Source organism: Cenococcum geophilum (assembly GCF_001692895.1).
Source record: "Cenococcum geophilum 1.58 unplaced genomic scaffold K441scaffold_35, whole genome shotgun sequence".
NCBI classification, from domain to species: Eukaryota; Fungi; Ascomycota; class Dothideomycetes; order Gloniales; family Gloniaceae; genus Cenococcum; species Cenococcum geophilum.
In genome coordinates this window covers 751,494-823,582 of record NW_027137593.1, presented here as the reverse complement: position 1 = coordinate 823,582, position 72,089 = coordinate 751,494, and the positions used below count along the sequence as shown (strand labels likewise).

At 34.4% G+C, this 72,089-nt stretch overlaps 3 protein-coding genes across 3 annotated transcripts; 2 read left to right on the top strand and 1 right to left on the bottom strand.

Moving 5' to 3' along the window:
* Positions 1-40,389: 40,389 nt before the first annotated feature.
* On the top strand, positions 40,390-40,737 carry K441DRAFT_572713 (uncharacterized protein; the record flags this gene model as incomplete). Its single annotated transcript, XM_067644029.1, has 1 exon — positions 40,390-40,737. A coding segment is annotated over one exon (348 nt), but the record flags the coding sequence as incomplete, so codon positions are not given.
* Positions 40,738-41,503: 766 nt separating this feature from the next.
* Positions 41,504-41,674, top strand: K441DRAFT_572356 (uncharacterized protein; the record flags this gene model as incomplete). The annotated part of the gene is made up of 1 exon (XM_067644012.1): positions 41,504-41,674. A coding segment is annotated over one exon (171 nt), but the record flags the coding sequence as incomplete, so codon positions are not given.
* Positions 41,675-44,266: 2,592 nt separating this feature from the next.
* K441DRAFT_572488 (uncharacterized protein) lies at positions 44,267-44,419 on the bottom strand (the record flags this gene model as incomplete). Its single annotated transcript, XM_067644017.1, has 1 exon — positions 44,267-44,419. A coding segment is annotated over one exon (153 nt), but the record flags the coding sequence as incomplete, so codon positions are not given.
* Between the last annotated feature and the right edge of the window lie 27,670 nt (positions 44,420-72,089).

The following is a 72,089-nucleotide window of genomic DNA, read 5'->3' as shown; positions in this document are numbered from 1 at the left end:
GCTACTTTGCTACTATTTACTAAGCGTCAATAAGGCGCCAGTACCCCTGCCGCTAAGTAACCGCACTAACTAGAGGCTTTAATACTAAGCTATATACAGTATAGAGCCTCTAGATAGGCTTATAGGCGTATATATATAAAAAGTGCAAGAAACGGTTGCCATATAAAGGGATAGGTTAGATAATACGTATTAGGAATAAAGGCAAATAGTCACCATATAAGGCATATTGCCGTTATATATAGCAAGTTGCTATTACGTACCACCGCGGCACTAGCGTGGTAAGGAACCTTAAGTTCCTCACCCCTTTCTTAGAATTATTAAAAAGAAGAATAATTATTATACTATCTACAAACCGTAGCTACGTGATATCCCCTTATATAACCAACAGTACGTAAAAAAATATAATATTTAGATTCTAAAGTATATCACTATACTTATAGAGAGTTTATGCAAATATTTAAGCGCTATTCACTTCTTTAACCTTCCTTTTTAATGCTCGTATCAGCCTTCATTTAGCAACGAATCCTCCCGTAAATCCTCCCTAGTATTCTCTATTCCGGCTTCACCTTTATCTAGTCTATTATCTAGGGGATCTCTAGAAAGGTATGATAGCGCAGAGGCTAAGTTATATAAAGGTAGAGACGAAGCTGCGGTGGGCGTTTTCGGTATATCTTTAGCCCAGTAAAAGGCCTAGTGGCCTATTTAAGAAATGCGAACCCATATATAATGACAACGGACTTGCCTTAGTATTATGTTTTGGATAAGGATAATAATATACATATTTAGATCTTTAAGAGGATAAAGATTTAAGTAAGTAGGATGATTGTAATTATCCTAATACAGAAAGATAAGAATATGCTTACTAAAACTCCTACTAAAGAAATTTAATATTTTAAGGAGAATGACTCTACGTAATTCTAATAAAGGGTTTATATAATAGGGGGGTAAGACTAATAAGACCGATAAGACCGGTGATATATTACTTTTTAATTAAGGGTAAAAAAATAATATTCAACTATTATAACCTGGCCTTATACTAGAACCTTTTAGTATAACGCGCTAATCCTTATACCCTAGCAGAGAACAATTTGAAATAATCTGCGAAATATTAACTCTATCAGCGGAACAATACTTAAAATGCAACTTTTCACTATGGCTTCCGTAGCTATCCTAGCTATCACTCCTGTTATATAAGCTGCTTAAGCCAAAATCTACAATAAATGCTTATTTAAAGTCTACCTTTAGTTAGTTAGTGCGGACCATTCGTCTAATATAATTACTCTTTGGCCTGCTGATATCTATAATAAGATATACCAAGTGCCTAGTTATAGCGGCGTGTTGTTAAAACTCTTAATTACGGAAATAACTATAGACTCTGCCCCTATTACCTAATTTAAATACACTCTAGCAGGAGGTAAAATTTGGTATAATATATTAAATATTAATTGTGTAACTAACTCCTGCCCTTTTTAGCCCTACGAACTGTATATACAGAGTGGCCTAGGCTGCCTAACTTATAGCTATATTGCTAGCGTACCTATTTATACGGGCGTATATAATAACCTAAACGATAATAAAAATACTCTTTTTTGTGGTGGGAATTCTAATATATCACTCTATCTATACACTAAGACTCTTCCGCTTTCGTACTAGTAAGCGGGATACTTTAGTAATTGTCTAGTCCTACATTTCTTTACTAATCTTTATTACGGAACTATCTTAAATATCTTACTAAGAAAATGTAAATTAAATTCACTGTTTAGTTACCCTTAATATAGGAATTAATTATAGCTTAATATATGCTTTTTATAGCAGAAAATATAAATCTTTTATAGCTAGAAAATCTTGCTCTATATTTATTTATTAATTACTCGGCCTAAACTAAAACTAAAACTTACCTTTACTTAGGGCTAATTATATAATAAGTCACTAAGCAAACAGGCGCAATCTAGAGACTTACTTAGCGGGCAAACTCGCTAGTCTTAGAGCTAGTATAGTACTAGTAATATATTTAGGCCTAACTATTTTATAATGGCCATTACTTTTATATATCCGTATTAAATATAAATAATTAGTGTACATAGGTAGGCTAGCTGTAAATATCAAGTTTTACCTTTACCTTACTCTTACTGCATTGCTTTAACTATAGTAGCGAGTATTATTATAGCGCTTTTATCCATCTTTTATCTTGTTCAGTCATACCTCTTTATAGGCAATCCGCCGCCTTTTTAGTGGAGTAAATTTACCAATACTACGCAATTAGTTATACTAATGAATAGGATTAGGATTTATGGCCAGTAGCCTTTTCTATACAAGGGGCACTATATTAGTAATAATAAAGCTGCTAATAAATTAGGAGTTATATAGTAAGCTAGGCAGAACATCACCTTCTAGTATAATAAACTAGTGGTGAGACTTGATATACATTTACTAACACTCAGTGTTAAACTATTCAATTCTATAAATACTATAGGCCCTACTATGAACCAAATAGAGGGAGCCGCTTATAGTGGCGGTTTATGTTAAATTTTATTCTCCTATAATCAAGGTATAATGTAGGTTGTAGTTTAGAACTTTAAGGGAAATTGCCCCCGGGTTAGAAAGGGTGAAGAGGGGACAGTAACTAATCATTATAATATTAACTAAGACTACCATTTTGTAGTCCCCGAAGATTTTCCTTTAGGAAATAACGTTATTATTATATAGTAAGGCCTTTATTTCTACTGTGCTCAAATTAGTAATAATAATTCTAGGACCTAGATTAATAACACTAGAAATCAAAAATTCTATATATCGTGCTCTCCCGTTAAGATAATAGGGGTTAGAGCGTCTGTTTTAGTTATACCTTAGGGTTCGCCGCTACTAATTGCTAATCTCCAAGCTGATCCTTCCGCTCTTCCTATAAATGATTAAATTTGGGTAAGCTGTTATATAGATAATTCAACAGCCATTATCTACCTAGATATATATAAAGGATATGACCTAGTTATATAAGCGCTAAAGGCGCTAAATCTTATGCCCTTTTTAGGAGGGGAAAATCTTATTTACGCCTCTAATAATTTAAATACGGTGAAGGCGCTTTAAAGAGGGCTTCAAAGTAGGGCATTTTAGAGTGGAGTTTAAAGTAAGACTATCCCCTAGATTCTCTAAGGGCTATACTTACTACCGTAAATTTATATAGGTAATGCGTGTCCACAGGTATTATAGGGAGAGGCTTCGCCGCTAGTTCCCTCGTTATCTTTATCTCTTCCTTTACTATCGTCTTCTACCTCCCCCCCCGATGCACCTTCCCGCCTATTATTAGAGTTAATCTTTCCTTACTCAGTACCTTTAGTCCTTCCTCTTTTAAAATCTTTGGTTTCCGCTTTTGCCTTTAAGCAACAAGGCTCCCTAACTTTATCTATATTAAGTACTTAGGTTATAAATACTTCTACTTTTAACTCTTCTTTACCTACTAGTAGATTATATTTATAATTAATAGACTCTAGTATAATCTCCCCTAGCACGTTATAGATGAGTAGTATTTCTATAGTAACCACCGTACCATCCAGTTCGGACGCAGTCATGACATCAACTATTACTATTGTTTTAAGCGCTGCGACTTATTCACTTATTAAGATTTTCTATACAAACCTAGACTCGCCATATCCCTTCTATATAGCAATTTATCAGTCTTTGTAAAAATATAGATAAGGTAAGGGGATTTTAGAACATTCTATCATTAAATACTACCTCGTTTTTATTTAAAGCGTTTTAGTATAGATAATAGCTAGGGTTTTAGTTATAGGGGGAAATTAAACTAAGCTAACTTGCTACGTTTTTACACTATAACAGAATATTCTATTAAACTTTCCGCTATTAGGCAGTTTACTACTATATTGCTTACTACCAGTTTCTATTACCTACACCTACCTTATGTATATAAGGTCCCTCCCTAAGTAGCGTAAAACCCCCCATTATTACGGCACTAGCAGAACTTGGTAGAACTTCGCACTAATAAGTTGCCATAGATTGCCGCATATTGCGGTTATGTGACGCGAAGATATTATAAAACATTAAGCGGCGCTACTCTTCTTCTCTTTTCCTTTCCCTAGCTTTAGATTCTTGTTTATAGACAATCCAATTATATAGGCTTATGCGTCCCTCTTACCGTGCTCGTGCCTTAATTGACTAAGTCGCTAACACCCGTGCTGTAATGAATCTATTATTTACGCATCTTAACTCTCTCCCCCGCGATTTTATTAAGTTATAATTATAGTAGTAGTATTCTTTAGATATTTCCCTTTAGGAAACTAGTATACAGCCTAAAAAATACAATGCTTTTAATTATACTGTTAGTCGTTCTTTTTAAAGTGTTATAGTTTAAATAAATGCCTCTAAACTAAAGCTTAAACGAATGCTGTATTACGAAAATACTAAGCTAAGGAGAAGGAAAAGGGGTCGCTAGGACCGATGTAAACAAATATATAGGTTGGCAGAATTTGGCAGAATTTAGCAGGTAACGTATAATAGCGCTGTTATACAAAGCATCTAAAATTGCGTTAGCTTTATACCCCTGCTAAACTATAACTTTCTACAAAATTTCAAGCTTCGGAGTATTTAATTAATAGAACTATTACAGTCCTAAGCTTTTAAAGACACTTAGCTCTTAAAAATATACATTTTGGATTTATCCATAAGAAGGGGCCTATAGGGTATCTTAGCATAAGAATTTAGCGCGCTTATATAGTGCAGTATTAGATGCTTAGCTAGCCGTATTGTTTTTTACGCTATGCCAAATAGGCTTTTAGGTGTGGCGCTCTTTTAGAAACGTCTTTAAAAGGTCACGTATTAGCTATTTTTAGCAGTTAAGCGTTGCCAGCTGTCTCTTATGCCGGCTCAGCGGCTGCCTTTAGTGCCTTTCCTATTACTATAGTCGTAGACCTAAATATATGGCGTACTCTTTGCAAACTGGCCAGTTTAAAAGAGGGACCTACCACAAGTGAAGCCTAGCGACGCGAATACCACCCTCCTTTATATTCGTCTTTATTGCGGAGTCTGTTATATTAATAAAGCGTCCGCGATCTCTTAGGTTATATATTTAGCGGTTTTTTATCTTTTTACGGGCGCAGTTGCCTTATCGCTATAGGGCATTCCAACCAGTGTTTATGCCTTATTAGCAGTAGGGAATGAATTAATGCTTAACTTTCGCATGCTATCTTGTTATATTTAATGCAATTTTGACTTTAATTAAATATAGTATTAAGGTTATATAATTTAAGCCCTTTTAACTCGCTTCCTAAGCAACGGTTATTTAAAACTCTTATATAAGGCTAAGCTTATTATTACTATTACTATTATAGACCACGTCCGCGCCTAGGTTAATACCACCCTATTATCTTTAGAGAACTTTAAAGAACCTATATATTAAATTTCCCCTTAATCTTATCTTAAACGAATACATTACTCTCCAAACTCCTATTAATAAGTCCGCCCTAGACCTAACCTATCGTTATAATTATCCGCGGTCAACTCTTTTAAGATAGACTCTATTATTAACGCCTCTTCTATTACTTTACTTAACTTAAGGAGAAAATTAAAAGCGATAGGTCTGTTAATAAAGTATAAAGGCTTATAAAGTCCTAAGCGAACCTAGTGCGTCTTACTTAAATAAGGGAGACCTCCTATTCGTATTTAATAACTAGATGGCACAAGTTAGATTATTCTGTTATAGGAACTTTAAGGTATACTTTCCGAAAACTTTTCTGATGAATTCGTTCTAATATACTTTAAGGTATGCTGCTATAGGCCTTTCTTTTACTTTAATGTGCTAGAAGCTAACTGGCGTCTAGTTTAGCGCCGCCTCCGCCAAGCTAACCCTATAGCTTTTAAAAACGATATTTGCTCCTATATATTTAACCAATTAGATAAAACATAATTAGGTTAAGTAGAAATAGATAAGCTAGAGTCTTTTTAGAGTCGCGTGTAACGTATTTATATAAGGGCGAAATAATATAACAATAATAATAAAGATAAGAATGCTTGGGCAAGAGTTATTTAGGACGCCCTAAAGGCGGTAGTTAAGGAGGATGATATTACTTCCCTAGAAATTAACAGCGTGTAAGTTTTACTACTGTTATTTGGTCTTTAATCTATATTGCTAACGTCTAAGCTATATAGTTAATCTTAGAATATTTATTCCGATTTCCTATCTATAGGCATTTTTGGGCTAACTATATTAAAAAAGGCGGACTTTGTGATTGCATTTAACTAAGACGATAATGACGATGTTTATAGAGTCTACGAGAATTTTAGGTATAATAATAATGGTGCTATATTTAGCCCAATGACGGACGCATATACTTTTAGGGTTGCTTTTATATATACTATAGAGCTAAAGGAGGCCGGAGGGAAAGCCATAGAGGCTAAGATATAGCTTGCAGTCTATTATGCAGCTATACTATGGAAAATTTAGGAACTAATTAATATAAGACGAAGAACACCGATAAATAAAGAGGAGGTTAAGAAGCTAGTGCTATTAGTAATAGGATGGACTATTATTGGGTATAAATAGTCATTATATATTTCCAGCTTGTTGCCTAATAATAGTATTATATACTATACCTCCTTTCTCTTTTTAGAATCTCCTTGCTTTTAGCTAATACTTTATTTATTAGATGTGCTAGGGTCCCTTTAATAGGTTATAGGCTAGTATATCCACCCGCTATAGCATACTCCTCCTTCTTAACTTATTAAAACGTATTACTGTTATAGCTTCTAGTAAGCTATGGCCTATAATGTAAGAGATACTTAATAGGGATAAGGTTTGGGGATGGAGATATTATTTTAGAGAGTTAGACAATAATAAGATATAAATTAAAGGGAGGAATACGATTGACGACCGTTATAAACATTATAAAAAGTCTTCACCTATATCTTCCATTTCTATATAACTTGTAACATCAGACTTTTATACTTTAGCACTTTATAAACATCTGCCTTACCTTTATATAAATATATTTAACTCTATTAAAGTAAAGTCTTGCCGCTGTAGTTCTTTTCTAAACTATTATATATTCTATTCTAAGTTCACCCGCGATTATTAGAAGGACAGATCTTTTAGTACCTACTATACTAAATTAGCTGTGTTGCCGCGTATATATAGCTCTAAGCCGCTATAGGTTGTACAACTTTTTTAACTCCTTTAATAGCGGCGGCGGGTTCTTACTTTCGGAAAGACGGGAGATAGATAGCCTAGACTAGTTTAATAAATAACTATATATTAACCTATGGTGCAATAGAAAAATTAATTTACTAAGCTACTATTTTATTTTACCTAACTAATAAACCTTACTTTTTAGTTCTTTAAGGATAGCAAACTGAGTGTCTTTAATAAGCCCTTTATATTTCTTAAGGCATTCTCTAGTAAACGTAATATTGCCTATAAATTTGTGCTAGTGTTAGCTCTAGTTTATATAAGTACGCCTTTAATATATAACGCAATATCTATTATCTTTATCACGATAGTAGATATGTATATTTTTAAAGTATATATAAAGCCAAAGATATCCTGGCCTATATACTTGAATATAGCCTAGTTATAAGCACCTAATTAAGCCGCCTAACTAATCTGTTTATTAAGCTCTTTATAATACTTGCCATAACTTCACAAAGGGAGCTCTAGTGCTGTAAATTTGGCATTTATTGTGGTCAATATTTAGGTAAGCTTTTCTAATACCGTGTTAAGGGCTTTGAGCGGTTCTATAAGTTTAGGTATGGGGCTTTAGCTTAAAAGGCCTCTGGCTATAAGGTGTAGCGATTAACTTAACTAAAGAGTAGATATTACTAGGTTCGCTAAATTAGAAGTATTTTTTATTAAACCTGTTATTTCATCACTTATTGTATTAAAATAGGGTATAACTTGCTAGATTTACCGCGTCAAGCTGTATATATAAAGCACGCTCTTATCTTTAGTCATCGTATTATTTAGGCTAGACTGCTACAAGAATGAGTTATATTAGGTATAGAGATGGTAAGTATAGGAGCCACGAGGATAGCTGGCGGGGTTAAGTAGGGTTATAGTATAGATCTATACCTATTAAAAGCAAATAGGAATGTATATATATAGCGTAAACAACATTCTATAGGCTAGATAATTGAAAAATAGACCTATCCTAAGAATGCTATGGCTGTAGTATAAATAGACCTTCTTTATATACTACTAAGTTGCGATAATAAATTAAGCAGCTTTAGGAAGCGATGCCGAAATATAAAGTAGTAGAAGAGTTATAGGTTATATGATTGTGTTTTTTAGGTATAGCTGCAGCGAAAACTTATTTAGTAGATTTAAAGTAAAAAATATATCGTAACCACCTATATACCACACGAATAATTAAAAGCCCCTTTTATAGCCTATTCTAAGTTGGCCTAATTAGAAAGCCTACTGGGCGCTGCTCTATTATAGCTTAAGGCTAGTATATACTAAGGGTCTTATTACTCTTCGTTATAAAAGGTTTTAAAGGTTATAAATCATACCAACTTAAAACCTAAATTGGTACTCTTTACTAACGTAATACCTTAGTAACAGTGAGGTGCAAGCTTAGGTATATAATTGCCATTACCTAAGTAATCTAGTTAGCTGTTCCCTTAATTTTGGTCGCAAAGTGCCTTTTATCATTCTTTAAAAAGATTAGAGGATGTTAGTATTATAAAGCGATACTATTCTTCTAACTTAGACGAATCGCTAGATAAACTAGCGTGGTCTAAATAGGCGTGTTTAAACAAGAGGATCCTTATGTAAAACTATTATATAGTAGAGTATTACATAACTAGGCGCCCCTTATAGCTAGGCGTTCCCCTTTATTAATAGTTCTCTTAATCCACTTACGAGTTTCTCGAGACTATATAGATGTCGAAACCATTATCCCGCGTTGTTTAAGTAGTACGTCTTGGCTTAATTAGCTATAATCTAGATTAATACTTTAAGACGCTTTAAGAACGAGGAGGAAAGGAAGGTCGTAAGCTATAATGCTATGTTTTAATAGTTAAAGGAATAATAAATGCTATCGTACTAAGTTTGGACTTTCTTTATAACCTTAGGGCTAGTATTATAAATGGGATTATGGTAGTCTTAATAAGGGTCATCTAGGCTAGTAATAAAACGCCTAAGACCGGCGGCTAATAGCAGGAGGAAAAACTACAAAAGTAGGATGCTTTAAGGCATTATATAATAAATTTACTATTATTAAAGTGAGAGACGTCTATAAGGAGATTGTTTATACAATCGGTGCATTTATAAATCTCCTAAGTTAGAGAAATAGCGCGTCTTCGAACTATGATGTAGTAAGGTAGCTTTGTCGAGCTACCTAGGGTTAGCCGCGCTGCGCCACACCCTTTAAGCTAAACTTTTGATTAATATATCCCTTACCCCAGTAGAGAGTTTCTACACTTACAATATTAGATCCTTACTCCTCCCTACTATTGTTATAGTCCTTTTTATATATAAATTGGATTATTCTCTTAACGGTGCCGAAATCAAACTCGTTAATACTTATAATGTTAGTCGCCGCTTTTTACCTATTAGTTAGTTCCTAGTTAGGGTTAATTCCACTAAATATTTAGTTAGCTTTTACTTAAAAGTCTCCATTATAGGCGGCTGCAAGTATAGGAGATTGGGTGTATATAATCGCTTTATAGACTTTAAACTTTAGTCCTTGGTATATAAGTTTTAAGTCGCTATTTCTCGCTGTCTATAAGCTGCGCTAAGCCGAGTAGAATACTTTTAGATGATATATTTCGTTGGTTTTCTTTCCTAGTTTTAGTTTTGACTGCGTCTTAAGTAATATTTAAGGGAGTAATTTAGGTCTATTCCTTCTCTTAAATATAGGTGACTAAATTAAAAAGGGAAGCTTGGAGAGGGATTATAGATTAAGTAATTACTCCAATTATATATAGCTGGAAGGGTGTTAACTTACTTTTGTTTAAGTAGCTCTAATAAAAGAAATGTAGATATAGAGTGATTTCTATTACGTTCGGAGATCCTTTAAGGTTTATGGTTCTTTTACTACCCTTTATTACCCTCTATAAGGAATAGGCTTAGAAAATTAGGTACAATACGTAACGGTTTAAGGAACTTGGCAAATATAACCTAGTAAGGCCCTTTAAAATAACACGGCCTAAATTAAAGAGCGGAGTCTAGTCCGAGAATAAGTTATGTCTTATAGAATGCGCTAGAAATAATCCTAAGCGGGGCCTAAACTAAACCTACGTAACTCTTAAGCACGGGAACCTGGAAGTCGGCTATACTTACCTAGTTATAATTTAGCGACGTTTTGGCTAAGCCTGCTGCCTTAGGCACTACTAAATTTCGGTTACTAATAGGGTTGCTAAAGAGATTAAATTAAAAGCGTGGCGAAGTATAAGAACGAAAGGGGTTCCATTTTAAGTTAATAACGCATCCTTAGTTGTACTGTTTTTAGCTCTTCTACGATTATAACATTTACTTATAACGTTAGCTTTAATCTTATAGGCCTAAGTGCTTAGAGACCATTATTTAGTCTTGCTACCTAGTATAGCTATATTGGATATTACTTAGGAATAAACAGACTTTTCCATACTGCTACTAGACTTAGAACCTATTAATAATACCTATCTCCGCCGCTTTCTTATTCTCTTCGCGATTAAGCTACTAAAGCGTTTCCGTTAACGTAACGGAACTATTCTTATGCTCTCTTCTAATATCTGCGTTAAATATGGCCCTCTTTAATACCTTTCTAAAGCATGTACTATGCAATTCCTAACTTAGAATACTTTAATTCCGGTTCTAAAAGTTCTCTACTCTTTTACGCATAAAGATTGGACTTATATTGTAATAGAGAGGATTTATAGAAAAATGGTAGGATATAGGTGGGTAGTATAAAGCTCTGAGTTGAAGGCAAAGATCCTCTCCTAAGTTAAAGATATGGTCCAAGAGATGCGAAAAATACCTCTTTAAGGTATAGATGTTATAAATGTTAACGGCGGGCCTCTAAACGATTGCCGGCTCCTAGGTCCCTCCTTGCGGTATAGACCCTTTAAATATATTTAAGATTTTTATAAGCATTTATAATAAGGGCTAGAGTTTAATCCAAAATTTAAACTAAAGCTAAGATAGCTTATAGCCAAACATAACGGGCCCTGGCTTCCGCCTGTTTTTATATATAGTAATTTAAGCAGCTTAAATATTCTTATATGTGGAGATAAAGTTATTAAAATCGTTAATTAGGAGACCGCTGGGTGGTTCCCACCATACTAGAAGTACACTATAGTATATTAGGTTAATCTATAAAACTCCTTTTAGCGAGATAAGGTTGATAAATTTCTTAATCCTATACCTAAGGAACTAGCTATAGAGAAAATTTGTTAGCAATATTTTGGAGATTTCTAAATACTCTGCTTTTAAAGGACCTCTTTCTCTTTTCCTAGGGTGAATAAGAATAAATTCTAATAATCTTATTATAATAAATATTTAGGGAATTGTCTCTGTGCCGTCCATTAAGTTATAAGTTAGGGTTTTATTTATATCAAAGTCGCCCTAACTATTAAAATAATGCTAATCCTTCTTTCTCTAATAATACGTCATTACCCCGTCTCGCACTTAATTCTACTCTATTACGCTAATACCTAAGGCTTTCCTATTAACCTTTAGCCCCTTAAGTGCCTCTTTTATCCATATTATATAATTTTAACCTAAATCTCCTTGTCTAATAGGGTTGTTATATAATACATTTACGAGCTAATCCCTATCCTTTACTTTACCAATTATAATACGGATAAGTAGTATACTAGTTAGAGTAAGAGAGGTATTACGCTCTTTATAGTACCACTCTATTTCCCCAGTCTATATCAGCCTTTCCTTTATATAATATTGTGTGCCTATTCCGCCTTCGGCTTCAGTCTTTAGCCTAATTAGTAGAGCCTAGTAATACCTAGTTATTAATATAGTATTAGCCATAATATAATACCGCTATAAAATGGCCTTTAATCCTGCCTTTACGCTTACTTATATTACACCTAAGAGGAGTAAGGGCTCCGGCGTTACTTACTTATCTTCTCTATCTGGTATAGTAGGATCACCGCTGCGAGCGTAAAGGGCGACGTAAAGACGATCCTTATTAAAAGGCATTATGTTATATTTATAGAATGTTATCTAAAGTAGTTAAGCCGCTGCCTTGCTTTAATGTTTACTAGCTAATATAGGGCAAAGTATCTATAAGTAGATAAGATATAATATGGGATTGGCGTAGACCGGTACTAAAAGTTAAGGACTTAGCTAATAAAGGAGTAAGCCTTAGCAAAAAGGCAATGAAATAGTTTAGTTAGGGTATTTTACTCCCCGGTATAAGGTAACAGCGAACTACTATAATAATATACACGACTAGCTTCCACCCCCCCTCTAAAAAAAAATATTATTTCACTTTGGTACGCGGGCTCGCTAGTAATCGTAGCGAATGCCTATACTTAGCTATAAGAACTTTACTTCTAGCAGACTTCGCAATTAGCCTTCCTCTATAGTGTCGTGATCTTTATTAAATATCGTAAGGTTTTTACTAGTACGATATTACTAAATTTTATCGGCAATTGCAGGAATAGCTTTATATTCGCGTTTTGGCGGTATAGTAGGGGGGCGCGCAGTTAAAGGGGAGGGGAGGGCGCGTGTATCCTTAGTTTGGTTCTCCTAGCTAACTAAGGCGATTCTCTAGGGCAACTAAAAAGGTCCTTGCGTATAGGCATATATATTTACTACAATTACTATATACAGTTGGTGGCGATTTAGCGAGCCCGCGTACCAAAGCGAAATAATTTTTTTTTTTAGAGGGGTGGAAGCTAGTTATGCATATTATTGTACTCTAAGTATACGTTATAGTATAATATAGGATTAAGGATATTTGCTATATAAGCGCACGGTATCTAAGCCATAATGCGATATTATTATCTCTTTAGCTACTTCCGTTAAAGTCTTATATAATAGCTCTTTTGCTACTATAGTGCTCATTACTTTACTTAGAGACAGCCCTTAAAAATCCCCTAAATGCCCTTGTTCTATATACTGCTTGGCTCGCTTTTTAGCCTAGTAAGCCTTTTGCCTTAACTTCTTCCATTTTCACTTTTAATTATATGTTTACTAGGAGCACCTAGCTTATATATAAGCACTCTATGGCTTAGGCTGTATTGGGTTTTGGCTCTATATTTATAGCGGTGCGGTTACTTTCTTTTTAGTTGGAATTAGAAATACTATCTATTATATTTAAACCCTCTACTTCCTTAAACGCCTTATTATGCTCTAGGTCGCTCGCTTTTGACTTAAACATAGAGTTTAACGGACTTTCGCCTGCGTTTATAGCAATATTTAGGTAGTCAGGGCTAACAAAATTCATTAGAACTGTGTTGCCTTGGCTAGGCTAAGTATTACATTCCTTTCGGCGTCTTCGATGTGGTAGAACCGCGGCTTATTAGGGGATAAATGGTAGAGGCGAAGGTAAGGGGGTAGTCTTTGGCTTAATAGGTTAAAGACCAGGGGAGTGACAAAGCGTATTATTAGAGTCGTAGTATAAGCTAAATATAGAAGGATATAGAAACGTAAAATATAGTCAGTTAGGAGGTATAAGTAGGAGAGGGGATTTTAGGAGTATTTGCTTATTGAGATTAGCTTGTTATTTGCTTAGGTGTAAACGTCCTATTTCCTTTATAAAGTAGATCGTGGCTTTGACCGCACTAACGTTTAGGAAACGCCACCTCGATAAGGGTGTGGCTAGTGCGGGTTGGCTACCTCCCTGTTTATAATGGTAACATCCAGTTAAGTCTGCTTTGATTACCATTATATATCGCTTATAACCACACTTATATAACCTAAAAAGTATTCGTTTAGCCCGCTATTATTATATAACGCTAGTGTTGTAATAACTTAAGCGGTAGGGATTCTCCTTAAGCAGCGGTAATAAGATAAACCTAATATTAGACGTTATCGTCTAGGCACCTATTTCGTACCTATTTAGGGGTTTGTGTATATATATATATCAATTAGAAGTCCGTACGCAGATTTTAGGTAAGGAAAACTTATATAAAGATTAATCTATAAAGAAAATAAGGCTATATATATACGGTAGTCCTATAGCAAAGGAACACTGTTTCGCGCGATAAGAACGATCTCCGTAACTTAAGCATAATGGTAACGATGTAATTGTAATTTTTAGGTAGGAGAGGTCTTTGATGTTTATAAATAGCTATAGTATAAAGTATATACAGAACTGTAGCAAATATTAATATATGTAAAGAGATTAAGTTACTAAAAGTCAAAGTACCCCTTATATGTCCCGGCTTGGTATGTCTCGCTTTATAGTAGGGGACGTTAATAAGTATAATATTAGTAAGATTAGGGGCCGGTCTGCCAGGTTTAAGGCAATTTGGTAATATAAATTATAGCTACTAAAGCGGATCCCTATTAGGCCTATATGGACTACGCCTTATATATATATAGGGAGAAAACTCCGTCTAAGAAAACCCCGTATTCCATCTCTTCGCTATTAGGCCCTACCTATATAGTACCTATAGGTTGCCTATCCTCTATATCCTTACCTTTAGTCTCTTTAGGGACCGCTGCTGCCTATAAACGCGCTAGTATTTTAAATTTTTGCTCCACTACTATAATGCTCTTAAGGGGCGCCTATCGCCATCCGCCCTCTTACCTTTTACCGCTATTCTTCCTAGCTAGAAGGTATGTAAATAAAGGCTAATCGAGACGCCTTTTAGTATTAGGGGCCTTTGCAGCCTTTTAAGAGGCGCTGATTTAGTAAGTGTTCCCTTTAATAGGTTCTTTTCAGCTATGCTAGGGCTGAAGTTTAATAATGTCTTTTAGGCTGGCAAATAATAACGCTACTATATGAATGGTTAGCTTTATATATAGGAGGGTAAGAAAGTATATTACTACTTCTTCTACAGGAGGAGGCCAGGAGGTACGTAGCGTGGAAGTATATACATAGTATTTACCCTACCTGTAAATAAGAATATATATATTCGTACTATACTGCGCGCCAATTTTATAGGCTCTTTAAAGGAAATTGTTCCGACGTTTACGGAACGATTTCTGGACTACTCTTTTCTTTTTATTTACTATAATTTTTGGGGTTAATGCTAGGATTAGGCACTTGCTTTTTTATAAATTTTTGCCTGCCTGGCCTAGGATGGCTTTATACCCTATATCTAGGTATAAGCTAAGGAAACTAGATACTACTGCTCTTAGGAAATTACGGGCATTATCTCTTATACTTCGCTGCCTTTAGATTTAGCTTATAATGTCTTCAATGCTATATTAAGTAATGCTATATTTAAGTTCTACTCCGCGCCGCGTAAAGGTAAAAAAATACAACTTATAATAAACGTTACCACATAGTATGCGGCTGTAGTAGTGGGCGGCTTTATGCTTCTGCTACTATACCGCGTAATCTCTCATATTATACGTTTTCTCTATACCTTGTCTACCTTCTTCCTTTTAAAATATCTTGTTTATCTTTATATTTGGCGAGGAAATACTATACCTAAAAGGCCGACCTAAATTTTTCTTTTAAGCGTTACCTTATACGTCATTGCCAACGTTTTATATATAACCATTAGAGTTAGATCCTTTGCTCAGATCGGAATACGCGCTAGTATAATATCCCTTACTAATATAATCCCGGTCATAGTGGGATCGCTTAGCATAGTTGCTAATTACCTTGGCGTTTCCGTGTAAACGCAATATAAAATCCATATATGTATAGGAATAGTCACTTTTCTGTAAGGGTTAGTCTATATAGTCACTCCATTTATAAATCGACAACTATTTATGCTTAATACATCGGGAATTTGGGGGCTTGTTGTATATTTAGCCCGCCTCTAAACTATTGCCTAAAAGCAAATTGACTTTTAACGCCAGGGAGGCTTATTATTAATATTAATATACCTTCTTTCTACTTATTTTATTTAAAGGGCTGTTTATAAATTTTTCTTTTAGTTCTATACGCTTCTCTCTAAGATCTTTATCTTCGCTTTTTGGCTTTATATTAAGGGGAACCAGACAGCAGAATTATATCTACTTATTAGGGCATCTATATGGGCTTCCTCTATAGCCTTAAAATAGATCTTCTGCTTATACTAAAACTTTTCTTAGAATAGATTTTGAACTAAAGCAGAAGTAATATAAGAAAGTGGAGCCCTTTATGTCTTAGTTTATATACCTAGACCCTAGAAAGTAAAAGCTAGTTAATATATTTACCTTTCTATTTCTAAAGCTAGCTTCTGGTCTATTTTTTAACGTTACCCTTTTATAATATTAGGCTAGGATAGTAACTTAAATCGATTAAAGATATATTTACTTATTAAACCCTAGTAAGGGTTTACTAGAAAGCTTATAAGTTATACAGATACTTTAATATTAGTATTTGTTGACGGGCTATATAGGGTTGGATATAATTTTAGCAATTTTAGAACGGTACTAATGTTTATAACTAGTATTAGAGTTGCTAGCTACCTAGTATATATTGATAAGCTTATCTAAGGCTATAGACGTTACGAAGTTAAAATAAGGCGGATAGTACTTATATAGGAGCTAGATATAGATAGTATATTTACCTTAAGTTAAACTGGATTAAGTGCTAATACTATTAAACTAGGTCAGCAATTATAGGTAAAACTATTTATAGATTAATTACTAATAGATAATACTAAGGAATATATAAGTAGCATTTTGTATATATAAGAGCAAACCTAAGTAAGTCGATAGAATATTAAGGTTAAGATATATCTTCCTTAGATAGAGGAACCTAAAAAAGAATATAGTAAGAGAATTAAGGCAATATAAGGGAGGCTAGATATTACAAATGTTCTAAAAGAGAAATTAGTAGTACTTAATAGAAAAACAGTAATATTAGGTAGTAAGTCTATATTAAGCCTATGCTAAAGCTGCTAATTTTATATTTAGTTAGTGTAAGAATAGATGTTCGGGATAAAATTTGGGATTACGTTTCTTATAACCTTCATCAGGATTTACGCCTGGTTAACTTGGAATTTTAGCCTTTAAATAGCCGTTTAAAACAGCTTAATTTCTTTTGTAAAGGGCTCCTTAAGTAAATTAGTAGTAAGTACTGTAGAGTCTTAGTAGACAGATATAAAGAAATAGGGATTATATAGCAAGTACTTAGAGGATTTCTTTATTAGGCTCTCGTAACTATTATCTTTATTTTTATAAAAATGGCTATAGTATTTATAGCTTAGATAAGAGAAATTGGGTATAGATAACGTCCGTTCTAAAGTGTACCGCTGCTATATCTATATATTATTATATAAGTAGGAATCTATAAACGCTCTAGAAAACAAGAATTTTAATAGATAATTTACGTTCTACTTAAGATATATTAAAATAAGCGAAATGACTACTATATTCGTGCTACGTATAGCAAAACATAATACCTTTTTAGCTAGCAATCGTCTAAAAGCACCTAGGTATTAATACTAACACTAACGCACCTAAGAATAACGTTACTGTAACTAAGCGAAGGAGGGATCGGAATGATTTAACTTACCTATTTTATCTACCTCATCTACCTCATCCACCTTATCTATCCGGTTTAATCACTTTATCTGCTTTATTACCCGCTTAGGCAACCCTTAAAAAGAGACGCCCTTTAGAATAAAACGCCTTCTACTATTATACAATATAAGCGGGTTGTAGGTAGGTTATATATTACCTTTATTAGTAGATCTTAATAAATAATATATTATGCTAATGCCTTTATTAGTAGAGTATAATAGATTATACAAATAATAGTCTCTAAATTCACCCTATAAATGTAATTTAAGAAGCATTCTATAAAGATATGCGTTCTTAGCGTGGCCTAAGTTCCTATAAGGGCGAGCCTAAGCTTTATTCCTTAGATTAACTCTTATACCTAAGCCTTAATCTTAGTAATATCCGTCTATAAACTTTCCACTTATATACATAACTGCAAATCTATACGGTATTTAGCGACTAAGTAGCAATATAGGAAAACTATCTAGCGACCGTATATAACAACCAGACCTATTACTATAGTAACGGCAAATATTAAAAAGTGCGGCTTACGGCGTATAGAAATTGATATTGAAGATTTAAAAGCTAGGTAAGTAGCTAATGCCGAGCCTATAGATAAGGGAGATAAACTTAGAGTAAATTCCCTAGTTATTTATGGATATCTTAACGGAATTTCCGAAGGGGTTATATTACGCCATTTTGGTTTAGGTGAGATAACAGCGCTAGGCATATTTATAGTACCTATAACTAGATAGCCATTGCCACTAAGGGTGGTAGTTATATCCGGATAGAGAGCTCCCGTTTTTGGAGGCGAGCTGTGTCTAGGTTATATAGTGAAGTAAAGTTTTAAATATAGTCCTAGTTATATTTAGCAGGACTTTTTAAAAATTCTAAAAACGCTACTTACTTTGTTAACTGGGAATCCGAACAACTATAGGTTACTTATATAGCGACTATGTATAGAAAGGTAATTAGTTTAAATAGCATTGCGGCAAAAATTCCAAAAAATGCTTGTATGTTTAGATTGAATAGATATAATATGGTAGTTATGTTTATGCTAAAGGATAAGCAAAAGCAAAGAGTAACCAACCTGCCTTAGTCTGGAGATACTCTGAGTAGAGTTTAGATTTGCCGCGAATAGCTAATATCTAGGCCCTCCTAAATAAGAGGTCATTACAAAAGTAATTCCTAACCGATTCTTCCTTTTCTATAAGCCTAGTATAAAATAGTAGCTAGCAAGTATAGAATGGTCTAAATGTTGACATTGCGAGGACTCTATATATTAGGGCGACTTTGCGGCCAAATCTAATAAATATATTAGTAAGAAAGCTATATTTAGCAATAGGCCCTCTTTCTTAAAAATGGCAAAAACTAGAGCTAAGAAAATAGCTCGCTTCTAACTAAAGGATAAGGATAGAAAAGCTAAGGTTGTTTAGCAGTAAAATGAAATTAAAGCTCTAAAACTTCAATTAGCGGCTGTAAAGGAGAAGAAGAGTATAGGGGAGGGTAGTGAGTAGAGTGAAGAGGATAAAAGAAAAATTAAAGAATTGGATAAAAAGTTGTAGGAGTTGACGGAGGATTACTAAATAGAATTAGGTGATAAAGATGGTGGAAACGGTGTAGGCTTTAAGGACGTAGATAAAGGGCCTATAGAGTCCATAGAGCCTAATAGAGAGAGAGAGGCGCTTTTTATTCTATAAGAGCTATAGGATATAGACCCCTAGGGCGTAAAATAAACGCCTATAAAACAAGAGTATATGGGGTTAGAGCCTGCTATAAAAAGCAAGTTATAGGATCTAGTTTATAGGGAGCTACTTTATATCGCCGCGGATATATAACCTAATTATAATACTCCTTATAGGGCTACCGTTACATAGGCAGATAATTAAAAGGAAGTTATTAACTGCTACGGTCCGCGCAATGCGTCTGTCTATAGAATTATAAGAGGGGGAGTAGAGGGGGATTACGCATTTCCTCCTAAGGAAAAATATACCAACCCTAATTTTAAACTTGGGGACGTAAGAAGACCAGACGGGAAATTTCTATATACTAAAATTACTTGCCTTTATATAGTTGCGTAGAAATCCGAGTACCCGGAAGACCCTGAAGAAGATTTAAATTTAATTTATTAAAATGAAGCAATGAGGCTGGTAAAACGTTTTCCCTTTATATATATTTTGGTTAACTAGGGTATAGATAATGGACTAAAGCGGTGTTGGGAGACTAGAGCAACTGTTTAAAATAGGTAAGGCACTAAATAAGCTAATAAATCGATTTATAAAGCAGCTTAGGAAGCTAAAGGAAGACTTAAGGAGCACTTAACTAGTATACGCCCGGCTAAAAACAGATCTCCTATACCTAGTATTCTCTACCTAATATCTTAGCAGTTCCGCGAAATTTTAGGCACTTTGGCTCTGACTGAAACTCTAATTAGAACTCCGGCTCTGACTAAAACTTTGGCTTTAGCCGTAGGGGTAGCTAATATAGCCGCTATCCTTAAAGAGTTTAAGAAACTCTACTATAAGCTATCTGAGGTTAATAGTTTTAACAAACTTAACACTGCGAGTAAGGTAGAATAGATTAATGTGTGGAAGATAGAAAAGGCAAGGTATACAGCAATAGCTATCTAATTTTCCTCCAATAGTTCTTTATTTTTTTTTTTTTTATATAGCTTAAAAATAAAAGACAAAAAAATAAACTTAGAAGGGGGGCGTTTTCTTATTTGAATTTTATTTGTTTTATAGCTCTCCTTTATTATACTTTCTCTTCTTTATTTATAAAATAACTATACTATAAACGAAACTACTCTTTGGTGTTATTTATATTATAAGCCTTACGTTTAAAATCTTACCTCCTATTAAATACGAGATTTTTTACAAACTTAAATTCCTATAGGGCATTGCCACGATTTGCAAGAAGTATAGGAAATCTCTATAGGTCTTTATTTATAGTGCCTTAACATAAACTATGTTTTAGTTTAGCGTATTCTTTATAGCTAGTCATTTTGACGTATTAAACTGACCCACTTAATCCGCCTAATCTACCTAATCTACCTAATCTACCCGATCTACCTAAGCTATCTAAGCCACCTAGTTCTTTTGATCCTTCTAGGTAGTGATGCCTACGCTTTCCTATTGCGTTTTACGCTAATCAATATGGATTTTAAGGTGGTAGGAGAGTACCACTAGGGAACGAGTTTTTTTTCCGTTAATACCTCTATAGCAAGGCGTACTTAGTAAAGCTTAATCTATTAAATACTAAAGAATTATAATAGATTGGCGAAGAATGACTAAGGTAAGCCTAGTGATATTAGCGGTTGGGTTAGCATTTTTTTATTAGTTTAACCTAACCTAACCGCTAATATTACTGGGTAGACCTCACGACTTTAAGCTAAAGCTAAATCGTGCCCTGCTGTTTTTAAGTTTTAAATTAATCTAATATTTCTTTTCTTTTACTTTAATTTTTATTTTATTTATTATGTTTTAAATAACCCCTAAGGCTTTAATAACCTTTCTTACCCTTATTAAATTTGTTGTATAGGTTTTAGGTACAAGCTCCTCCTCTAAAGAAATATATTCTTTAATTTCCATTCCACCTTCTTTAATCTTAATTTCACCTTCTTTAACATCGAGTTCGGCGAGCCCTCCTGTAACTACTGCCGATGGTAACAACACAAAACTCTACGTTATTATGGTTAGGAAGCTAACTTGGTGATTTATCCTGGACACCATAACGGCAAATATAGGAGATATTGTTTATTTCCAATTCTTCCCGCTTAACTATTCCGTGGTTCGCGCCAAGTATAAATATAAGTCTAAATCGTATTGGTTCTCTCTATACCTTCATTACTAAACTGACGTAAAAAAGACCTGTGTGTTCCTTATAAGATAATGGGGCCGTAAAAAACTGGCTTTTTCTCTGGGTTTCACTTAATAGACGTGGTATTTAACGAGGTAAAAACGTCTATTTTCCATTTTTGATATATCTACTTTGTTTAATCGGTAATTTATATTTTAATAGCCGCCGTTATAGAACCTTACTATCAATAATACCGCGCCGATATTCTTTTACTATTTAGCTTCTAGATCGTGCATTTAATAAGGAATGGTGGGAGTCATAAATCCTATAAGGGGATAAATTATTTACTATTTCCCCCCCTCCACCTTTTTTACTTTATTATTATTATTATTTCTATTGCTATTTTTGGAAGCCGTATATATTTTATCTTAGATTAGCCTGCTAAAAGTAGGTGTAGAATAAGACCGAAACCATCGCCGTGTAGAGGGCGTATGCTAAAAATTTAACCTTTATACTAAATCCTGGCGAACCATTCCTAGCTAAAGCCTTGAGCGTGGTCACCTTAACTTAGGCGCCTACGTTAACCTCCCTATCAACCGCGATAATTAGCAGCGCCTTGTTGTCTACAACTCTAGTTCCATATTTACCTTCCTAAGGCCTTTCTAGTATAGTAGTGGTAGGAATAGTCGTTGGCGCCATAGTGGCACTTACGCTTTTGGGCGCCTTATTTGTCTATATTAGCAGAAAAAGATTATCTAGTTCGGATAGGGTGGCACCCCCTCAAGAATTGGAAGCGAGTGGACGTAGTATTATATCACCTATGTTATATCCGGCGTACCGTAATAAAATCTAATTTTTCAATCGTGACTAGATCTTAAGTGTTAAACTAGCTTAATTATAATACGAAATCTATTATTGTTTTACTCCGCTTCATTGCAAAAAACTTACTAGTATTATGAAAATTTAATACGCGTAACTAGACATAATTTATCATCTTAGTTAAGGGTGGTCGTCTTAGTATAAGACCAATTCAACTACGGAACTAATGCTTAAAAGTCTTGACAATGATATCTTGCTAGTCTGCAAAGCGTTTTAAAATGTAGGTATTAAATATATATTATACCATTTTTAGATTCGCATAACCCTATAGGTATATATAGGAGTCCCTACACTATTCTTCACTTTTATTAACCGGAAAATACTAGGTCTAGAACTTATATATTAATTGATCTAAGAAATAGAGACTATAATTTACTTATAGTGTTATGGCTAGGAATTTCTCTCTAATACAAATATAAGATTTAGTTAGAGACTTATTACTACAATTTGTAAAAAGTATAGGAAATCTCTATAGGTCTTCATTTATAGTGCCTTAACATTAATTACGTTTCGGCTTAGCGTATTCTTTACAGCTAGTCGTTTTAGCGTGTTAAATTAATCTACCTAATCTACCTGATCCACCTAATCCACCTAATCCACCTAATCCACCTGAGCCACCTGAGCTACCTGGTCCTTTTAATCCTTCTAAGTAGTAATACCTGCGCTTTCTTATTACGCCTTACGCTAATCAATATAGATTTTAAGACGGTGGGATAGTACCGCTAAGGAACGAGTCTTTTTTCCGTTAACGCCTTTATAGTAAGGCGTACTTAGTGAGGCTTAATCCATTAAATACTAAAGAACTATAATAGATTGGCGAAGAATGACTAAGGTAGGCCTTAGCGACTCTAAGCTAAAGCTAAATCGTACCCTACTTACAGCTTACTTTAGCAATTAAAAACCCTTACATTTAGCTTTATAGCAAGGCTTGTATAACTGCGGAGTCGGTAAGGCATATATTAAAGCTCTATAATGGTAGTATAAATACCTATCTAAGAAGTCTATCTATTTATCAATCCTCTAGCTTAAGACGTTTCGCTATAGGTTATATAAACTTAAGGACTTAGAACCCAGACCATTCGATAGCGAATATCCCTATAACTGCTTTTATCCCATTACTGACCGAAAATCTTCCTCTAGAATATAAGCAGACGATATACTTCGTTTTTAAATATTTCATAGATATATACCCAAGCGTTTCAAGTTATTGTTTTGAAATCCATATCTGCGATGGCTAGATGTTTTAACTAGCCAATATCGCGACCTAAAAATTCGTGGTAGACCTGATCTGCCTAGCCCTAAAGCTTTAGGGGGTAAAAGTCACCGTTTAGTTTATATTATACTTAAATCCAGCCTTAATGGATAATGAATCGACTATGGCGCTTGGCCTTATAGACGATATATTGTCCTACGCGAGCTTTACAGATCTTTGTAACCTATAAACAGATTGTAGGGGAGAGCTTAGGGATAAACAGAATAAAGGAGGCCTTCAGGGTATAAGTTGTAAGGGAGAGCTTAAGGGCAAAGAGGACGATGAAATTGTCTCTCTTATTAATAAAGCTATTGTTAAAGGCATATAATTAAAATCCAGAGGGGTTAACAGTGAGACTATCGTGGCCAACATCCGCCAAGTGCTATACTTAGCACGTTATCGCTACTATAAAGGTTAGAACCTCGATGATTACATGATAAAGCGTTACGATTTATAAAAAGACGCGTAACGGCATAAATCTCAGGATGAGGCGTTCGTTCTCCCAGCTTGGTTTAAGTCTATTTTCGCTAGCGCTACGTAATCCTTTTAGGCAGCCGCGGAAACAGCTACAGTCCTAATAGAGTATATTGTCTTCGTCCCCGAGGCCATTATATAATTAGCGATATCAATTATTAAACTCGCGGCCAAGAGTGTAGTCAGCCCTATTAAAGAGTATAATAAACTATATAATACCAATGGGACTTAATAGGATCTTTTTAGGATATCTACGGTTCCGATCGGCGGCGAACTAAGTCAACTATCGAAATGGCAGGGTGTAAATGACTTACTGTTAGGAGACCTGGACTTCGTAGATTGTACCCTAGTTAGTTACAAAATTCGAATAAACGGCCCTGGATATAATCTTCTGCCTAAGATAATCTTAGGCGCAGTTAATAAATCACTCGATCATGGTAAGAAGCTATAACTTTATAGGGATAAACTTTGCTAGATTCCATCTAAAGAGGATATAAAAAAGTTCCTTAAGTTTATAGGGGGAGAGTATACCAGCTTGCCAAAACATTAAGGGCACTATAATAGTTTAGATAGTAATATTGATATTATTTAGTAGTTTCATTATTTATCTACTCTATAGTAGGGACAGCAAATATATTATTACCTACCTTTACTATATTACCTATGCTTAATTCTACTATTAATGCCTTTAGCGGGGTTCTGCCGCGAATACTCCTAAAATGTCTACTTATATGCTTTTCTTTCTTTGCTATTTAACTTAAAATTAGCTGTTTTAGTAACTGGTGGCTAGAAGTCTGGCTATACTTATAAGCGTATCTAGATGCACCAGGCCCTATATGTCAATTCTCGTCTTTACCACCTCTATATTTAACCTTTAAGCCTCCTTCTTTCGTCCTTGCTTATAGAATATAAATGCTAAGCCACTTATGCTGCTAATAGTGTTTAGATGGTCATTGCTAAAAATCTCTCTCTTTATCTTAACCACTTGTTTCTATAGCTCCTCCGCTTCTAGAAGTCGGTTCTTTATATAGTATTTAAAACTTAGCTCTTCCATACTTTTTAGAGTATTGGGATGCTATAGGCCTAGAATTCTCTTTCTCGTCTCTATTACTTAAGTTTCCAGCTTATTAGGTTCCATTCGCCGTTTTTAATAACAATAGACTTCCGCTAAGACGGCTATTATACTTAATATCTATAAATAGTATTGGCCTAATACCCTATTACTAGTCTCCAGTAACTATAGCAGTAGCTCTTCGGCATCGGTTAGCCGTTCCTGCTCGATATAGATATAAGCTAGGTAGATTTTACTTTCTAAAGTATCCCTATATTCCAGCCCTCTTAGTTTCCTAATTATCTCTACTAGCCGCACCTAGTACTTTTCAGCCTCTATAATTCGGCCGGTTTTAAAATATATCTCTACTAGAAGAGGAATAAGCTCTATCTTTTCTTTTATTCTGTTGTACTCTGCTATATCTTTTTTATAAACTCTATAATGCCAACGCTAGCATACCTTTGGTAAGTAAGCTTTATATAACTAGTTAATGCAATACTATAGCCAGACGATATTATCTCCGCTAGGCAACTTCCTGAAGTATATATAGTAGTGTTCTTTAGTGCCAATTCCGGCAATATCTTAGATAAGATACTTTTTAAGTATCTAGTCGAAATCGGAGGCCTTTATAGATATTAAAATGAGAGACGGCCTAAAAATAGATAAAAGGGTCTTAAAGATAATACCTAAGCGTTAATAAAACTTAAGTTTAAGAGTTATACGTTAGGGATAAAGATATATTCAACTTAGCTAGATGTAAAGTAAATTAATAGATCCTTAAGGTTTAAAGCCTTTATAGGTGGCAGATATAATATATTAATAGTATCGATTTTAGCTGTAGCCTAGCTGGGGTTAGCTCCCTAATAAAGCTTATATACTGCCTTAAGTATACCTAGCTCGACTAATACTAGAGATAATTTTGTGTTTAAATACACAGGGCTTTTATAAATGAATTAGTGAACCTACCGCAGCGTTTATAAAATTTGGCAGTCTGCGTTTTCAGGTTATAAGGACATAGAATAGTAAATAGAAGAAATTGAATAAATTAATACAAGTATAGAAATAATATTTATTTCAACTAGTCTAGCTATACAATATATCTGCAAATTTATCTCTTTATTCCCCTACGCTTTAGCCTAAAATTAGCCAAAGTTCTTTTTTTAGGTACTGGGAAGCTTTAATTCTATATTTTATTAGTATATACTATATTAAGAGGGTAAGTAAGGCATATAATATGCTCTTTAGATGGCGGCTAAAAAGGCTTATCTCTGGATAAATATAAGTGGTATCTCCCACCATTATATATAAGAAGGTAGATATACGCATTACTTATCTTTCCTAACTTATCCACCTTTCTAAAAAGTGTTTCTCTTTGTTAGCGGATCGCCTCCCTACTAATATACTTATTTAAATTAAACAAGCTAGTCCCTTTTCCCTAAGTCTCATTTTCTTCTATAGTCCCGCTATTATCGCTAGCTTCTATTAGTTATATCTAATAAAGGGAGGTGCGGAAGTAGTAGACACCCATTTTAAGTTAATAGTTATAGAGTGGTATTATAATAACTAAATGTGTGATAGGCGATTATGTTAATAATAAAGTCGGTAAACCCTTTCCTATTTAGTAAATCCCTTAACTTCATGCCTACCATTAAGGGTGATAATAAGGTACACGCTAATATTATTTAGTAAGCGGTATTAGCACCCAGAAGGCAAGTAATGTACCTATGACTTTCCCTATATTAACAAGTATGAAGATAATAACAAATCTTATTATAGGTCTTCTGCTTCTTCTTATCCCTTACTTCTTCTTAGGTTACAATAACGTTAAAGCAACGTTATCTACGGCTATAATAATTGCACGGGCTCCTAGGTGGCAAAATACTACTATAAAAAGAATATCTTCAACACTACCTGGCGACTTCGCTGCTTATTCTTCGCTATAGACTATAACCTAAGAAACACAGACCAATAAGTTAACTTCTAAAGATGGTATTCACACTGTTGCTAGCTTATTAGACAGTCCTGTAGATTTTTAAAGCTCTTCTATCCTCCCTAAGAGCACTAGCCTTATAGGGCTTTAAACTGTCACAACCTCTTCTAATATTAGACCCTATTATTCTCGTATAAGCACTAGAATAGACTTGAGTTTAGTATCTACTACCTTGCTATTAATAGTAATAACGATTATAAATATATATAGACTTCTACTTTTAAAGAGCTATTTAGTCCTCTTTATAACTACTAGTCTTATAGGACCTTAGAGTAGTGCTATAATTTATATTAAGGTCGAATCTCAGCTTTCCCTTACCAGTAGTAGAATAGGTATAACTCTAACACCTACTAACCTCAAACGGACGGTGACGAGTATAGCAAATCTAAACGGATTATCACGTTTAGAAAGCTTTTTAATTCTTTTAGAGGGTACTAGCTTTATTGTTTCTTAAAGCCTTAGTATAACTTATATAAAAGCCTTGTCCCAGCTCTCTCTTATACGGACTAGGAATGACTTAACTTTAATATCCATTAATTCCGTAGGGGCAATTATAACTACTACAGAAATTTCAAATGGTGTTTAAACTTTAAACAGTCTTCCGATTCCCTTAAAGAGTAATGGCCCTATAAAACCTTAAAGCGCTACTATAGCTTATACTAAAGCTAATCCCTAGACCTCTCTTATAAGCACCACGACAGATCTAACTTTAAAATCCGTTAACTCCCTAGGGATGGTTATAACTATTACACAACCCTCTAACAGACTATTGCGCTCTATAGTACTGCCGTTTATATTAGATTTAAGCTAGATATCTAAGTCAATATATACTTCTCTAGATTCCCTTAATAGGGCTTCCTAGTCTGTAAGCTTGATTCCAAGTTTAAACAGATATTTAAGCATTTTAACCACCCTTTCTAAATCCACACAGCTGCTTTTTTCCCTATTAACACGGCCTGTAAACGGGGAGAGCCTTACAATAGCTAGTAATACTTTCACATTTAGCTATACTATACCTACCCCAAATTCTACAAACCACGCATCTATTTCAGCCCCTATTAGTACTATAGCCATCTTAGTTTTAACTCGCAACACACCCATCTTAGTTTTTATTAGCACCAAAACCGTCTCAGTTCTCACCAGCATTATATTTATTTTAGTTTCTACCAGCACTATATCTACCTCAGTTCCCACTAGCACTATATCTATTTTAATTCCTACCAGGGTTACATCTTCCTTAGTTTTCAATAGCATTGTATCTATTTCAATTCTTACTAGCACTATATCCATTTTAGTTCTAACTAATACTATATCCATCTTAAATCCTATAAGCTCTGCTATCGGACTTCTATATATATCTCTAGATCCTATAGCCTCTGTTTCTACCTCTATCTCTTTTTTTTATATTATAAAAGTTATAGCTACTATACATGCGCTTACACGGATAATTTCAACTTCCCTAACAACGCTATGGTCACTTGGACAATTTTTAAGCGCTTTAGACGTCGCTTCTAGTTCCTTAATTTCCTTAAGTTCCGCAATTCCAGCTAAAGAAATAGCTGCGGTTTTACTACTAGGTTTAACTGGATAGGACTAGATAGACTAGAGCAGTACGATAAATTTTATACTGGCTACCTTAATAATAGATTTAGGGTCCTTAAGTGCTTAGCTTCTTAGTATCTTTCCTATATTAATTTTAGAAATTGTTCTATTAAGTATAGCTATAGGTAGGAGCTACTCTAGAGCTTAGACGAGCTCGCAGATCTTAGATAAACCTAGTACGCTAGTTACTTCTTTCTGTACTATTGTTTCCTCTAATAATAAGTATTACACCGCTTCTACCACTACGCAGACATAAGTGCCAAATAACGGCACTTTATTTAGTAATTCTTTACAGAGTTATACAATAAAGGCTAAGAGTATTAGGGTTAGTCTTAGTATAATCGCTAGGATACTAGCCTTCGCAGCCGCGATTATATTATTGCTAAGGCAATATAGGCGGCGCTAATAGGGCATAATAAATATAAGAAGGCCGGTTATTTCTTACCCTTTTCCAATCTAGGGATACGTTTTAGCTCTATTATTTAACACTATATAATATATACGGGAGTTTAGATATATTATTTGTCGTTCTCTAATATACAAGCTAGCGTAAAGTACCGAAGTAAGTTAATAGTACTTCCGTTTTGGTAAATAAGATTACGGCGGCTTGTTTATAACGTATTAACAGGCGCATCCCTTATAGTGAGTTAGGTTATAGCAATAGATTAATATTACTAGAGGCCCGATTAACTTATCTATTAAATTTTAGGTGGCAACTACTTCTTAAGGTGCTGTGTTTACATTTATATTAGAGGCAGGTACTATCTTCTACTGCTATATTCTAAGACTAACTTTTATAATGCACAAATTACTACTCTCCCTAGTATTCTTTTTTCCGACCGCTTTTAGGCTCTGGAACTGTATATTAGATAGAATGCCTACTATACTTATTACTACAAATTAAGGGGGAGGGAATCCTGTATAGAATTTTGGCCTACCGCTTTACCAGGATTGCAAGGTACCTTTTAACAACACCTAACCTTATTTTATAGCGGGAGGTAGAACTAGCATCTCTTATTTATATTTTTAAAATAATTTAGAAGCTAATAGTTATAGATTCTATATTATATGGTTTAGTAGTTCCTCAACTAGCCTTTTCTCTATAAGTTACGGGGATAGCTATTAAATATAGAACTACTACGCCTCTTATAGTCACTCCGTAAATCTTAGAATCATTTCCTCTTTCTTTAATCAACTGCTACGTACATGGCCATCTTTCTGATAGGACTGGCGCAATCAGTCAATTTAACGCCTTAACTCCGCCGGAAAATCTGTATATTATTCTTATCGACTTAATAAGCTGTAGTTCTACTATTAGTATATCCTCTTAATTATATAAAACAACCTCCCTTAAATAGTTTTATTATAAAATTCTCTCGTAAAACGTAATTGTATATTACTTATAATTTATATAGTCTTAATCTATAGCTGCGGCAGAATTGCATACATAAATGTGTCGACCTAAATCAGGTTATCTTGTCACTAACTTAGCTACCTCTATTGACTTAGTCATTGACTTAGTTATTAACTCGGTCACCTACCCCTTATTTCCATTACCACCCCCCTCCCCCCTTCTCGTTCTCATTTCCTATACCTTTCTTATATATATATAGAGGCTCTTAGAGCTATATTTAATAGATAGAGTCCTTATTCTTTTCTTATAATTAGTATATAGACATCCAATCAATAGAATGTTAAAATATCCGGGGACACCAAATTTAGTAATTGGAGGCTCTGCGATGCCCTTAGCTTTTTTAGGGTAGTAGTTAATATAGGGGGTGAGGATAGTGTAGGGGGTGAGGATAATGTAGGGGATGGGGGTGGTGTAGGGGGTAAGGATGATATAGGGGATAGGGGTGGTATAAGGGATAAAAGAAGTTTAGTCGTCATCTTAGTCACCTTTATTACCCTACTCAACCACCCTCTCCGCAATTATAGATACTTAGATGGCTGAGAATTTGTAGTTTATAGCCATGCCGATATATATTATCTTAGCTGCTAATATCGCCTTAATTAGAGTTTTTTTACGCTCGTAATTTCTTCCCTAGTAGCCACCTCGTCCTCTTAGTCAGCTTATTTAAGCTTAATCTATACTCTTCGTGGCTACAATAACCCTTATTTTAAAGTACCTACTTTAAGTGCAGATACTACATACTCCTAGAGGTAGTCTCTATAAGGCGTTTTAGCTGGGTTTAAAAACAAAAGGCATGTCTATTATTAAAAGTAACTTCCTTAAAATTTAGAGTTCCCCTATTTTCTCCCCAGATCGACTATAAAAGGCCGTAGACAACCCATTGTCTAGATAGTATAACGGCCCCCCCCTACCAATTTAGATTATAGAGGATGAGAAATAGGAAGTTAAAGAAATCCTAGCAGTTAAAAAGGACTGTAATGTCTTAAAATACTATATAAGCTAAATAGGCCATAACAAAGACCCAGAATAGTATCCTATATCTAATTTTAAGTATTCCCCCTATAAGCTATGGGATTTCCACCTAGCCTAATTAGACCTTCCCGGACCACTACATAAACTAGAAAACTGGATTAAATGCTAGGAAGAAGGGTTAGACAATTACGACAATTTAGACGACAATAAGGAGCTTAGATAACACCTAAGGGCAGGCTTTTTTAAGAGGGGGGGGTAATATAACTATACTAGGGCGCGAGGCAGATGAGGCAGATGAGGTAGGTAAGGTAGGTGAGGTAGGTAAGGTAGATAAGGTGGTTAAATATACACAGTAATAGTGTTATTAGTTTCTAGTGCCTTAGATATATTTAGATAAATGTTAAAGATTTAATTATATCACCTACGTAGGATTTTCAATTCTAATACTATATTCCTTTTTTATATATTTAATTCTAATATAATTTGCAGGATTAAGAAAATAATACTATTTAACGACTTTTTTAATCTTGTTTGAGATCGAGCGAACATAATAGAAGTCTTAATATCAATATTTCGCCATTAGCCATTAAGTCTTTCTCTTCCTTTAATCCTCCGCTTAATCTCACAACGTCGTTACACTCCACCTACAAACATTAATACGTTACACTTAGACGGCTTCTACAAACTCTATAAGGTTATAAGTATCTCGGACTATAAGAATCTCACGCTTATATTATATATAAAAGGCAAGGACGGCACGGTAAATAGACTGACACTCGCGTTAGAAGCGTATAGGGAGAGAAAGAACCCTATACATTACTTAAGACCCTACTTTACTAATCCTAAGGGCCTTCTTAACGCAATGGCCGAGAGCAACGCGTATATATTAGGTTCTCGCGCTATAGACTACTTTATACCTAGCTCTACTAAGCCATACTCTAATTTCGACTTCTATGTCTAAGCAGATATTAAAGGCATTTTTAGAATGCTTAGTGAGATAAAGTTAAGCTATAGTATACAGTGGACCTCTCCAATATGGTCGCTAGTCCGAAAATTAAGCTTCCAAAAATTTAAGATAGATATAAGAGTGTTGCAACACATATCTAAGTCTAAAGAATTTAATGCCCTAATAGAAAAGTATTTTTAAAAAAAGGTTCATTCCATAGAATATAGCGAGGGCTTAGATATATCTGCTAGGTATACCTTTAACAAAACCGCGTTCTTATTTAATTAAGATATATTTAGTTAGAACAACTATTAGGATAGAGATATAGATAAAATAGACTTACCCAATTCTGTCTATAAGACTACAGAAGATAAGGAGCATAACGCTTATATTTAGTTGCGGCAGTTCTTCACCAATCTTTATTATTATCGATATAACTATAACCTGTAAGGATTATATAAGACAATCTGGGTCTTACATAATAGGAAGGGATTATAGCATTTAGGGATGTTACCAACCTTTTCCTTTTAGCACGAATATGACTATAATAGGCTAGACAAATACGACCAAGGCAGCGAAACACTTAAGGTAATTAAAGGAAAGAGCGCAAAGAGTGGGGTTTATATATAATTAATGTTTAACACAGCCGTCCCTTAGTCAACTCCTTTCCATAACATCCTCCAATTTTATTTAAGTTAAGTTCAATGTTTTATTTCTAGGCTCGGAGCGGTACATTTATACCCTAAACCCTCCTAGTAGAAGGAGGCATATACTTAGTTACGTAGAGTGGAGACCCTATATGTCTAGGCGGCTAGAGAGAAGTATAAGGTTTAAGGATATTGATATGTGGAGAATTAGGCAGTGCCAGAACTTCGCAGAATAGGGGATAATAAATCCCTATTTATACCATTTCCGCAAAGAGAAGAATAGTCGGCTAAAACACTAAAGCAGTTCTGGGATAATTTATAGGTTATAGCTTAGTAGCAGAAGAAGACCCGGCTTGATCCTCTACTAGGATTATATTAGATGCTTCTAGAAAACCGTTAGGGGGTAGACATTAAGGCTATATAGTAAAATACTAGAAATTCGGGATATATATACAACAGCTAATATCTCCTTTAGTAATTCTACACTAACTGTCTTAATAAATATGGCATCTTACCTAAGCTTAGTATTGTAGACTCCTATATCTAAGCTAAGTATTATAAAGAATAATAGTTATAAGGCCTTAAGTACCCCTAAAGCTACTTATAAGACTATAAAGCCTTTTATAATTTAATAGAGTTCTTATTCTTAATCTTCTATTTAACATTAAAGTATTAGAGCTTAGGTCTATCTATTGCAGTTATATAAAGGGATATTAATTTTAACCGTATAATTAGGAGATATAGGGCTATAAGGTCACTCTAGGGCTAGTTCTTAGCAGTTTTACTAGTACCTAACACTTAAATTTGCTAAGGATTTGTCCTAAAGTAACTAGATATCCCTAACTGTAAGCCTATAGCTGCAAAACTATCTAACTATAGTAGTCGCACTAAGGTAGGTTTTTAGCGGTTTTGCTAGTTCCTAGTACCTGCTAAAGAATTGCCTTAAAGCGCTATCTATATATAATGCATACTAAGTATAAGGGATAGCGGGTAGAAAAAGCGAATTAGCTATATAGTGACTGCGTTTAATATTCGCGAATATTATAGGAGGTCTTAGCATTATACGTTACTAAGATGGACACTACTAAGCAATATATAGACGCTAGTATATATTCTTTTCTAAGTTTTTATATATAGTTACACGGGACAATATTTAAATTATCTTGTAAAGCCTACTATATCTTATATAGATTAATACTAATTATTATATATATCTACATACTTAGAGACTCTTAAGTCGAACTAGATAGTTAATATTATACTAAAGTAAGATAGTAGTAAAACAAGTCCAATTTAGGTCGATAATATATAAATCGCCTTAAGCAGCTCTAAAATTAAACTTCAATTAATTTAAGGCATTCTACCTAGAAGCGTATAGAATTTTTTTTAGAAGAACGTGGAATTCATAGTAAATTATAAAAAGATATACGCTAGGTGGTCGTATAAGCTAGATAATTGTACAAACCAAGTAACCGTGCGAGCTAAGTGGATAAGCGTAGCGCCCTCTAAACGTGTAGCTAGGATTTTAACGGATTTAGTAGCTATAGCTTCGGTCCTACGAGCTAGGCGTTTATAGGAGCTGGGGGATTCTATAAGCTAGGTAATTGTATAAGTAGGGTATCTAACCTAGCGCCTTCTAATTAACGCCTAGCGTGTAAATAAAATATTAATGGGTTTAGTAACTCTGGCTTCGATCCTATAAGCTAGGCGATCCTATAAGCTGGGTAATCGTGCGAGCTAGGTAATTGTATAAGCTAGGTAATTGTGTAAGCTAGATGCTTATAGGAGCTAGGTAATTCTACAAGCTAGGTGATCTTGTAAGCTAGATAATTTTGCGAGCTAGGTAATCCCGTAAGCTAGGTAATCCCGCGAGCTAGGTAATCCTATAAGCTAGGTAATCCCGCGAGCTAGGTAATTCTATAAGCTAGGTAATCCTACGAGTTAGGTAATCCTACGAGCTAGGTGATTTTACGAGCTAGGTAATCCCACAAGCTAGGTAATCCCACAAGCTAGGTAATTCTACGAGCTAGGTAATCCTACAAGCTAGATAATCCTACAAGCTAGGTAATCCTATAAGCTAAGTAATCCCACAAACTAGGTGATCCTATAAGCTAGGTAATCCCACGAGCTAGGTAATCCTATAAGCTAGGTGATCTTATAAGCTAGGTAATTCTATAAGCTAGGTGATCCTATAAGCTAGGTAATCTTACGAGCTAGGTAATTGTACAAGCTAGGTAATTATGCGAACTAGGTACTTATAGGAGCCGGCCAATCCTATAAGCTAGGCGATTATATAAGCTGGGTGCCCATAGGAGCTAGCCAATTTCATAAACTAGGTAGTTATGCGAGCTAAGTGCTTATAGGAGCTAGGCGCTTATAGGAGATTATAAGAGCTAGGTAATTATGATCTAGTACCCTTTATTAACGCTTAGCTGTAAGCTAGTCAATCCTATAAGCTAGGTAATCGCGCGAGTTAGGAGATTATATAAGCTAGGTAATAGTAGGGTCTAAGTATAAGCCTGTCTTGCTACCTTTATAAAGTTAAAAATAACTACTAGTAAATCGTGCGAGCTAAGTAATCCTATAAACTAGCTAGGAGGTATAAAGAGATTTAATACTAGCTAATTCCTTTATAACTTATAATTATGGCAAATATATTATAGGATAAAGCTATTTCTAGAGACCTATAGAAATACTTTCTTAGCACGGTAAAGATTGCTCTATAGTATCTAAAATTTCATAGGCCTAAGGAAGAGCATCTTAATCTAGACTATGTTTCTTATTTAGAAAAAGTTTTTAAATAAGATTGCGCTTAACTTAATCTAGGGAATTACATCTCTGCGATCATCAACCCTATAAAATTTAACATATTAGTCTAGAAATCTGGTACTAGAAAACACCTACTAAAATTACTTTACTAAGAACTACCAAGGCTCCCCATACAGAATAATACGTCTTTACTTTGCTTACATGGCAAATATCGCATTACGGCAGCTTAGAATATACTCTTCTTAGAGGATAGATAGTAGTATACTGACCTATATTTATCGGGTTTGTTTACAGCTTTATCTACAATTAATTAATCTAATAGGGATAGGTATATCTAAGCGAACGGGGATATATATTTAAGAAAGGTACTTATACACTTAAAAAGCTACCGACGGCGAAGTATACTAACTAGTCCGCTTCTATCAATTTTATAAGGATACGTTAGGCGAATAGAGATAGCTCCTTTAACTAAGTAATAATAAGTAGGGTAAAGTTATAAACCAAATCCAACAACCTAAATATAAATGGTTAGGCCATGCAATAGATACGCTTTTACTATATATAGGGTTATAGGGGGACCTTAAACTTAGATGTTTTTCTACAATATAGAGTTAAAAGTGCCCAGAGGTTTACTTCCTACAATTAAGATTTTTTAGTATATTACTTACAAATAATAGGAAATCTGTTACTATATCGGGCATATACAGCGAGTTTAGAAGTTTATTACCAATAATAACAAGTCAATACTGCCTTTTTTTAGCAAGAGTACGGTCCGGAACCTACAATCCCTTACGCTGTTAGCGTGTTTTGACGACAAAAATCTAGTAATAACATTAGTAAATACTAGTTAGGTTTTTCCTAATATACTAAATTCGCTACGCCTAAAGGTCCTAACTTAGTTACTTAAGGTACCGGGTATAATCCTAACATTTAAAATATTCTTTAAAGATTTAAAGTATCTTAAACCCGTAATAATAATCTTAAGGGGAATACTACCGCTAAACTATAAAGATTCTATAAGAGAGACAATTACGCGTTACTATACAGGCTTATTAAAGCACGACGGTTATTATTTAGTTTAATTTGGTTTAAATAGAGAGTGTTACATACCAAACACCCCAGAATTACTTATTCGCTATTATTAACTCTGCTTATACTTACTACGACATTTTCCTAGTATAACCGATATATCTCTATTAGTAGATAGAAGAAGTAAAAAGGATAATATTGAAAGCGGTAAAAAGAGTAATAACTCCGCTAGAAAGAGGGCTTAGTATAAGTTTACAAGGCTAGCTAGTAATCTTAGGTTTAAGTTAAAGCCTATTAAGGAACTTCTAAGGGAAGACCCTAATAAAGCAGAAATCTGGGTTTCCCTTTATAATCGGCAACCTAAAGAATTATATAAAATTAGTAATAAGGATTTTAAATTAGAGGTAGACCGCTAACTAGAAGTGCTTTATACTAAATTTAAGCGGTAAATACTCCTAGGCCCCACTCTCACTCTAAGCGTTAATTTTAGTGGTAAGCCTATTAATTATAGATGCGGTAAACCGCTATAGGCTTCTTATATCTCTAATAAGAACCTTTTATTCCTACCTATATTATATAGTGTAAATGATACAGTTAGTCTAAAAGCTATGCTTATATCGTTCGCAGTTAAACGATTTATTTTCTTCTACTTTTTTAGGCGGTAAGATACAAACGATTTCGACCTTTAGATAAAAGAGATGTAAGCACCTATATTAGAAGTGCCTAAAAGTGCTTATTTAGCTGGCTATAAGCAGCAGCAGAGCTACGAGTAGCAGTAGAGCTATGAGCAGCAGCAGAGCTATAAGCAGCAGTAGAGCTACGAGCAGCAGCAAAGCTACGAGCAGCAGTAGAGCTATAAGCAGCAGCAGAGCTACGAGTAGTAGTAGAGCTACGAGCAGTAGTAGAGCCACGAGCAGTAGTAGAGCTATAAGCAGTAGTAGAGCTACAAGCAGCAGCAGGGGAGTAATAAGTAAAGTTAAATGGGTCACCTTATGGTCTAGCGGCCTCCTAAAACTGCTATAATAACTGCTTAAAGCGCCCTTTTTATTATTAAATCTCTATCCAATAAATGTAAGATTATAAATTAGGTTGCTTTCTTTCAAATTATAACCTTAAAATATAGCAGGGTAGGGAACAATAGCTCTGCTGTGAAAAATATAGCTTCCGAAATTGTAGATAGATATTTTAACAATAACTTTATTAGAGCGCCTTAGAAATTCGGATGCGTTATTGCGGACTTTCTATAGTTAATAGATATTATAAATGTCTATAATAGAGCTAATTTAATAAACACGAATTTTCTGTGGGTTATTTTTATTCTGGACGAAGGATCTAAGTCACTAGATATACGGTTTCTTAGAAAGCCTTTTTCTCAATATATGGATCTATTTCACGGTGGTAAGGCTATAAAACAAAAAGCACTAAAGGACTAGCTACTAACTCCTGACAATTCTATAAAAAGCGTAAGACTTATTTAGCAAGAAATCCAATCTGCGCTACCCCCCGAAACGCAGACTAGGCCCGAACTTCGCCCGTCTGACGAAGATTTGGATGAAATTTAGTGAGTGCGAATTCCTCGAATTGGGACGTGGCGAGGGGAAAGCCGACTTTCATATCCATAGAGAAATATTACATTGCTAGAAATTTAAGTCGAGGATTTTAGTATAAGCGCTTAATTTTATCTAATTATTAACCTAAAGGGATTAAAGAACATACAACGTCGGCTTAAGTATTATGTTGGGATAGAGGCGTAAGTATAATAGGTTTACTAACATTGCTATCTTCTTAGAAGTTTACTATAACTCTATACTTATATTGTCTTTACTACTAGTTTATATTTGCTAATCTCCTAGTTAGTAAACCTTGTGGCGTCGCTCTGTTAAACTTTTAACAACTGCTATAGCTGTTTAGTAGAAGGGGTCTATAGCTTTGCTCCCTACCTAGCTGGATATAAAGATTGGGATCTATAATTGGCCGATTGACTAAAATTGCATAATTCTAATTCTTTTTCCTTAATCGTCTTAAGAACGTATACCTCTTTATACGAGTTTATGGCGGATAAGGCCTTATAAAGTATTTTATGTAATATATAGAGAATTTAAGCTTAGTAAGCATTGTATTAGAATTTTAATCCTCTTTATTATAGTCTGGGGATATAGCTAGGTAGGTTAGTAGTAGAAAGGTAGTGGCCGGCTAATTAATTATACCATTAAAAAAGAGTAACTAAAGATATACGCAGCAATATAAAATAGAAAAATTCCATTTAGCCTAAAGATTAGCTTTCGTTTTAGAACCCGTTTCTGCTAATATAATTACCTGTTCGTATAACAAGTGGTTAAAACTCTATAGGGATTGTAATAAGTGGTTGATAACCTATAAGGGATAACTCTAAAAACTTATAGCCGATATAACGCACGCAGACACTTAGTATCTATCTTTACTCCTTTTTATCGGAAAGAAGAATAAAAAACAAGCACTAAGAGCTCTCTTTCCCGCGATTAACTATAAACGGCGTAGCGTTTAAGGTATAATTAGGCTGAATATTGACCTAACTACCGCAGGCGCTGAAAATCTAATGCTCTTCGCCGAGGCTAATCTAGAAAACCTTCTTATTAAACTTAGTAAAACGGTAGACTGCTGTCATAAGACTAAGCGGTATAGGCTTGACTGGGTTAGCGACTAATATCCCAAGCCTAAGACTAAAGATATGGTTGATAGGATCTACTCGCTATTGCTTCTCCCCTTTACTAACGTCCTTTGCCTTTTTGCAGAGGATTTCTTAAGTTTGGAAGAGGTTTTAAATCTTCTTTATAGATGGGTAAAACGAGGCCAGGAATTGGTAATAAGTCGACTATATGTTATTATCATCGTTACACAAATAGTTAACTCTGCGGACTTTATTAAGAGCTTACTAGACGTGTTAAAATCCTTCTCTAGTGTAACAATTATAGCCTTGCTAGATGCTATGGAAGTATCGCTAACCACGCGCTACTTTCTACTTAAAGATGCTCTACTACAAGAGGCTGACTATACTTGACGAGCAAAAATTACTGAGCAGGCACTATTCTCCGTAACTTACCTTTGAGCATTTTTCTATAAAGCGTTGATTTATTTCACCACAACTACAAGTTTACCTTTTAGTTTCTTCCGTGCGTTTAGGGAAGAAAATAACATTGACGATTAGTTTTCCGCCTACCTAGGCTTATTCCTATAACTCTGTTATTAGCATAAAGTCTCCCTTAATAACGCCGCTACGTATATTGCCTCAGCTATTTTTGTAGATAGTTCTCCCCCTAGAATATATTGTAAGATTTTAAGACCCTTAATTCCTGCTAGTTACTAAATATATAAGGTTTTTATTCTAGAGCCCTTTTCTAAACTCTCTATTACGATTACTACTAAGCAGTATATCTTAAATAGTATTATTTTCAGCACCTGTTAGCTTATAACTAGTGTCGCTTAATAAAGGATAATTTCGTAACTATGCTATCTAATTTAAATATAGATAACATCCCTTCTTTCTAGCTATACTAGCAGAATCTACAGGAACTTAAATAGAGCATTCCCTAACTAAAGTTAAATAGAACTTGCCTATTCTGCCTTCGCAGAAAACCAGAACATACACTTATTTATAGACATTTAATATATAATATTTGCGTCTATAGATATAGCACGCCGATACAAGGCATTAAATATTACTTTAAAGTCTCTAAGTGCATATTATGCCAATCTAAAGGGCCGCTGGGAGTAAAGCTCCTTCTACTAACTGCTAGTACTTATTTACTAGCGATTAATAGAGGCGGCGTCTAAGGAGAGCTATTACTGCTAATACTAAGAAATCTAGAGCAAGTTTAGGACCTCCTATATCCCCTTTAGGATGATTTCGACTTCGCTCTAAGTACTAGTTTAGGTAGGGTTTAATTATATAATAATATAGAATAAACTAACTTTTATAGGAGGTCTTGCTGTTTTCTAGCTTTTCCGGATACGACAGAGTATCTAAAATTGCATTTTTATATTTAAGACGCTAGCTGAACGAGTTTTCGCTATACAGCGTCTTGCTAGGCTTTTACTATACTTTTATATGATTTCGTTTTTAGGTTTTTGGCTTACTAAAAGCCGTTCTAAGGTTGCTAAACTTAAGTTCTGTCTTAAAGATGTATTTGGAATAAATGACCGGCTGTTCGATATGGTGAAGTTTAAGACGTCCAGTATAAAAGTTGCTATAATAGCCATAACAATATCCAAGGGCGCGCTATACATATTATCGAATTATAATAGCGTATTAGAACGTCGAAAAGATTGCGGTAAATTTAACCTAAGCTATTTAAACTCTATCCTAATATACAGCTAGGTTATAAGCACATTAGATCGACTAATCCTTGTAATAAAGTATTAATATAATAAGCGTAAGTTTCAATTATCTCATTTATATATATAGACTAATAATTTATAGTGCATAAGCTACGTCTGCTACACCCATATACGTTTAATATACTCTTACTTACTCTGTTAAAGTTCTAACAGATTTATCTAGTATCTTTTTAGCCAAGTTTATCCCTACTGTCGGTTTTATTTAAGATAGGGGTATTAGAAAGTATAACAACCCTATAGATCTAATCTATTGGGAGAGTTGTATTGCCTTTAACGCGGACCCTAATCTGACCGTATCTATTAGTTTAGGGTTTACTTAACAGCCTAGTTCCCCTAGAGCCCCATCTATATAATATAGTTTTTAGAATAGTCCTATACCTTAGCTCCTAAGGTCGTTTAGGACTATACTAGTAGCTTAAAATAACCACGTTAAGCATTTAAATCGACTTAAGTCACTACTAGTGGATAAGGAAGCTTTGGGAAGCTACTTCCGGATTAATATACCCTTTAAATACTAGCCCGCACTAGACGAGATAGGTAAAATAGTAGATCTTTAAAGGGAAACGCATCTATATCTTCAGTTATAACAATATATCCTTCTAGCCATTAAATAAGCACTATAGTCGGCCTCTTTCTTCTTCAAATTAAGCGAGATGCTAAGCTTTTAAGGGCGTTGGTACGAATGTTATGGATTTATATATTGTTAGAGTCTAAATGCCTAAGCGCTGGTCTGTGATTTAGTATAAAAATTCCCGTCTACCCAGTTCTTAACTAATCAAAACACTAACTTGGGTAATCTAAATAAGGGTGATCTATGTATAGATTGTGGAATCTATAATAAGGCCGTTAGATTCCCCGTCTATTACCTTAGTCAGAAAGTAACTATATACTTGCAGTTAAATCAGTTATACCGCTAGAAGATTAGTGGCTTTCCCAATTCAATTACTTAGTTTGTTAAGCGATAGAGACTTAATACCGACTTTGGCGAACCTGGCCATTCTAACCCTAAGGAAGTCTTTTATTATAAGTGCGACTGCTCTATCCTAAGTATTCCGACGCGAAAGAGGCCATTAGTATACTTTAATAGAGACTTTTGCAAAAAACATCGTTAGAGTATCTTTACTTAGTTAATATTATTTGCCTTTACAAAACAAGACTAAAATGTTATATTTTTATCAAAAGGCAAGGTTATACGTAGATATTAAATTTACTATTTTTAAATTCTCTATAGAGCTTTGATAGTAACTTATCCCCTACCTATTACCTAATTTATCTTTGGTATTATCCCCGGTATCATGCCCTACATTATTCCCTGCATCATACCCTATATCATTCCCTATATTATGCCCTGCATTATTCCCTATATTATGCCCTACATCATTCCCTATATTATACCCTGCATTATTCCCTGCATTATGCCCTGTATTATCCCTTACATTATCCCCTATATTATCCTAGTAGCACCACCTACCTACTTCACCTATCTATTTTACCTACTAACTTCACCTATCTACGTCTTACTAAGAGTAGTAGGTTAGATTATTTATAGGCAGTTCTTAGGTTATAAATAACTTACTAGAATTATAAGATTTATTTTAATGCTTATAGATATAAGTATTGCAACTTATAACCGTAGTAGTATTCAATTTTTAGGTATTTATAACTCTACCTCAATCTCCTAAGTAATCCTTACGTCGTAATAAAGAACTTTGCTATATTCTTATATCTAAATTATAGACGCGGCTGCCGAGGCCGTAGTAATTCTCTTAATATCCCTTACGATGACTATATCATCCTTTATATACAATAAAAAGGCCTAACGTAAACTACTTTACCGGTTACGGTTTTAATGACCTTAGTGACTTTAATAGCTTTAGCAAATCTAACTACTTTAACCTCTTTAGCAGCATCTAATACTTCGCGCATAACTTATTTAGCAATAAATTCGGCCTTTACTGTACTAGCTTTAGACATTCGGAAGTAAGTAACTTAATAACCCTATTAATACTATGTTAATATAGGATAACTAACAAATATTTAAGTCTTAATGTTAACGGAAAAGAAGGGAGTAAGATAAATTTATAGGGTATTTAAATAAATAGCCTTTAAGATTCAATTAGGGCTATCTTTGGAATATATAGTAGTAGTTAAATGACGCCAATAGTATTTCTCGCCTTAACATTATAAACCAATTAGAATTTAGCTGTACTATATTTAAAATAGTTCTAAGCTTACTACTATCTTATATTCTATATTCTGTAAATTAACGCGAAAATAAAGCTAGAAATTTAATGCCTAAGAGAATAGTGTTGAAATCTTAATAAATTAAAGATACCTTTTACGGTTATCTCCTATGGCTAGCTAGAATTCACCATAATTCTCTAATTTATACCTACTTTTAGCTTCTTAAGCGCACAAATATAAATATATCTAGATATCCTTATCGTACCGCTAGAGCTTAGCTAGAGATACAGCACTCTCCTATTTTTATTCTCTAGTACCCTCTCTAGTACCCTCTATTATCCATCTTACTAAGATAAATATATTTTTTAGATAAACGCCTAACTTCTTAGGGTTAATATTATTAGGTTCCCCTCTTCCTCTTCTAACGGACCACGTAATTCCTATTATAGCGCCAAGATTCCGTATAGTAAGGTGTGATTCCCCATTGTTTATTTTCTTACAGTAGCTATTTCCTAGATCGCTAATATCTTCCTTAGCCGGATCATTATAGTCTGCTAGCAATTCTTAAGGTATATTCATAGACGAGATAAGCCTATAAATTGGGGCCTTTTCTAAGCCGTATTTGATTAAGTATTGTTTAGTTAAACTATGTTTAGTTAAACTAAATAGTCGCCAGCCTTTAATAGCTATATCCGTTTCATCCTCTTCTAGCGATTAGTTTTGCATTTCTTTAGTAAAGGCCATACTAAGTCTAACTAATGGTAAGATATGGATAAATTCGCGCGTATAGTTCGGGCTTTATATAAGTAGAGACCGCCTTTTTTTTAGCACCTATTACTTTTAAAACTTAATGGCTGTAAGAAAATGCCTGCCTCTTTGCTCTAACCTTAAATGGAAACTTATTACCTTTTTCTAATTATAAAAGTTGTATCCTTTAGCCGAATATAAGTAAACGGTTCTAGAAATGTTAACTAAAAAAGAGCGACAATAATAGAAATAGAGTAGTGGTATTAAGGTGCGAGTCATTTTTCTAGACAAATACAATTTCATTTAAAACTATAAAAGATTACTACTATAAATAGACATATTCTAAGCCCGTGTAATAACTATAATTTATAACCCTCTAGCAGTCTAAGTAAGATAGGTCACCCCTAACATTACTTAGACACTAAGACTTGTAAATAATTAAAATAGGAGACTTATTTATTATTGTAATTGCCACACCCCTTACTGCTCCCTACCTTTTCAATTACCTCATTAGCTAGCTCCTCTAGCGTCTCTATTTACTTCACCCCATATTTCTAACAAGTAAACTGTATATTAGCCTACCTAAAATATCCCTTTAGATAACAAACTACTAACTTCCTATCCTTTACGTACTCGCTAAGCTCTAATAAGGATATCGGCGATATAGTATTTAGATCAAAGAATATGGCAATTACTGTGGCGCGCTCTAAGCCGTTAGACTCCCATTTAATTTACCTCTACACTTCTCCATTAAGTTTATCTTGCGGTAGAGAACTATCCTAGTTATTACGCTGTGGGTTTAGAACTGTGATTCCACACGGCTTAAGGAGCTTTATAATATCCTTTTGCCATTCTATCGCTTTACTACTTTTGATGCTACTAGCAAGGAAGATAGATTTTCCAGTAATAGCACGTATGGACGGTATAGTTGGTGGCTAATAGACGATGAAGTTAGGGTGCTTATCTATAACGATAGGTTTAGCGGATTTTTTAATAGGAGTTGTGATGCTTAGGGCGGTAGGCGTAGAGTCGGCGGGAATTCCGATAGGACTTAAAACGATTAGAATCGCAGCTAGTTCGGCAGGGATTTCAATAGGAGTCATAGCGATTAAGGGCGTAGTAATAGACTAGAAGTCTAGGGATGACTCAGATATAAGGCAAGTTTGTAAAAGATAACTTAAATAAGAGTCTTGCCTATTGGTTCTATATAAAACAAGATAGTTTGCAATAGTTTCTTCTATAAAAGCGTAGTGTACTTGCTTTATAGGCCTCTTTTTAATAAGGAGATATGGAAATCTGCCTTGGAATGGAAGGCTTAAATACTAAAGTCGGCCTAGAAAGGAGAGAGTCTTAAAATGCAAGGCACTCTAGGCCCTATATATCTCTCCTACGCACTTAAAAAAGTGGCGTAAATCTAACTGCTATTATAGCCCTATAACTATGGACCTTATACCGACCTACTCGGTCCGTTATCCCCTTAATCTACCTAATTTATACCTAGTTACCCACTTAATCTACCTAATCCACCTGATCCACCTAATCTACCTATCCCTACTAATATCTTGTGTAACGGCTAAGATATCCTGTTAAACCCTAGATATAAAAGTTACCTTATATGCTTCTATTAGCTGCTAATATTTTTTAAACTTTATCTACGCAAATCTGATTGCCACCTACTACCACACATAGAGCTGCTAAACTGCGCTAAATTCTTAAAAAACTAAAGTAAGGTATATTCCTTAGCTTACGGCTAAATTAACTAATAGACATAGCTATAAACTCCTCATTAGAGTGGCNATGTNAACGACCNNTAAAAATAACNATTATAGCGCATNGCTACCCGCCCTNACTATTATTGAGATTATTCTTATAATTTTAAACAGCCTTATAATTATAATGTAGTTAAATAGTATCTAGCAAAGGCGTAAGCCTAGGGAAAAGCGGGTAAATACTAAGCAAGGTATAGCAGACCTAAAATAACTCCTTTTTATACCGCATTTTACTTAAGAAAAGGCTTATTTACGTTTTAATTTTTAGGCTTCTCTTAATACATAAGCAATAGGGTATTTATTATATATAGAACTCCTATAGCAAATAGATTTTTCATAGTAGATCCTATATAGATGCCTACATAATATTTTACTCCAGTTTAAGACCGGTATTTTTGGATAGATAGTAAAAATATTATTTTAGGATATAAAGCATTACATCTATTTATATATTAAATGGTAATATAACCTCTCCTTCCCTTATTCCCCTCTAGTGATCTTTTTTAACTAGAGTGGAGTGGATTTAAGCTTGAATTTACTCTACTTATAGTTTAACTTATTCCTAAACAGGATTAACACTTGCCTATTAAGGCCAGTAGTCCACTCTACTCTACTTTACTTCAACTTTAACCTAGTCTAAAAAGATTACTATAAATATGATCTACTATTGCTGCCTAATACGGTCTATTTACTAGCTTTTTAAGATCTAACTATTATGCCTAGCTTTGCCTTATTAAGTGGTAAAGGCTTCCTTAAAACCTATAAATGGTCCTAAGACTAGAGCGGATATATTTGCTTAGACTTAGTTACATAGCCCTATACTAGCGTTTAAAGGGATATCTAACGAATCGCATTTTGTACGCAATCTAAAGTCTATAAATTTCCTCCACGTTATCTATTTACTTCTTTTCCATTATTATAACCCTATTCTACTATTATAGGCTTTCTATAGCCTATAACCGACTATAACATAAGGTAATATATCGTATTACTATACCTTTAAAAGAGAAAGAGATAATAGGAATAGCTCTATCTATATGCTTTTTTAGGATATTTTTATACAGTTATATTCCCGAAGCGCTTTGTTGTCCCTAGAGTGGCTTAGCTAAAGCAGTTTCGGGCTAAGCCTACTTTAGTAAGACTTCGCTAAGAGCGCAGGCACCTTACAGTTTAATCTAGAGGACTATATCTATATAAAGGGGCTTGTCCTATAATATATCTACATCTTAGGGCTGCCTATACTAAATTATGTTAAATCTCTTTTTGTGGCTTAAAAGCTAATAAGTCTGCCTTAGCTCTAGGAGATTTTAGGTCTATATTGCCTTTGCTCTCGCTGAAGAGATATAGGCAGAATGTAATATCTAGCTGTAGTTAGGGCCGTAGTAAGTGTATATTCTACGTCTTCGGGCTATTTTAGGACACACTTGCGTAATTTAAACGCCTCTAAGACCCACAATCTTTAGCCCCATACCACTCAACCTAGAATGTATATATCCTACTACGGATATCCGCTTCCGGATGTTACACTTGCCCTTTAACTGCTCCCTATATAGCCCCAGCCCCTAAACTATATAGCTAGAGTCTCTTAGCTGCGGAACCCTTTAAGCTTTTAATCTACGTATTTTTAGTAACTTTATAACTTCTAGTCTACGCTTTCTTTTTAAAATATAGCCTCTAAACCCTAAAGTTTCCAACACTTAAGATAGATGCCATTGCGGATAATACTAGCTTAGTTCAAACTATAACCCCTTAGTCTAGCATAGTAGCGTATAATAGAGTAGTGTATATTTGCCTTATACCTAATAGTCCTAAAGCCCCTAGGACTTTTACCGTAGTGCCTATTAATAAGTCCAATTCAGAATCCGTTATTAAAGTCTAGAAGAAAAAGAAAACCATTTATAGAGTCTTCTCGCTCTGCATTCCGGGCGATAAGCTAGCACTTCTTATTAAACATACCTTTTAAGGGAATACAGCCGAGTACGTTAACGCCCTATAAATATTTTTATAATATTCTCTCTAATGTATAGCAAAAGAAATCTAGATATACTTTATGTCCTCTTAAAGCAATAGAATAATGACTAAGATTTTGACCAACTTTTAGCGGTCCGAATTCTAAAGGGACTCTATAATTAGCTAATTACAAAAGCTTATTAACTGTCGGCACTCTAGTTAAATAGCTCTATATATAAATAACGTATTACATTCTATACCTAAAGTAAGGATATAAGCGTGGAATTTTTCTATGCGGATATGAAGATCCGTGCTAAGTCTAGTAAGTATCTGGAGATTTAGACTATACCTAAACTAAACAATAATATTGTGCCAAATCTGGAGTCTCTAGAGATTAAGACTATACCTAAACTAAACGATCTTGGAATTTATTCGAAATACCTTTTATCCAATTATATACTTCTTTTTATTAGTTTAGTGGCCTTTATATTATTATAATTTGTATTACTATATCTTGTTAAGTATGAAACTGTTAAGCATATTACAGTACTGGCAGAAAACGGTAGATTGCGGTAGATTGCGGTTATATAACTAGAGGATTGTATAAAACTTTAAGCAGCACTACTATTCTTCTCCTTTCCTTTCTCTAGCTTTAGATTCTTGTTAATAGATAATCTAATTATATAGGCTTGCGTATGTCCTTCCTGCTATACTCGTGCCTTAATTAACTAAGTCGCTAGCGGAGCATAGAGCTAAGATATAAGTTCTAAAAGGGCTTAGCTTTAGTCCTTTACTAAGATATAAATTATCGCTTTAATAATTTTTAGAAGTAGATACTATGTTTATAATTATCACTTAGTAAGGCTAGTATAATACTGCAACTCTAAAACTAGCTAGTGCCATTACTATAACACGTCTAAGTCTTAAGGAGAATATCCCTACTATAAAAGCTAGGAAGCCTAGCTTTAGAAAAAAAGGACTTATTTAAGGTGGCTCCGCTTTTTAGCATACTAACCCTTAGATTTATTAGGCCCTTATAATATAAAGATACTAAGCTAAGGAGAAGGGGATCGGTAATAGGGCGCCAAAGTGTGCTGCTAGTGTATGGGGTAGATGCAAATAGCATAGTAGATAATAGCTTAAAGATAGATGGGGTGGATGAGGTGGATAAGGTGGAGGTAGATAAGGTTGTATTATATAATGTTATATAAGGAAGATTATGGTCAAATAAGCCCAAAAGTACAGCACTACTTGTAGATCTGCAAAATTAATTATATAGTATTTTTTTTCTTTTAGAGTTATTAATTCTTATAATATAAAGGAAGCTTTTTTAATTACTAGCTTTATTAAACTAAAGAAACTTCCTATTAACCTAGTGCTAATCACTACTATATTAGGGTTAGATTAGGGGTGCCTGTGACTTATCCACCATATATATATAGCCTTATTTTCCGCATAAATCAATCTATATATAAGTTCGTTCCTAACCTAGGATTTCCAGTCGATACTTCTATTTTAATATAAAACTATTATACCTAATTAGTCCGTTTGCACTTAGAGCTCTAGGAGCTGTAAGTCTATACTATACTAAACGCAAAATAATAACCACTAAACGATGGGCACGAAATTCCTTAGGATTTAAAACCTCTTTTACTAACTCTATATAGGATGTTTATAGCCTAATTAGACTCTATGCCTAAACGGAGCCTAACTGTTAAGGGGATATAGCTTGGACAGAATTTGATAACAACTTTTTCTCTTATAACGTTTTAAATTTTTATATATTCTAGAGTTTTATACTTATTTATCGCGGTCTTTAAGGCCAGGAGCAGCTAGATATTTCCGTTACCCTTAACTTTAATACTTGGTCTGCGGACAAAGATTAGTTATCTATAAATGACTTGTCGTGCCGTTCTTTTATATATAGTTACTATTATTTTAACAAAAGCACTGGTTGCACCAATACGCTAAATTTCATATATTATTGGCTATGGATAAACCTAGGTCTTCCGAAACGCTAGGCTTTAAGTAGTGTATAAGAACGCAGGTACAGTTATAGGTCTACTTAAGCTTCTAGTTTTATACTCTACTACTACTTCTAATCCTTCTTCCTTCCTAGATTATATAAAGTGCGCATTTATTAGTAATAAAATTTTATATACTCTATTTATCTCATATATTAGTTATATACTATATATAGCCTTAAAATATAAAGTTCTTAGGCTCTACTAGTACCGTTCTATCTAGCGCTTTCTATATCCATCCTGGTATGCCGTAGCTTTTATATCGTCCTTCTTTAATAGTAAACTTTTAATACTAAATTCGGCTTCAATATCAATTCTAATACGGCCTTATATTGATATTAAATACTAATAAAAGGCCTGGTCTTTTATACACTTATTAGTAGTTCGATTTCTAGTTATAGGGCTAGCCAATTTGGCCTTGTTTGGGATTTGACGAAAAATTGTTAGCATTTAATACGCTATATGCAGGAACCTATTTAAGAAACTTTATTATAAGTTCTATATAGCCGCCTTTAATAAGGGAACTTAACGTTAGTACTAACTATATCCTCCTAATAATAATATATTCTGCTTATTTAGTGCCTTTATAAACCTAAGTAGAGTTTAGTAAGCTAGGGTTTACTAGTAGCCTAGGGGTTATTATAAACAGGCTACCCCCCTCTTTATTAGCTTCTTTATTGAGTGGCTATAAGCGAGCTAATAATAATATAATATTGTTTAATTTTCGATAGGGTGCTGTAACGGCACGTATAAATGCCTCTAAGATAAAGCTTGTAGATTGCAACTATTAAAGATACTAAGCCGAGAAGGGGACGCGTTTATATACGCGGGGGTTGTAAGAGAATTAATATAATGCTCTTAATTACAAAAGGAAAAAGAAAGGAAATCCCGTAGATTGGTAGACTATATAAGTACACAAAGGAAATCAATTAGTCGCTATTCTCTATTCCCACTACTAACCTATTTACTATTATCTTCTTAACAATCGGTTAAGTCGCAACTCTATAATTGCTTATCTAACTTAGAATCTTCTTAAGCGTGATCTATTCATTATACTGCCCCTATCTAAAAGTATATAGCAGATATATAGCACTAAAATCTATCTCCTAGTCCTTCCGCGTTCTTTAGTTCTTGATAATAGTGTTATAGTAGATAATAGGATCCGTCGAATTAGTAGTAATAGGCTTAGAAGATACGGTACCATATATTCTAAAGAGGGCGTCCTTACTATCCTGGAACCAGTGTGTTAGCGCGAATGCGTTCCGGTTTAGGATAAGGACTTTGTTTAAAATACTAATAAGGCGCCTGGTGATTTGCGTTAGTAGTTATAAATTAAATTCCTAGACACTGTTAAACGTAGCTATCTGCTCGCGCACTATAAGTCTTATTAAGGCGCTATTCGGCTTTATTAAGAAAACTCCGTTATTAATCGTGCCGTTAATAGTGCCGTCCTCCTCTGCGCTGCCATACTGTTGTTTAGTAATAAAGGTAAACCCTATGTTTTACAGCGGAGTTAGGGACTTAAGCGGCACAACGTCCTAATCTATATAGATGCCGCCAATCTTAGAGACCTCTTTTTAGCGTAGCACGTCTAACTTATACTAGATGGCTTTAATAGGCTTTATTACATTAGGGCCTACGAACTACGGGACCCAGATGTGGTTAATTTGGAGGAGGTTTAGGAAGGTGGTGAAGACCTTACAAGTCTATATATTCCCCATTTCAATAGCAGACTCGATCTCGGTTTAGTTATAGTTAGTATAGAGGTAGATCTTGGACGGCTTAATATATATAACTAAGGCGTATAGGGATAGGAAGTATGTAAAGTGTATATTAATCGTAGAATCCGAATCCCTCTTAATGTATATATAGTGAACGATGCTAGGAATATGCCTATATATAGCGAGATACTGCGTTACGGCATTTTTGGCGGAAGGGTATAGGAAGGAGGCTAGAGAGAGGAGAATAAGGATAGGGACGCCGATTTTAACAAATATCTACAACCGGGAGTAGAGGAATAGCGGAATGGGGTTAAGGGGAGCGTATCCTTTCTTGCGGTGGAAGGGGTTAAAAGATTATAGGAATTCTACTATTTTAAACTACCGATATCCAAAGAGCCAAAAGAAGAACAAGAATATAAAAAGGAAAAAACCCTAAGTAATATAGGAAAGGATAAAAGACAGATTACTTAAGTAAAATTCCCTAATAGTCGCATTAGACTGGAAAGCGTTAGGATAGATTTTACTATTATTAACTATTTAGAGTACGGTATAGCCTTTAAAGGTAATAATGGGGTGGTATTAGATATCCTTATCTCCATCCTGTTTATTACCGTCCTACGTTATATTATACGTTCTTCTTCCTTATTCTTATCCTCGTCCTACTAGCTAACGCTGCTCCTTAGCGTTTAGTTAACATTAATAACTTACTTAGCCTTATCGGCTTTACCTATATCATCTACCTCACCCGTGTTATCCACCTTATCCGTACTATCCACCTCACCCGCGTTATCTACCTTGGCTACACTAGCTATTAGTTAAGCGATTATTAGCACCTTTAGGCGGTCTTCCTTTAGAAATGATATAAAACTAGCTTATAAAGTTAGCTTAGTAAAACTAAGGACTATATTAATAAACTAGGTACCGCCCTATCTAAATTTAGCCTTCCTTGCGTGCCCCTACTCGCTTTTTTTATTCTACTTATTACCTTTCTTTTATATTAAAAGTCACGCTATATATTATATTAACCTTATAGTACTTACGCTTCCCAAATCTATTAGCGTCTATTATATTCTTAGCTACTTACTAAAACCAACCACTTTTAAAAGATGCAGCTAGATATAATGTGCTTAAAAGTAGCGTATATTATTATAGTATGCGCCGGAATAGGATTGACAGGAATTGTCTTGGCAATAGTTATAGATAAGAGAAGAGAAAAGGCCGGAGCTTTTACTTTATAGGTTAGTATAAATAAGTCTAATTAGGTGCCTTTAATTACTAATACTTATATTTAGTTTTTACCTCTAGAGTATAATTACTAAGTTCCTTAGAATATAACGGTTGGAATAAAATACTTTTGTATAAATTATACAAACTATATAAGTTGTAAACTACTTCCTCTTTAAGTTTCCGAATTATTAGCTAGCCTATTAATTTCCTATTTTTTTAATCACCTTAATTACCTAGATTACGCCTTAGCTAGACTCCTTTATAAGACAATTACGGGTTGCTTAATTATTAGCATAGTGCTTACATTTTGCTATTAGTGCATTTTAGCGTTTATTCTCTCTAATTTACAAATACCATATAGGTAGGTTTGGGTTAGCAGAAAGAACTTATTCCTCATTATCCTTTATATAGTAAACGCAACTATATTTTGTATTGTTTGCGCTTTCCCTTACTATATATTACACTCTGCACACTCTAACGCTTACTTACTAGGCTTAGATATTAGAATGGAAATAGGGGATACTACTTAATTCTGCTTAGGAGTACTCTATTCTGCACTTTATATAGTAATATTTATAAGCCTTACTTTATTATTAAACTAAAGGTAGAAAGGTAATTTATATTTACTACATTTCTTAATATATTAAGTCTATAATAATGTTATTTTAGTAACGTTCCTAGTTCCCCCACCGGTCTTAAATTTAAGAATTATCTTATTTATGACTTTATTCTAAAGTAAGTCGATATATAAGTAGTTTATAGAGACCTATAGTTTAAATAACTGTAGCTATAGGAGGCCGAAGAGGTCTCCGTAATACTATTAACTTAATATTTGACAAAGGTGTATCCCTATATAGAAACTTTACAGTTAACTATCTAGGTTGTCTTAGATTTTCCCTAATAGTACTTACCTTGTCCGCTAATTCCCTTATTTGGTCGCGGGTCCATCCTATTATTGGCATCCCTAGGTATAGTTTCGTTATTAGTTACACTTTAGTAGCATTGTAAACCGTTATTAAACTGGCTAGTATTATACGGTTAAGCCTAACTAACTTATAGCGAGGGCGTTCCGGGTTAGTAGGCGAGAGGTTATATAGTAATGATTTACGATAAATAATGTGTATTTTATTGTCTAATAAATGCCAGATTAACTATAAAGGAAAGAAGATATCTAAGTAAGGATTATATATACTTAAGTACATCCTAAACTCCCTATAACCCTCATAGTACGTTAATATGCGATATACGTAGTACGCGACCTACGTGCCGTATATGTCCTATCTATAAATTTTTTTTTAACGATTTTATATTATCTTATTATTAAACGCTTAAAACGAAGCCGCCGTAAATATACCACTATATAGGTCTAATTCCATAAAAAGTTCTATCTAAATTCAAACTCTGGATATCCGAAGTCTAATTATAGGGGGGTGGAATTGTAAGCTTCCAGCTATGCGTATCCGCTTTATTTAAAATAGCAGCCATTATATCTTAAATATTAGTCTTATTAGTGGCATAAATAATAAAGCTTGTAAGGTAGAATATTATAAAGGGGTATTTTGCGTTTATATAGTAGTGGACATAGTACTACTATATTCGCTCCGACTAAGGTCTATTAAACGGTATAGATCCCTAATAATAGACGTGTCCTTACTAGGTGCTAAAATTGAGCCCGGCCTTCCCTGGTCGTTCAATAGCCGGTATAGGCTAAGTATAGTAGTGGGTCTGAATAGAACCCTTGGCCATAAACGCATTTAGATACTTCTCTTTAAAGGTCTCCGCAAATTTAACGAGATAATTAGGTGGAGGGAGTACTCTATAGGATGTTATAGACTCTAATGACTCTAGTGATTTTTCTCCAAAGTTGTATAGGAAGTACAGGTTAAGGCCTCTATCTACACCTTAAATAACTAATAGCTAAGTCTAGGTAGGTCCGCATTTTAGATTAAGACTAATTATACCTCTTTTTTCTATATCCTAAACGACGCATATAATGAACCGATCTTCATCTCTAATATAAGACTTCTTAAATTTAGACCAGTGACTTATAAGCAATCCTTTATCTAAGTCCTAAAACCTAAATCTATTTCCCTTATATTTAATATCCTAAGGGGGTAGGTATCCTAAATTAAAGGTATTCTATAGGGTTATTTCCTCCTAAAATATCTCCTAAACCGTAGGTGGTATTACATCTTAAATAACTCTTTTGGCTAGTTGCCTTAGGGAGGGGTTGTTAATAAGCATTAGTAAAGCGTCCTAGATAATATTAAAAAGTAAGAACGGCAAGCCGGGTTGCTTATTAATAATAATGAATTACTAAGAGTCCACCACTAGCGGATTATATATTAAGTCTTTTCTTAAAGTATTTTTTATATCTTTTAAAGTAACCTTAGTTGTCTACTTAACGTTCTTAAGTTCCTCTTCTGTCTTCGCTAAACGGCGCCGCCTAATGGGGGCATTATCTTTAGACGGATAGACCATGTTATCGGCGTTGGTTCCTTTATAAACAACAAGTAATAGGTAGTTAGGTCGCTTTTATAACTCATCTAAAAGCTGACGGGTTAATGAATTACCTATAGCCATCTGTCCTATTATATAGTTTTAATACTAGACTTACAAAACCAAACTATCCTTTAGGTTTATAGAAAGTAAGAAGCTCTTATAGTTAACCTTATTAGAAGGTATAAAACCGAGATACACTACAGCAGTATATTTAAGTAGAAGGCTTTCCGGGTCGTACTAATATTTATTATATAATCCTATTATTAATAGCTTATAAATAGAGCTATAATCTTTAAAGCTTTTGTAGATAGTTAGAAGAGTTTAAGGAGTAAGGAGCTTTAGGAGCCATTAATAGAGTATATCCCAGCACGGCTTAGTTATTTTTAGGCCTTTTATATTAGATGGAATAACGCCGCCTAGGATTCTCGCATTCTTGAATTTGAGAGCGGCAAGTGTTTATACCTAGATGGTAACCCTAAGATATTGAAGAGTATATAGACGCTATACCTTTTTGAAGAAGTTAACGTAAGTCTCTACCTAGCTAGCGTGGAGACCTTTTAGGAATTTATTAATGCTTATTACTCTAGTTGCCTGCTTAAGTACCTTAGGGTCGCTTTTATTAAATACTATGATTTGAAACCAGCTACGCAGTATATCGGTACTACTATCCTTAGGCGTCAGAGGTCTTAAATCTAGACTTACAGCGCTACGCTTTAGTAGAGAGTTATTAAGGTCCGGTACGATTTTATAAAGCCAATAGACGGTGCTTGCGTAGAAGCCCGCGTAGAAATCCTTTAAAACTATAACAGTACTATCATCGGGGATGCTTTAGAGAGTGGTTGGCGTTACTATCTTTGTCTTTAGAAGGTTGGTTTTGGCAAGGCTTGGCCCTAGGTATAATATTAGAAAGGAAGTACCTAATTGGGCTTTGCTATGCTTATAGTATAAAACCTACCTAGACTTTAGTTAGTAAAGGCCCGTATGTCTTATTCTAGTTTTATAATCTACTAAATATAGTCGGCGGTATCACTACTAGTCCTATAAAAGCGTACACTAATCTACCTTTTTAGATTAATAACTAAACACAACTTATCTACTTTTTGGTTGGTGGAGTTAAAATTAAGGGGCCCTTCAATATTATTGGCTTTCTGCTAAGCTTGCTTCTAGTTTATATTTAGAGACTTTATCTCCTTAAAATAGCGATTACACTAGGCCTAACCTTCTGTCGGAAGGACGGCATAGTAAGGCTAGTTGTTTTCGAGCGCATTATATCTTAGACCTTATATCTGTAGGGACAAAGGTGGCTCTAAGAACTAAAGTAATATTCTAGCTTGTTATTGGTTATTGCGCCCACCTAAGCTTTAAGACGTATAAATGCGAAATTGTAGGCTTATAGTGAATAATTATAGAAAGCTAACGTCTAAGTCGATGTTATAAGTACGTTTAAGGAAAATAGCTATACCGCAAATATAAATTTAGATAGCGGGCGCTGTTGGCTTCCGGGTTGCTGGTATTGCGGTATAGCTACACTAGTTGCTTACTAGATAGGCTATTTCTACCTAAAATCTAAAGCATATCTATAGCTTTGCTTATATATATCTATAGACAAAAGTATTATATTTAGAAAATATAAAACGCTAAAATAAGCTCTATAATATAAGACGTCCCTATATATCTATTATAGCTTAATAGGAAATATAGCCGTAAGGGGTTGACGTTTATTCTATACTACTTGATAATAAGGGAGCTTAAAATCCGCTAATTAGCTTATTAAATATAAAGCATTATAAGCATCCTAATATATAGCACACCTACTTTCTATGCTAGGTCTTAGGGTATATAAGAAGCACTAACTATATATTCAAAGTATTACAGGTAGGGAGCGGCTTAGCGTACCTTTATTTTAGTATTTTTTGGTAAGGAAAAGTATATAAGAGGTAGCAATGTACGAGAGGTAGTCCGAACTTAGTAATATAATTTCAGTTTACTGCGGAGACTAGAGCACCTACTAACTAAATTATTAGTAGGGATATAAATACCGCAAAGGTATAAACTATTCAACTCCAATCCTATATATAAAGTGTCTTCTACAAACAAATAATACATTATAATAACTCTAAGGCTAAATACTAAAAGGCAGCTCGTTTGTATCCTTTTCCATTTATATTCCATAATTTCATTTTTAGCCTTTTTAATATCGTTTACCTATACACTTTAAAGTCTCATTCCGGCTTCTTTTAAGGCTCTTGATTTTTTATTTAGGTATAGTTTATACCCTAGCTAAAGTCTAAGGACTCTAATAAATAGTAGTATTAAGATAAAGTACATTTAAACGGCTTTACTACGCCATTATTTTCTTCTATACTAGGACTATTACACCCTAAATTATTCTTACATTCTGTAGCTAATAAGATACTCTATTTATATTAGTAGGCTAGCGAATAATAAAGCCACTTAGAAACCACTATTAACGTACCTACTTTACTATATTAAAGGCATTATCTAAGCCTTTAGGCTTCGGGACAAACAGTATAGCCTAGCAATGTCAGTAATACCCTATTAAAGAGTTGGAAATAAGGCACACCTTAGTTAAATATAACGTACTATCCCCTACCTTTACCTTTAAATTACTTACCGTTAATTATATATCCTGCTCTTCTCGTATAACTTGTAGAAGAGCCAAATATAGGCTTTACTTAGCTCTGCCTAGAAAGCTAAGGCTTAAAGGCTAAGCCAATACACTAACTTAATAATATAACTATTGTATTATAAATACGTCAAGATACGACTATAGATAGGGCTTGATCCCCTCTCTATCTATATTTGACCTTGCTATACCTCCACATAATAGTTACATTAAAGATAATGGTTTATATTACCCTATGTCTTCCGAGTATTCCGATATAGTAATGTGGGTGCGGCCAGTAAGGCGGTTATTTACAGCCTCTACCCCCCTTAATAAATCAATAGCTAAAAAATCTAGCCTAGGGCCGATATTACCTAGTTTAGGCTTCAAATTTAGCTATCTAGTAAACAAGAACCGATATAATCCGCAATTAAGATACAGCGTACGTGGAGCCCTAAATTAAACCGTGGATCTTAATTATATATACTTCCTTATTACGTATGGGCCTAATAAGTATAATGACATCTTAAGGGCTTATCCTCTTGCAGAAACTACCCCCTACTAGCGGTTACCATATTGTTTGTCCACTAGCTTATATATCCTGACCCTTTTATAGGTACCAGTAGTAACTTCCGAACTCACAATGCTGGCGCTGCTAGCTGAGCTATGATAGAATATCCCTATACTGGACTAGCTGCTTATATAACCAGGACTGCTTTGTTTAAATGTATATATCTAGTTCTCCGGCGCAATTCTTAGTAAGAAGGCATAGTACGCTATAGACCCCTAAAGCATGGAAAGGGTAATTAACGCTCCACTAAGCCTCCCTTACGTATAAGTCTTCCTTTATTATAACCGCAGTCAATACAGCCTATGATATAAATATAAGCGTCTCCTATATTAATCCCCTTTTTAACCGGCCTCTATTCTTAGGACTTCTTTTATAACCTAGTGCGGCGCGCAAACCTATACTTCACTAAAGGTTTCGCAAGGAAGTAGTTTTGCCAGTATCTAATATACACCAGAAAAAACATCATTGCGGTAATAGTTTAAGCCTCTTTTAGTTTATATGGTTGTAAAGGCTATAATAACGTTGCTTCTATAATCGCGGTATAATTATTTTAAAATCTAATAGTAGAAGCTATAGGCAAGAGACTTCTCAAAATCGCTTAACCGAAAAAAGCGAAGGAGACCCCTTACCATCACCAGCACTGCAATTACGCTAGTACTTCCCTTACGCCGATATCTCCGCGCCCCTATTTTAGCCTATTTTAACGCTAAAATTTACTCCACGCCTGTGTCCTTAGTTATTCAGCGTAGCTATAAGCATACGGTCGATACCCGAACTCTAATAACTAAGTAAAGGATAGAGTTTACCCAAGAGATAATATATAAGTTAGGTTAAGTTATAAAACCTTTTTACTACCTTTTATTACTTACGGTATATAGGCAGACTACACCTTTATATATAATCCCATCTTTAAGGCCCTAACATCGCCGTATTAACAATGCGCCTCGCGGCTACGCTATAGTAGCCCCTACCCTACTAAACCGGAGAAGGGTTTATATGATGCGTGCCCTTACTATACCCTAGAGGTGTAGCACCTAAGATGGACCGTTATGTGTAAGTGTTATATCGGGCGGCGTATATCTACATCCTTTAACCTAGAATGTCCACTACCTTAAGGGAGAAGGTTATACGGCCTTTAGTTTAAATGACCTAAAGCAACTTCTGCGGCCAAGGCTTACGAATTAGCTAAGCGGAACTATATATAAAGGTGCCACCATTATAGGGGGAACGGAAGCCGGCGCAAGGCCTTAAAGCCTCGGCGATTTGGGATATGCCTTGTATAGCATAATGGACAGCAGTGGGAGCAGTTAATTAGCTTATACTAAGGGCTCTAAAGGCTCTACTATATGGGTAGACGGCACAGAGCGTCTTATTTAGGCTTGGGAACCACCCGGGCTAAGTTTATCTTATATAGTTAGATCAGGGGCTTAGCAACACAGAGCAGAAATCCTTAGTTAAGAACGTCCCCTAACACTGCCCCGTCTCTAAGCGGAAACCCACATTATATAGGATGGTGAGGAGTGGTATTTAAACCCCGGCGTTCGCACTTCTTAAATAAACCTATCTCCCTTCTTAGACAACCCTACCTCCTTTTAAACAAACCTACCGCATATATTAGCAATGGATTATTCTAACTTCAAACATCCTCCTAAGTATTTCTCCATCTCCGAAGCCACTCGTTTAAGGTTGGCATAGGTAAATTCCGTACTTAATTCTGCTAGTCCTGTTCCTCTTATATTTAAAGATACCTTTACAGGATCTAAAGCCGACGAAACTCTAAGCAGAGAGACTTACGCAATTTCTACAATATTTACTGCTAACGGCCTAGTGGCTACGGAGCTTGCAAGCAAGTCCCCTACATCCTACTTAAAGCATTTCTCAATTAGTGGCGGGCAAGGCTTAGCTATAACCGATTCTCTTAACCCTAAACCTTTTATCGACGAAATTATACTAAAGGATGTTTAAGTATATAATACCTAATTCGAACAGATCTTTTGCTACTCTAGCTACTTCTCTAAAACGGTAAATACTTCTATAATAATAGCTGGCCAAATGATAAAGGAGTTTGGATAGTACGTGCCTGCGGAAGGTTCTAGCTCTGAAAACACAACTAAGCTATATACTTACACTAATACCATAGAAGTTCACTCTAACGAAGGTAATATAATATATGCTCTTCTACGTTAGCCCTAATAAATGCTAACTAAAGTCTATAAAAGAGGAGTAGATGGATATAGAAGATTATAAGTAGCCAGGTAAACTTGTCTAGCAGTAATACCTAGATTTAGAGCAAAACCTTAGGAATAACTATTAAGGTTTATTTAGATCTTCTAAAAGTATACTAAAATATAAGAAGAGGTGAAAAGAGAATACTATATACATACTAACAATTACGTAAATCATCCAATCCTTATTAAAGAGGACTTTAACGCTTTTATCCCTTTCGCAGAATCTCCTATATATTAGAAGTCTCCTATACACCGGAAGTCTCCTAGAAAGGTAAAGAAAACTATTACTCTAGATAGAGCTGGGCGGTTATGATATGGTAATTAGCTTAACCTAGAAGCTTTAAGACCTAAGATATAGTTAGAATGGGAGAAAGTATAGGAGGGCTGGATTTAGATAGAAGAAATTTTCTATAAATAAGGATGCCAAGCTTTACTAAAAAGCTTGCAAAAGTTTAAGAAGACTTTAAGAGAAGAATTAAAAACTATATGCTCTTTTAGGGATTCTGGGCTTTATAGATATCAACTTATAGAGCTTTAGAAGGGTGTGCTATAAAGGTTAACCAAGAGTAATAAAATAATTAAGAGGCCTGCTTGTAAGTATAGGGAGCTATTACATCGCCTAGCTAAGCATAAAAGTGTACTTTATTTAAGAGAGATATAGAATAGATTGAAGTTTATACCCTATCCCTATATCCTCGCCAAAAAGGTAGCAATAGCTATTACAATGTAGTATTTAGGTAGCTTTTAGGTTTTTTATATCTACCTAAACAATTACTAAACCAAATTTACCGGTTATATAATAATATATATGTGGTGTAAGCAGTCTCCGTTAATAGTAAGCTAACTTAAGTTAATATTATCGGCCGAGAGTCAATCTGTTAAACTTTAGGAGTCGTATTAGTCCTTCCTAATAAATCGCAGGTACCCTTATCTCGCTCTCTAGTAAGGAGGCTGTGGCAATGTAGCTATGTTTTTATCCTCAACTTCTTACTAGCTTTGTAGTCGTAATCTCCAAAACACCAGTAATACAAATCTCAAAACTATGTGTATACTATAAGTAAAGCCTAGAAATCTAGCTCGACCTAGCACTTACTAACTCTTTTTATTTGTTCGCGGCGTAGTAGGTTTATAATGGCCTTTTCCTATTTTAGGCGAAGTCGTGAGCCGAAATAAGGTGGCTTAAAGTCCTCTTTACGAAGAATGACGCCTTCTTTAAGTAATAGTTGAATAAAAGTAATCTTAACCGGGTTATATATAGCTGCCTCTTGTGTAAAGGGGTCTAGTCGTGCTCTAGCATCCTATAGTATATATATAATCTCTTTTTAGCTATAGGAAATGGCTGTGTTTAGCGGGATGCGTCTATTGGCAGGCTTGACTTCGGCCCTATACTTGAGTAATAGTTTAATAATTTCTGCGTTGCTTCTTTACAAAAGTTCTAAGAGCACGCTTTTGCCTTCTCTTGGTGTGTTAATGGGCGCGCCCCGTTTTAGTAGTAGGCGAACTATATCTATATAGCCTTCCTCTACGGCTAACAGCAAGGGCTTAATAAGGTTGTTAATGTTAATAAATGGAACAGCCTTCTAAGCGGTGCTAGCCTATTTGAACTTTGCTGCCTAGTATATCGCGGAGCTGCTGTCGCGTTTGTAAAGCTTATTATTTAATATATGGTAGAAGTGACGACCTATAATAATAAGAGCATTAACGTTATACACGCGTTTAAGATACTCCGCTATTATGAGAATTAATTCGATGGTTAGATAAAGTATAGATATTTTTGATGGTTAAGAGTGCTTTTTAAGGAATGGCAGGAGTGGGCTAGTTTTCCCCTCCTTTTAAGTCCTTAGAGTGTTAAGCTAAAGTCGGAATATTTGGTTGTTAGCGGCGTTATATACTGTTTTAGCTGACAATATTTAAACGCTCGCAATGGTTTATGGATAATTTCCCTTTAAGTAATAATTATATGCACGCTTACTTTAATAATACTATTTATTTATATAATATACTTTCTTATATATATAAGAGATAAAGATTAAAACTAGCACCTAGTAGAAGATAGAGGGCTAAGGTATTGGTGGATAAAAGCTACTATTCCGAGCCACGGTTGCTTTCCTCCTCCTTATACTTTAGGTATACTCTATCCTCCTAATAGCATCTGTTATAAAAGCTGTGCTTTTAATAGTCTGTTATTAGTACTAACTCCCCTAATAAATACCCTCCCTTATATACTATGCATTTCTTTATTGTTTTTAGGTAATGCTTTGGAAATCTCTTAACCTTAACATATTCCTTAAAAATTCTATTTAGCTATTGACATTCTAACTCTTTTTAATAGTCTTTAATCCTTTTTAGCATCTCTACCTTTTCCTTTAGTACTAAACGCTTTAGCACCTGCTTTTGTACTCTTTCTCTAATTAATATCATTATATATCCTGCTCTTTGCCGCTTCATTCCTATAATACAATTTACTGTATCTTAAGTATCAATATTCTTAAGGATATTTACGATTAAATTATCCTTACTAATTATTATAAACTTTTTAATAACTTTTCTATCTAAACTGTAGTAAATTACCCGGAGGTTCTACCTAGGTAATTTCTCTATTACCTCTACGGCCTTAATATATTTAGAAACTTTATTTATAAAATTAAAAAGGCTAAAACTTATTTTAACCGTCGAAGATACTAAAATTTAGCTTAGTGTAAATTTTAGAGCAATAACCAAACTAAATCTTGTAGATTTGAGTTTGGGAGGCGATTTAGTGACTAAGGGATCCCTATACGCGATGGGGACCGGGATAGATACAAAGGTAAAACGATAGAAATTACTTTCGTCTATTTTAAGGAGCTTACTAGATAGGTATAAAGGGCTAATAAGATATTTAGGGTTAATGGTATGGAAGAACAGAGCGATCTATACTCGCGCCAATTGGATATAAAATGGCGGATTAGCCTATATAGGTAACTTATATTTGGACTAGAGGATTAGAGTGGATTTAATGCTAGTCTAAATAGATTACTAGAAGAATATGTTCACTAAGAGTATAGGAGCTTGTTGATTTTAAACTTAACCTTTTAATAACTAGGGGGGAATAAATGGATAACTTTTAGGGATAAAAAGGTCCGCCCTTAAAAAAAATAGGCCTATAAGAAAGAACCTGTTTATATAAAGGAGCTAGTTAAGAAGAAAAAGTTAGCAGTGTAGGGTCGCTACAGTTTTGGGTGCCCTATTGGATATTATAGTTTTCTTATCTACCGCAACTTGCTTCTGGATAAGAGCCTCCTATATTAAAATGTCGTCTTTATATATAAATTTAAATATAAATCGTATATAATCGTATACGCAGTACTTTTTTTACTTAAAATATATAAAACTCTATTTCTTACTAGCCTCTTTATTACTAAGTCTTAACAGGTATCACCTGCTTAAATTGCGATCCTATTGAGCCAAAAGGACGGTGTAATGAGGGCGTGATAGGTGAATGCCGTACTTAATCATTTAATAAGCCTCCCCCCTTACCAGCTATACCCTACCTAGCCGTAGTATAAGGCGATGCAGATCTGCTGAATATGGTAGGAGGAAGCCTTAGGCTTATAGTAAAGAAATAGAGTTAATAAAGTATGCGTATACAATTATATTTGATTTATATTCAAATTTATATATAAAGATGATATTTTAATATGGGAGGCTTTTATATGGAAGCGAGTTGCAGTAGATAAGAAAATTATAATATTACTACTATACCTTATTTTAATGTCCCTCAAATTTCTCAGGCAATATAATCCTAGAAATTTTAAGATTTAGGTAAAGTTTTCTATTTTATTAGATACCTCTTAGGGATAGCTATAGTTGTTAGCGAAACTGGCCTCTACCTTAGGGTGCTATTGGAAGTTTTCCTTCGCTCTTAACTAAGGTCCACTAAACTAAATTTGGTTAAGTGTTATATGCCTAGCTATAGGCGCCTAAACCAGCCTTATTATCGGCAACGTGTCCTTTTTAAGAGCTTTAAATACGTCTAAGAATAGGATTAAACTTGTAACTTTTCGTCTTTAGCCATATATAGCTAAACCTTACTGCCTTATAGTATAATATAATTCGCTCCACTCCCAGATTATAATCTTATTCCTCTCTTACCGGCGTTAGGAATTAAATAATGGGGTTATATACTCACCACACAGCGGGGCGATAGCGTCTGTAATTCCGCCTAACTTAAAACTCTAATAACGTTAGACAGAAAAGTACCGTCCGCGCTTATACTTGCTAATTATATTATATATACTATATTCTATTACAGTCTTACAAACTATAAAATCACTAACACTGGGAATAAATGTTACTTTAGTAATTATTCCGCCTACCCCCTAGAGTCCACCGCCTACAAACAGCTTAGATACCTGCGTTCTCCACTATATAACAACCTTTAAAGGATCTGCTCTGTTTATTAGCCTTATAATAGAATTCTGCTAACATTACCACTTCGTTATATTTATGTAGTAGCTATATATCATACTTAACACAAATAGACGGTTTAAGAGAATGGACTCTTATATATTATAAAGGTATTATAAAGAGATATCACAAAACGCGTGTATTATTTATTATAGGAATAATAGGCACGGCTCCTTGTATGCTAGCGCCTATAGACAACTCCAATTTCCTATAACTATATAGCGCTAGTATATAACTCGGCCACTTAATTTTATGCTATTATTATCACCAACACCTGACATCACTAATACTTTTATCTTCACTTAATTTAAACTAGCAGAATATTATACTAACTAGATTCTGCGCTCTATTATATAGTATAGCAAGGCGTAGAACTAGTATAGAAGATATCTCTTTATATTTTAAATATCCTTTTTCCTCCTAGCTACTTATAGGTTGTGTTTCTATTTATAACACTTAATCCTTAGGAAGTAAGATAGTTATATAACTAGGCCTTTAAAAGCCTAATAAGTTAAAGACGTATAAAATCCTCTACTTTCTATCCTTTTTAATGTTAACACTTTCGGGTCATATATTTGTCTTCTTTTTTAAGTTTCCTTTTTAAAGCCATTTCTAGTGCATTAAGTGAAAGGTATAAGGTAGTGGACTAATACGAGAAGTAGTATAAAGCTGATAAGTTAAAGAGCATTAAAAAAGCTATCATTAGTCATTTAGTGCTCTGTCTAGGTATTAAAGAGGTGAAAACAAAAGCCGAACTCTATTAGGCTGGTTTTATCTTTTATTAAAATTTATAAGTTACTTTATATAGGAGACTAAGTATCCTAACAGAATATCTATAGAAAACCGATCCTAAAATTATGTATAAGGCCACTACCGGCTCTACTATTGGCTGTTATAAAGATAAGGATAGCGAACCACAACTAAGAGATCTGTATGGGTATTTATAAAGTTAGAACCTCAATAGTAGACTCTATAAAGCTTAGTGGCACTAGGCCGGGGTAGGCTCGATTTAATAATTGAGATTTTAAACTCTTATTTGGTAGAAGGGGCAGGTGGATAGTATAAGAGTATATATTTTTTAATCTTCAGTAGTTAAGGAATGCCAATTTTTAACCTTTTATAGTATGTTATAAAGTCAGGTTCTTATACGGCTAGGATTTTGCCCCACCTATAAGTAGATCTCTTGGCGGTCGCCTTAGCGGATATATCTTAATAAGTAGGGGTTGACTTTTTAAGGTTGGTAAATAGAGAAAGTATAAGTAGAGAAAGTAGGCTGTGGTTAGCGTTAGGACTAATAACGGTGATAAGCTTGGCGTTATGGCGAATAAGCACCGCCGCATCTACTAACATTACTAACTATAGGCCCTTCCATTGGTCTTGCGCGCTGAACTCGGCTATAATGATAAGTAAAGGTTATTTAGTGTAGCGGGGTTGCTGAGTCAACTTAAGAGTACCGAAATTCCCTAACCCTAACCAGTTCTTACAACTGTTAAACTTCGCGATATAGCCTAACTCATGGCATAATATACCCCTATATCTATATTATAGACCCCTCTAAAAGAATATCAGTATATAATACTGTTTCTTAGCTCTAGAGCTAGGAGTTAATCCGCTTTTAAAGTGGGGTATTATAGGGTACTTAAGCTAAATCTACCACACGTGGCTAGGACTTGGTCGGATTTTGATAATTATCCTATTCCTATTCTAGTTGCTTATTACCTTATAACTTTATACTATTTCTATTACCTTTTCATTACCTATTAGCAATGTCGATTAAGTGGCAATAAGGTAATAGTTTCAAATTAATATTAGTATTAACGTTAGTCTTTGTCACCTATCTAGTGTATATAGTGAGGCTCTAGAGCCTCTTGCAATAAGGCAGAGTTATTATTCTTTTTTATCTTTTGGTCTTCTAATCGACAGTACATTACGTTTCCCGTTATATATATGCAAGTTACGGATTTTTATAACCTACTTACCCTATATTCTTTAGTAAAAAGTAGTAATATTAAACTATAACTCGTTACAAAACAGAATTAACTATTACTTTAAAAACTTGGCTTTGCTAGGCTAGGTTTTCTTTACAGCAGGTGCTTCTAAATCACGATCTAATATTAAAGGGCCAACGGAAGGAAACAAACGTCTTGTACTACTTAGTGATGCCGTTCTACGCCTTTATATACTCGATAAATAATACCTAAGCGAAACAGATATAGGTATGGATATAATAAGATAGGTAATATATTTCTAATAAAATATAGAAAGTGGAGATAAACTAGTAAGGGACATTAGTATAAATAAAAAATTGTATAGAATAGTAAAGGATTGGAATCTAAGAATATATTTAAAGGAAAATCCCTTACAAAAAGGCGAGGAGCTAAAGACTGCACTTACTTCAACGGTTAAAGCCATCCTTAGCGCTATATAGGTTAACTCTAAAAGAAATTTTGGGGCAGTATACTATACTATAAAGAAATTCCAGTCCTAAATAATTTATATAAGGTATTTTATTTCAATAATACAGTTAGTTAAACAGCCGCTTAACTTGCCTCTTCTAGTAGAGTTGCTTACAAAGAAGTACTTTAGTAGGTTGTTTATAGCCAATAACTACTAACTATTAGCAAACTGTATCTATCCTAGATACACTTTACTAATTCCTAAATAGGACGAATATAACCTCCTATAATACTATAAGAAAAAGAAAAAAACTAAGAGTAACGGACTATAGGGTATAAGTTAGTAGAGAAGTGCTATGCTCCATAAATATATAATTTTTAAAATGCTTATATTTAAAGAGTATTATTCCTAATAAGCGGCAATATGGGTCTGGATATAGGATTGGTTTATTCTGTTTAAAAAAACGAAGATATTACCTCTTAATATGTTCCCTTGCTTTATGCGGGCAACAGAAAAGGGTATATACTCCCAGCTTACAGGCGCAGAAGAGATACTATTAATTTATAATCTTTATAGGGCCTAGTTTAGGTTTAACCGTTAGCTCTAAACTTAGCTCTAGAGTAAAAAGGATACCCTAATTATAATTACGGATAACCTTGCGCTTAATTATAGGTTTTAGTACCCAGCATAGATCAAGCAAGGCTTTAATTGCGTCAATTTAATATTAGAAATTTTCTTATATTATAAGATTAGCTAGACGTTTATATAAGAGCTAAATAACGCGTTTTTGTTTGGGACTATACTCCACTGGTTCTAGTTTCTACTCTTCCTCGCATAGACTAATAGCCGATAGCGCAAGCTGTCGCCTTAAATCTTTAGTCTTAATTTTATTGAAAAATTCAAGCTATATTTCCTTCCGTTTCCCCCTTTTTAAGGCCTTTTTTTGTTTTTCTAATTCTAATGCAGCTTGTGTATATAATTTATACTCTTCACTCCTAAGTGCCTATGCATTTTTAAGAGTACCGTATAGTTCCCTAGTTTCTTTAGATAAGGTATTATGCTGCTAATAGAGCTCTATAACAAGTAGATAAGTCTTAAGAGAATTATTTATTATATCTACAACCACTTTAGGAGTCCGCGGGTCGATGTCCCGACTAATATACGTTAGGGACTTTATAAGTACATTAGCAAAAGGGCGGCTAAGGAAAGCAGCCTAAACGTTATATAAAATCCGCTCATTTATATAAGCCTAATAGACACTAGCATCTTTATAACCTATAACCTATTGCAATTAAGCTTAGGTTGTTATAGCATTAACCGCTTTACCTATTCCTCGCCAAATATTATAGGGATTAAAGATTTGTATTATTCCGGCTATAAAGCCTAGCCACTAAATATAGTAGAGGAAAGTATAGTAGGGTATAGGCTTATCTAAAGTTCCGATCCCGTCTACTATTATAATTACTTGCTAAAATATTAGTTTATTTTCCTAGCTTTTCTTCTATCTTAAACGCAAGGTCGTTTAATACGGGTTAACTCGAACTATAAAAACCTGCTTAATAATCTAGAATTTAAGTTTAAAGGCATTGTCAAGAATTCCTAGGACAATTATATAAATTATTGGATTAAAGATTAGGTCGTTAACCTTATAAAGATAAAATATCTTACTATATCTAATTTAGCATTTATTAAAGAGAAACTTATTATATATGCCTTACCGTTTAGAATTCCGTCTATACCCTTTAGTAAATTGTAAATCAATCTCTATGGCAATAAGGTCCCGTTCAGCCCCTAGCTCTTAAATAAGGATAAATGTAATATATTTATAACACAAAGTGTTAATAGGTTCGTCCTTTTCCTCGGATCCTTCGCTAATTCCGTTATATTGGTTATCCATTTTACTGTCATCTTCGTCTTTACCATCGTTATCCCTATCTCTATCGTCAATTTCGTCATCACTTATGCCATCTCCTACTCCCCTATCCTCATTATAGGTCTTAAAAGCGCATTAGGTTACCACTTTCGCATTTCTCTTTATATAGACTAATGCGCCCAGCCGAGATACTGTATATATATAGATAAGTATCAAAAATATAAGTTATAGACTCTATCGCCCGTCTGGAAATATGGAGGTATTATAAGCCTAGTAATAATATAAAACCCGAAAAATATTATTAACATTCATTACTAGCTTCTTCTTAGTGGATGTGTTAAGCCCATTATTCTTAGTTAATAGTCCGTTAATATACTGTAATAGTTAGCGGGATTTTATAAATATTTAAAGTAATTTCTATATATCATTAATTTCTTTATTAACGTCTTTAGGCTAATCCTTCTTAGTATATTTTTAATAGAGCTATCGCCAGTGTTTATATTTCTAACGAATACTAGTCCTTTTCCGTAATGGATAATTATCTACAATCCACTAAAGAAAAATTTTAACGTCATGGTTTGAGGCATTCTTAAGAAGTTAAGTAGGGTGTTTTTTTATATTCTTGCAGAACCTAAATAATAAGCTATAGAATTGCATTTTAGATAAGAGCACTCTTACCTTAACTATTATATTAAAATTTCGTTTATATTATTCTTTATTACTAGTAAATAATTTTTCTTTACAAGACCTATCTTCTTGAATTCTTCGCGGAGTTTTTTATAATGCTTAGCCGAATATTTCAGCTGCGCTAGTGGCTTACATCGTTAGATAGGCGGACGTTTAGGTATCCGTCTAGGTTTCTGCCTAAGTTTATGCCCATACTTACGCCCAGGTTTATGCCTTGGGCTTTCCTTCGGCTTATTATATAGGAAGGGCATATATTAATTTAGTTCCTAAAAAAGAGGGTATTGCTATAGCAATAGGGCAGGCGTGGAGTCTAACTTGTAAATTAAGGCGAGGTAGAGTAATAGAGTAAGTCGGGTAATAGCATAGAATTGTTAATACGATTAGCAAAATGGCGGAGAATATTAAGCAGGTATAGGAAAAGAACTAAAGTATAGGAAGAGAAAGAAGAGTAAACCAATGTGGTTGGTTAATAGAAGTAATGCCAAGTAAAAGGCTATAGTGGGCATGTTAAGCTTTATAGATGTCTAGGGGACGTTAAAAGCTAGGGAGGTCTATTATAACCAACCATAAGTTAGTAGGATAATAGATAACCCACTTCTTAGAATATAGGGCCGTCCCAATAATAGGTGATTAAATATAGAAGTACGCAGTTAGAAGTTTTAATGGGGGAGAGACACTTCGCTTAGGCCTTAGCGCCTAGGACAAGCGCTGCTTAAAACAGCGAGCAAACTATCTAAAAATGGACGTCAGTGTCCCTAAACATAGAGTTATACTAGTAAAAATCCGGTACTAGAATATACTTAGAGATAAAGGTATTAATATACGGGCGACGTAATATAGTATCTCTTCGCTCTTACCTTGGCTTAACGATAAAGTATAAATGCTTAGGCGGAGGTATTTAAAAGCGCTTTTAAAACCCTCTTCCCAGGATAATAGTTAAGCAGCTATAATAGGGCTTCTTATTCTTCTATAAGCTAAATATAAGCGTATATTTAACAATCCAGCCATTAGGATTTATCTTGTAAATAAGCCTTATATAAGTGAGCCTCTTATTATAATTGCTTTAAGTCTATCCAGAAAGAATAGGGTGGGCTTCTCTATATATAGTCAAGCTTAGAACTTATAGTAATTTATCTTAAACTAGAGAGAATTATTATAGAAGAGAGAAAGGTTAATCTCCTAAGTACTTATAATAGCTTTATGCCCAAACAAAATAGCATCTAAGAAATTAAGAAAGAATACTGTAAAAACTAGTTAATATAAAGCCTTAGAGGAAATCTAGCTTTTAAGGTCGTTCTAGGATCCCCTAAAATTAAGGTTTAATAGAACACCTACCTAGACCAATTACACTATTTCTTTATACTAGGGGTAATGTAACAGCGCTATCGCACATTACCTGCCAAATTCTGCCATATTCTGCCGACCTGCGATTGGCCCGCCTAAAGCTAGCGCCTTAGCGGCTTACCCTATATATTTATTTATATCGGTCCTAGCAACCCCTTTTCCTTCTCTTTAGCTTAGTATCTTCGTAATACAGCATTCGTTTAAGCTTCGGTTTAGAGGCATTTGTTTAAGCCGTAATATTATACTAAGCTCTCCCTACCTTGCCTGGGAAGGCCTTAATAATATCCCACCCCAAAGAAACTTCGTCTGCAATAACGCATTGACGCGCTATACTTAGACACCAAAACAACTCTATATTGCCTGGGAAGGCCTAGATAATATCCCACCTTATAAGCTAGACAGGACTGGACCTATACCCTTAGAATTAAAACTAAAGCGTATAATACTAACAAACCTTAGAAAGCTAACAATGGCACCTAAAGCAAGCTTATCTAAGAGAGCTGCCTCTACCTAAGAGGAACCTAAGATCCAATTGGGATTAAAAATTAAAGATAATGATAATGTCGTAGACATACGCAAGCAAATTCGCGCCCTTATAGCCAGCCAGGAAGCCAATCGTCTTAAAGCGAGAAATATATAAGAGACCTTATAAGAGATCCTAGAAAGCCTTACGGCCCTATAAAATAGCCTAGCTTCCCCTTCTTAAAGCCCTAGCTAACCTATTTACTCTACTAAATATAATATACTAGGGAGTACGGATATAATAATAAAGCAATTAAAGTCCGTTAAGCTCCTTAACCCCCCACCACTATCTAATGGGATAAACCCTACCTTTAAGAATTGGAGGATTTAAGTATAAGGAAAGCTCCGCGTTAACTATAACTATTTTCTTTCTAAAGAAGCTAAAATGCTCTACCTCTTTAGTCGAACCACTGGGGACGCCTAACGGCACCTTTAAGCCAAGTTTGAGGACAACTCCCCTATCCAATTTATATCTGTTAATGAGATAATACAGCACCTAGCGGCTATCTACGTT